This window comes from Nansenia antarctica (genome assembly GCF_963989245.1).
Source record: "Nansenia antarctica genome assembly, chromosome: 13".
NCBI classification, from domain to species: Eukaryota; Metazoa; Chordata; class Actinopteri; order Argentiniformes; family Microstomatidae; genus Nansenia; species Nansenia antarctica.
Genome location: NC_137683.1, coordinates 17573644 through 17645732, shown reverse-complemented (window position 1 = coordinate 17645732; position 72089 = coordinate 17573644). Strand labels below are relative to the sequence as shown.

Here is a 72089-nt window from a genome sequence, read left to right as displayed (position 1 = left end):
TGACATGGGCCTGCTGTCCACCCCCCGCACCAACCTACGGACCTTTGGGGACAGAGCCTTCAGCATGGCTGCACCTACTCTCTGGAACTTTCTCCCCATATCCGTGATCCGCAATGCCCCCACCCTGGACTCCTTCAAATCAGCCCTCAAAACCAATCTGTTCACCAAGGCCTTTGGCCCCTAGTCACTGTTTGTCTGTCTGACCATTTCCTGTAGAATTGTAAAGCGTCCTTGGGTTTTATGAAAGGCGCTATAGAAATCCAAGTTAGTATTAAGCCCATCTGGCACCGTGACGCACTCAAGGTGTTTCACCAAGATGAAGTGTCCGTCACACAGGATGGAAAAGAGGCCCAACACTTCACCTGGTGACTTGGTCATGTCTGCTGGAGCTACACACACACACACACACACACACACAGGGCTGACAGGGGGGAGACGACTGGGAACCACTAAAGTTGAGTGGTATACACTCAATACATTGGCACATCTGTGGCATGCTACAGTGAGGTGTGTGTGTGTGTGTGTATCAGATGGAGCGAGTCTCTCACCATGTCCCCGGTGCGGAAGGGTGTGGAGCCCTTGCCCCCGGCGATGCTGAAGCCCAGGCCCTTGTCGTTGCGGACCAGGCAGGCGTTGAGGCGGTGGCGGGGGCCGCCGGGGGCGGAGGAGGGGGAGGCCGCCTCCATGCAGAAGGGCAGGCCGCTGCTGCGCCTCTCCCGGGGGAAGTAGTCGTCCTCGGGCCGCAGCGGCGTGGTGGTGATGGCGTTCTCCGGCTCCACCATGCGCTCCCGCAGCACCGACATGGAGACGGACACGCCCGAGCTGCGCAGGGCCTCCACCGCCGTGTGGTGCTCCGCCCCCTGGAGGGCCACGCTGTTCACCTGAGGGAGGGAGGGAGAGGAAGAGAGAGAAAGAGAGAGGGAGGGAGGGAGAGAGAGAGAGAGAGCGAGGAGCGAGAATTGTCAGTCTTCACCTCTCTGCAGCTATAACGTCTGAATGTTACATGAGCATAAAGTCCTTGCAGACAGAAGTAGAATAAGGGCAAATAGGGGCACACAGACACAGACACACACACAGACACACACACAGCTTTACCTCTAGGAGTTTGTCTCCCACTTTGACCCCGGCTCTGGCTGCAGGGCCCTCCTCTGACACCCTGGATATGAAGATGCCCTACAGGAGAACACAGAGACACTAGTACACACTATATACATACAATACAGTAAGGTACTACATGAGTCACACCACTGCACTAAATCTGTTTATTATGCCAGTATCCACTGGCCCTTACCTCATCGTCCCCCTTGTAGGGTGTGGAGCCCTTCCCCCCGGCGATGCTGATGCCTAGGCCCCCTGTCTGCCGTAGGATAGTCAGGGTGTGCTGCAAACGGAGGAGAGGGGGTCAGCGCAGCAGGCCCAGACGCCCCATACAACACCCCTGACCTCGGGCAGGCCCGGGGGGGGAAGGAGGGCCCACCACACTGCACTCACTCACTCTCCAGAGAGAGGAGGTTCAAATCAACTACTCACTCTCCAGAGAGAGGAGGTTCAAATCAACTACTCACTCTGCAAGAGAGAGGAGGTTTAAATCAACTACCTACTCGTTTGGGGGAATATGAGAATTTATTGAAAGGTGTCTGCATTTCACAATATGAGGATAGGATTTTAATTGGAGGACACTGTTAGCTAAGACTTCAGAGAGCCTGGTGGAGTGGGTGAACCCCCCTCTCCCCTGGAACAGATGGCAACGTCTTGGGAGAACAGCATGGAGACAGACAGACAGACAGACAGACAGACAGGCTACTCTGGTCTCAGGGCTAAGCTCAACTCAGGCATAAGTTAGATGGGAAGACTAATAATTAGTGGCGGTCATTTTTGGAAAAGACATGAAAGTGAAAGCAGTAGCAAACACAGATGTGCTGAAGAGCCTTTTTTTTTCTCGTAGCGTTGAACGAATTTCCATCCATCCCTTACGACTCAGTAGATTGACGTTAGCCCGTAGACACACAGTCGTGACACAACTTGACAAACACATCTTGGTCTTGAGGAGACTAATTGAACAAACATAAACACTGAGATGTGTGTGTGTGTGTCTGGGGGAGGGTGGGGGGGGGGGCTTTAACATACCAGCCACAACACTGTCATGGAACAGGAGAGACGCTAACACATCATAACAAGTCAGACTGGATGTGGGAATGCTTTCTGAGCAAGCCATGCAGAGTGGAGGTGAGTGGGGGATGAGGGTGAAGGATGAGTGGGAGTGAGAGAGAAGAGGAAATGAGAGGCAGAGAGAGAGAGAGAGAGAGAGAGAGAGAGAGTGCTGTGTTCTGTGGTTTGGGGGGGCAGTGGAGGAGGTCTCCATTTGTTGTGCTGTGGGAAAGGTTCCGTTCTGTCGCAAGATTTGTCGCAAACCCGTCTCCGTGACGATGCGCTCATGCAACCGTGGGCGGAGCAAAATGCACAGTATGCACATTCAGAATCAACCAATGGGAAAGCATCCTCAACAGAAATGCATCAGACCAGTTGCAGAGGGTACAGTACTTAGCCAGCCTTCTAGCACGGCCACATAGGAACACCATTGTGAAGGGCCATTTATCTTCTGAGGTAATTACACCGAATATCGTTAAGTAATATTGTGAGAAAAAAAACATAGGTCCTAGTTATAGCCTAATCATAAGCTAAGAGTATTTTGACTCATGTATGTGTTTCTACTGTAAATTGGCTGAACATATTTAATTAATGTTGATAATACACAGTATCAATAATGTGTGGTTGTAAAAAAATAGCTATTAAATAATCAAAGCTAACTATTTATTTGAAGTTTAATCAATCTTTATCGCAATAAATGGCCAAAATAGAAATGAGCAGCCTGTCATCGATCAATCCATTGTGCTAGGGGAATAGATTTAATATAATATATATTATTATTATATATATAATTTAATATGCTTAGTCATGGTACATAAGCTATTCAGCAGCACAGACCATTCATCCAAGTCCTTACCCTCTGGAATGAAATGACCGAAGAACACGTGCGTTCCTTTGACATGTGTTGAGTGATTTATCAGGGTGTGGGTTGGACGGTGGGAAGAGTTGGGTTCCAGGTATCCTTCAAGGATGAGTGTGTGTTCAAACTTCTGGTTGACAGTCAACCATGCATCCACACGAGTTCAATGACACCGTTAAGTATAAAGGTAAGTGAGTGAGAGCCTAAAGTGTATATGCAGAGGAACCGTGTGTGTGAGCTGAGAGTCATGTGGTTCTAGATGTGGTACACCTGGTTGGTGGTGGTAGAACCAAGGTACACCTGGTGGTTGGTGGTAGTAGAACCAAGGTACACCTGGTGGTTGGTGGTAGTAGAACCAAGGTACACCTGGTGGTTGGTGGTAGTAGAACCAAGGTACACCTGGTGGTTGGTGGTAGTAGAACCAAGGTACACCTGGTGGTTGGTGGTGGTAGAACCAATCCTCTCTGGCGCTGCCACGTACGCTGAACAGACCCTGACAGAGGACGCTGCTGCAACATCCCTCTAACCCCTACAGACAGCAGCACAACCAACCCCATTCACTCCAGGGCCACACAGCCTGAACATGGGGGGGAGGGGGTGGGGGGGGGCGAAGAGGAGGAGAAGAGAGAGAGAGAGAAGAAGGGGGGAGGAGGAAGAGGAGGAAGAGGACAAGCCGTAGCGTGGTAAAAACCTGTGGATGGGGCAGGACGACATCTGAAGTGTAAAAGACGTTGTTCTAAATCGCCGTCATCCCCTGAACCCCCTATATCACAATACTGATTCGAATTCCTAAAAAACCCTTTGATGCTAGTCTTACGATCATAAACATTATTCGAGTCTGTAGCCGTCTATTGTCTATGAACCAAAGCAGTTGTCGTCTCCCCTACAAGGTTGTACCACGCTGGCTGTCCCATGGGTGAGTCGTGGAGAGCGTTCCCCTGGCGATTGGCTTGGATTAATCATGGATTTTTTGGGGGTGGTGTTTTTATTTTTTTCGAAATGTTTTTCCCCCCCCTCAAGAGCGAGTGGGTGATGGGTGAGTGAGTGAGGGTGGGAAGGAGAGAGAGAGGGAGTGGATGGGAAAGAGAGTAGGTACAGACCTCTTCCTCCTCAATTCGAGCAGGCTCAATCAGCAGATTATTGACTTGATCAAATGACACCCCCTGTTAGGACAGGAACCAGCGAGAGGCATGCGGATTAGTGAGGCCAAAATAAAAATACGCACGCACACTCCGACCACACAAAAGGATAAATCAACATAACGAAACAAAAAAGCACGCACGCACACACACGCACACGCACACACAGACAGACACATACACACACACACACACACACACACACACACACACACACACACAAACACACTTCAAATAACAGCAACACATCACTTGCATTCATACACCCGTCGGCATACACCCATAGGTCAAATGACCACTGTATAGAGATTGATCTACATCAGTGTTTCAGGGTGTGTGTGGACTGGGGGACCCCCATTGTGCAGGGCCAGATTGAACAGCAACCACCAATCACACACTCACTCTCCCCCCCAGCCACCAGAAGCAGATGCAGGCAGGGGTGGAAACTCGAGACCCAGGATGAGATGAGGAGCTTAGAGGCCGCATGAGGAGGGAAGATGGTGCGCAGAGAGGAAGTGGAGGAGAGAAAGCAGTGAGTCCCAAAGCACCGTCCCCCTCCAGCCGAAAGACACCACAGAACCCCCTCCTCCCTAGAAGACTAGGGCTACGGGGAATACTGTAAAAAACGTTTAATCATGTAAAAATGTAAAATCAGTCAAAACCACTGAAGGAAAAATACATCTTTTGAAATACTGAAATCTAAAAGCCTCAAAGTAGCATTATACACCGCAGGCCTTGGCAGTGTGTTATACTGTAGATCTACAATACCAGACTCCAAATCCCAAATCTCAGCTCTAATTTAGCTACTTAGCTAGCTAATTTAGCTAAGGGTAAAAATGTGAGTGGCGCAAGCGAAAAGGGATTGGCGATTCTTGTGTTCCTTTCTGAATTCGAGCTACATCAGAACAGTGAGAGCGTTAGTGAGGTGTCATACTGTGTGTGACGGTGTTCTGGAGAGGGTCAACATTTGTTATTCTGGGTCTCATTATTTCCACCTCGGCCAATAAATTCTGGATGGTCTGAAGACACACACACACACACACACAGGCACACACACACACACACACACACACACACACACACACAGACACACACACAGGCACACACACACAGGCACACACACACACAGACACACACACAGGCACACACACACACACACACAGGCACACACACACAGGCACACACACAGACACAGACACAGACACACACACACACACACACAGACACACACACACACACACACACACACACAGACACACACACAGGCACACACACACAGGCACACACACACACACACACACACACACACACACTCTCTCTGCATATTAGGTAGCAGCCCTGGTGGGTCCCTGACCCCCCCTCTGTCGTGACCAGGCTGGATTCCAGCCGGTCCATCTTTATCACGTAGCATTTTCCCATCATCCCTTCTGTCATATGCCTGTAACAAGGTCATCCCGGTGGGGGAACCATGAACAGAACAACACTGAGACGGGATCAGGGAACCAACGGCAAGCTTTTTAACAATCACAACGTTCTAGAACAATTCACCAGTTAGCTTGAAAAAAAGATGGAAGATTTCAAACCTACATGATTTCCGTTATAGGTTAATAAATGATCAATTTCAATGATTTTCTTGAAGCATTTAAGGAGCCGTATTCCACATTCACACACATACAGGAAGGCAGGTAAGAGGGAAAAGTCATTTTAATTAAAACAGGAGACAGCAAATGATATGGTGAGAAGCTCGGCGCTGGGGGGGGGGGGCGGAGGCGTGGCGTGGTAGGGGCGGAGCTACTTCAGGGCTTGGGTGGGGGGGGGGGGATCAGGGGGCGTGGCCTGGTCATTTGACAGACAGGTTTTTATCATCGGTGTTGAAAGCTGGTCTCCGTGAGCCGCAGGCTATCCTGACGCTACTCTGTGCCTTTAGTACCACTGAGTTATGCACGGTGTGTGTGTGGTCATGTCAACATAAGGACACTGGGTGTCTGTGATGTAGGATGGGGGGGGGGGGAGAGAGAGGAGAGGCAGTGATGTTAATTCTGTTGAATCTGGTTGTAATTCACAGGTAGTAAAGAAAGCAGTGAGAAATGGCGTGGGCTCTTTGCCGTGCTGATGAACGCGTGCAGGAGCTCCGAAAGGACACAGGAGGGCGCTACACTCGAGGAGACTGGGTAGCGTGTAGCAGGGTAAGACTACTTTCGCGCGTGTCCGTCGGAAAGCGTTTGAGCGACCGACCTCTGATTCAGATTGTGTGACGGATGTTGTTACGGAAGATCCCCCGTGAAGTAATCGGTCAATTTGACAAAATGTGTCCCAACTCCCAAAAACATTCATCCCTTGGTGTGTGTTAAGGGTTAGTTGTATTGTGTGCCTATGATTTGGGGGGGGGGGTACCACTTTTAGCCAGACAGAAACCTGCTTGTGTAGGACAGAGAGAGGACAGGAACATGAAGCGCTGTGTCGTCACGAGAGCGACCGTTAGACAACTCCCAGAAAACATTCCTGTCAACAGTCGTGTTTTTTTGTCCGTCAGACAGGGTCATGTGATCCTTTTGCACAGCAACACTGCATGCAGAGATGTGTCCTTCCCACTCCAGTGACAGCAGACCAGGCTGAGTGCAGGGTGCAGGGGGACAGACAGGGGGGGCTTCTATGCATCCATGTGTGTGTTGCATAGAGGCTGGGTCGAGAGAGATGCTCTTATATACACGTCAACGTGAAGACAGGAGGGGTGCAAGAGAGCTTTTATCCAGCTGTCAATCAAAAACACTACAGGAAAAAAGGTGCCACTGGTGTGACGTTGGTAGGATAAAGAATGCAGTACTAAAGGTGTGTGTGTGTTTTATTGTTCATTACAATGCTACATACAGTACTGTATGTGTCTGCAAATATCTAATGAGAGAGTCTACTGTATAAAACTATCACCGCATTAGTGTATGCTGCCTACCCTCCCTCCCTTCCTCCCTCCCTCCCTCCCTCCCTCCCTCACCCACCCCGCCATCTTTACCTTGACTTGGGAGGAGTTGACCTGGAGTAGTCGGCTGTCCTCCGTATCGGGCTCCTCTATCCTGTTCTGCCGCTGTTGCTGGGGGGTGACAAAGTGACCGTCCACCTCTTCCTCCTCCTCTTCCTCCTCGTCCTCCTCCTCCTCGTCCTCCACCTGCGGGGCCTGTGTGGGGGGGGTGTGGTTGTGTGCGTCGGCGGTGTAGCCCTGCAGCAGGGCGGCCACGGCCTCGGGCTTGGGCAGCTTGGTGATCTTGAAGTGCTTCTTGTAGTGGGGCGTGTCCTTCCTGATCAGACGCTGCTTCTCCGCGGGGTGGAAGGCGGGGGCCCGCCGCTGCTGGTCCGCGTCGTCGTCACTGCGCTCGCCGTCTTCCCCCCTGCCGCCCCCCCCCCTCCTCGCCGTCCTCGTAGTCGTCGGTGCCCTGGAACATGGGCTCCTCCGCAAAGTGCACTGTGGGCTGGGGGGGAGAAGAGGGGGAGAGGGGGGGTAGAAAGGGGGGGTGGGCGGGTAGAAAGGGGGGGCGGGTGGGTAGAAGGGGGGAGTGGGTAGAAAGGGGGGTGGGTGGGTAGAAAGGGGGGGGGGCGGGTTTGAAAGAAGACAGACAAAAAAGAGGAAAGAGAGAACAGAAAAAATAGACGGATCACGTTCAACTCCGTGGCGTGATGACATATCACTGTCGTGCATTGTTTTGATACATAGTTATTTATTTATTTAAAATATGTTTTTAGGTCATTCTGCATTAACGAGACAGTAGAGACTGACAGGAAGGATGGATGAGAGAGAGAGAGAGAGAGAGAGAGGAGGGATGTAGGCTTTGGCTAGCGAGACTTATCAAAAAACAAGCTTGGATTTTCCTTTAGCGACTTTGATGGAATACCCCCCAAAAGTAGCCGTTGTTGTTGTTGTCTGAGAGCCTCACCTCTATGTACTCCACCTCCATCTCGTCTAGCTCCTCCTCTTCCTGCTCCCGGCCCTGCCCGTCCGCCAGCCCCACCAGCGCCACGCCCGTCACCAGGCCCCGCCTCTCCTCGTGGGAGTTGGCTGAGGCCGTGCTGTTGGAGGCCTGCGAGTCGTGGCTCTGATTGGACAGGTTACTCAGCCGCTTCTGCTGCAATCAACCAATCAAGCGTTTATTAGCTTCCTATAGCCCTGCCTGGTTAAGTGACATACATATTCTGTGAGCAATTGTATGTATGTAAACGTGAAATGTGTGTGTGTGTGTGTGTGTGTGTGTGTGTGTGTGTGTGTTGTTGTCATCTGGCGGATGAGGTTGAAGGCTGAAAAGCACAGCAAAAGAAATTCTGAACAGTACTGTAGTGAGGTGTGTGTGTGGTGGTACATGTGGCTCAGTGTGGACAGCAGGACTGTATTACACGTGGGTGGTACTGAGTCTGGAGGGTACCTCTGCGTCTGAGGACTCCATGTCTCCGTCAGGTCTGGAGGTGTAGGCCTCGTTCCTCCTCTCCTCGATCACCTTCTTCATCACCTTCAGCTCGCTGGGGTGGGGCGTGGCTCTGCGCTGGAGGCCCTGGAGGGAGGAAGAGGAGGGAACAGGACAGCAGTCAAGACACAGACCGACAATACATGACCCAGTCAGACGCACGCAGAAAAAACCTTGGCTAAGCAGTTAAATAAGGTACAAGGGAGAAAAGAAAAGACAAAAAGAGAGGTACATCATAAACTGGTCTCCTCTGTAGCGACTACGGTGAGTGGTCCTCTGCGACTCAGTTGGTAGAGCACGGCGCTAACAACGCTTAGGTTGTGGGTTCGATTCCAGTTGGGACTATATATGTATGCACTCACTGCGATGTAAGTCACTTTGGATAAAAGCATCAGCTAAATGGTATATATTATTAATAACATAATTATTCTATTGAGATACACTTAAGACACTATCCATTCCCTTCACACAATGGCTTAGTCCTGACACTATTCCATGACCTCCATTCTTTTTTCTGAATATTATTCATTTATTTATTTACTATTCATCTTATTCAACATCCAAAAGAAGCGATAGGCGTAAGAAGAAGATGTTATTCAACATCATTATTTTTCATGTTATTGGATAGATAGTGAAGATAGACAGAAAGTAAAGAGGGCATGTCAGCAGGGCACAGGCCGCATTCGAACCCATCCCGACATGGGCAGATGTGTGCACTGTAGGCCGCGGTGGTAGACCACTGGACCACTCCAGACCAGGAGCGTCCAGGTTGTTTACCCTGCGCTCTGACCCCCCCAGACCAGGAGCGTCCAGGTTGTTTACCCTGCGCTCTGACCCCCCCAGACCAGGAGCGTCCAGGTTGTTTACCCTGCACTCTGACCCCCCGAGACCAGGAGCGTCCAGGTTGTTTACCCTGCACTCTGACCCCCCCAGACCAGGAGCGTCCAGGTTGTTTACCCTGCACTCTGACCCCCCCAGACCAGGAGCGTCCAGGTTGTTTACCCTGCGCTCTGCGGCCGCCTCGTCATCCTCGTCCTCCTCCTCGGCCTTGGTCTCCTCCTGGAACTGGATGACTGAGACCCGGTTCAGGTTGCTGTCTGTCCAGCTGTCGTCCACGCTGTTCTGGAGCAGGTTCTCTGTATGGGAGAGAGATGTATTAGATATGTATTAGACCGAAAATCAAATGATTCGGAGCCTGAAAAGTTGTTTTGCAGCTGGAACCAGAAAATAGTGGTTCTCAGCACGAACCAAAAACTAGAACCGTGACGTCGTCAGTGGCTGTGTCATATTCTAGGCTGTGAAGAGCAGCAAGAAGGAAGGAGACAAAATCTAATCTAATCTAAATCTAAATCTAATCATTAGTGATTAAAACAATGATCAATTATCTTCCTCACATGCTCAGCAAACACACAAATACACACAAGCGAACGCAAACTTCGTAAGCCATTTCTATTCCAGTAACGGAGCAGCTGGTTAGTAAGAGAACGTGTTTAGAAAGTGTCTTGTGTTTATTTCAGATACGTCCATCATCCTAATTTCCAGTGAAGTAGCTGCCATCTTGTTGTGAAATGTTTGTTTGTCCCGCCCCTTCGTCATCCAATGTTGATGATGCTGATGGTTCTGGTTACACTGGTATGAACGCGAGCTGGTTCGCCAGGTAGCAGGTGAGGGAGGGGGGGGGGGGGGTGTGACTCACCCAGGCTGGGGGAGGGCTGCTGGGGCAGCAGGTAGCAGGTGAGCACCTTCTCCCCGGTACGATCGTCATCCTCCGTCTGGAACTTCAGCATGGGCTGGGACTGGTTCTCTGCCAGCCACATGGCCTTCAGGTTCAGGTTGGCCAGGGCAAACGGCAGGTTCTGTAACCTAGGGGTGGGGGGGGGGGAGAGGAGAGGAGAGGAGAGGAGAGAGAGAGAGAGAGGATAAGACAGCAGAGAGAGGGTGAGAATAATGCATCAGGAGGAGAAAATCTAAGGTTCATACCGTCTGCAAAAACTCTACAACGCGTGTTGAGGAGATTTGAGGATTTGAGCTAGCACGAAAAGACGAGATCGAGCCTCTGACGAGACATGTGGACTGGACCTGCGTAAGTCCCACAGCTCTAACTGGAGGGACGTGCCGATCCGTCAACGTCTGCGACCGTTTCGAGGGGGGGTGGTGGGCGGGCGGGGTTCTTACCTGTTCCCCGCCACGTCCAGCACGTGCAGCTCCGTGGCGTCGGCCAGCTCGGCGGGCAGCTTGCTCACGCGGTTGTCCCGCAGCGAGAGCACGTTGAGGCTGGCGCAGCCGCCCAGCTCGCTGGGCAGACTGCCCAGGCGGTTGCGGTCCACGTTGAGGTTGGTCAGCTTCTTCAGCTTGCCCAGGGAGCGAGGCAGTGTCTTAGGGGAGAGAGAGAGAGAGGGGGGGGGGATCAAAATCAAAGAAATGACTGGTGCACATAAACAGGTGGTTAAACAGTCTTTTTCTGACCAAGGCACATTGCCTAACACAGACTCGGGAGGGTTGGGGGAAGTGAGGTCACCTCTAGATGGAGGTGAGTTTCTGTACCTGAATGAGGTTCTCCGTCAGAACGAGCTCTGTCAGGTTCTCACACTCCCCGATGGAGTCGCTCAGGTGGGTCAGCCGGTTTTGGTCCACTTTCAGGATGGACAACTGTTTCAAATAGCCTGGAGACACAAACAGCGTCGCTGAGCATATCATACAAGACTGACTAGCTCCTGCGCTAGCATCACTTGTCCACTAGAGGTCAGCGGTGTTCTTCACAAGCGTAGCCATACATGTTGTACAATCTTCTACTACTGCCAAGAAACATAACAGCCTTTGGGTCTCTACTTAATCAACAGAGAAGACATGACACTATGACAAAAGCACCAAAGAAGGCCCGTTTTACGGTGACAATGGAACAGGAACGCCTTTCAGCTCAGCTGAATGAAGCAGCGTACAACAGCGGGACGGCGGGGGCTGTCGGCCCCTCCCTCCCTCCCTCCCTCCCTCACCTATGCTGTCTGGGATGACCTCCAGCACGTTCTGTGTGAGCAGCAGGTCGGTCAGCGCCAGCAGGCCGCTCAGCTCCGAGGGCAGCTCCTCCAGACGGTTCTCTGACACGTCTAGACACACCAGCCTCCGCAGGTTCCCCAGCTCCTGCACACACACACACACACACACACACACACACACACACACACACACACACACAACACAGGGTTCAGTGATGGGAGTCCTAGTGGCGTTCAGATAGACGGTTGTATGTTGTGGATCAGAACGATCCGGATTCTTTTTTTTGCTACTCAGGATCAGATCTTATCTGGCTGATTTTGAGTCATATAAGGGAAGTCAGCCAGCTCGATCTGATCCTAGATCAGAGAAAAATAATCGGGATCATTTAGATCCAGATTAAAAGTTCTGACCAACTGGACCCTGGGGAGCATGCCATTAACCTGGGCGTAGATCAGCACATGGAGCTGGTACTCACCGGTGGTAACACAGACAGCTGGTTGCGGTCCAACCACAGCTCCCGCAGGTTGGGGAGAGCACCGAGGGTGTCAGGCTGCAGGGGAGAGGAGAGGGATAGAGAGAGAGAGGGAGGGAGAGAAATAAAGAAAGAGGGTGAGCACACGCGAGAGAAAGAGAGATAGGAGGGAGGAAAAGTAAACAGTGCATGTTTGTTATCTCTCCTCTGCCTGGTGACACAGCAGCAGGGGTGATCAGGTGTGCTGGGGCCTGCACGGCCCAGGGGGGGGGGGGGCACCATGCACCACACTTACATATGCACTGTTTGGGAAGCATACAGCATAAACACACAAACACAAATCACATGCTCCAAATGACTCTGGGGGTCCCATAAATATACGTGGATAGGGATGATATAACAACAACACAGGGCCAGTTGTTTGGCTCTGTCTACAGAGCGCTGAGCAGAGGCCTGGTTCTATGTGGGCCGAAAGAGATGCTTGGCCCTGGGGTCCTGATCCTGAAAAACCCCAGTATACAACAACACCATGACCTGCAAACTGCAATAGAGTAATAAATGACTTTTAAGTGATGAAATGCAAGGACATGCCAGTCAGAGAGTATGGTGATGTCATTTGTGTGCTCAGCCTCCGCCCTTGTCAGGTCAACAGGCATTGTTTAACCTGTCCCATGGAGACAGACGGAGGGCGGCCAGGCGTTCCCAGGCTAACTCAAGGGGACTACAGGGCCTGAGGTCCAACGGACTGGCGCTGTGGCCCTTTGTGATGGTAAACATTAAACAATGTGTGGGTGAGATAGGTTTGAGGTGGAGATAGAAGACAGGTGTGGGTGTTTGTGTGTGTGTGTGTGTGTGTGTGTGTGTGTGTGTGTAGTGTTTGTGTGTGTGTATGTAGTGTTTGTGTGTAGTGTGTGTGTGTGTGTGTGTGTGTGTGTGTGTGTGTGTGTGTGTGTGTGTGTGTGTGTGTGTGTGTGTGGTATGTCTTTTGGTATGTCCTGTGGGCTGTGTGTGTGAGCAGAATGAATGTAAAATATGTCTTTCTGTGGTATAGCATAAACAAGGGCGTGTGTGTGTGTGTGTGTGTGTGTGTGTGTGTGTGTGTGTGTGTGTGTGTGTGGACCATGTTTGTGAATCTGCATAACAATCCAGTTGAAAGGAAGTAAAGGCAGAGAGCTGGTAACACTAACCAACACTTCCAGTTCATTGCTGCCCAGGTCCAGTTGTTCCAGTTTAACCAGGAAAGAGAGTGACCTGAATGAGAGAGAGATAGGGAGAGAGAGAGGGAGAGGGAGCAGGAGGGGGAGAGAGAGAGAGAGAGGGAGAGGGAGAGAGAGAGAGGGAGAGGGAGGGAGAGAGAATGTGTCACACTCAAACACGGAAATACCCTCTGTCCAAAACAATGAAGGGGCTGTACAGCCAATTATACCGCTGACAGACGAAACACACACTTCACATTCATACACAATATACTTAATATAAAGCATCTGAAGATGACGTCAGCACTGGACCAGTGTGGACTAAATATTTCACACCAACCGTCGAGCAGAGACTCTGCTTCACACATTACGGTGTGTCCTCTGAGCGGCCATTACATTCACAGATGATAAAGTGTGGCTCATACTATCTGCTGACGAACAGACTTGCTAGTGTCTGTCACGTCTCAAATCACCAGGGCCAGGGTAGGGGGGGCCAACAAACCCGGGTGTCTGTGCCCAGGGGAGAGGGCACTTACGTGGGCAACGACTTGAGCAGGTTCTCCCGGAGCTCCAACGTCACCAGGTTGGCCAGGCTGCGGAAGAGGAGGATGAGAGGGGGGGGGGAGGGGAGAGGAGGAAGGAGAAAAGGGGGAGGATGAGGAGGAGGAGAGGGGAGTTAGTCAGTCACATGGAGGGTCTGTCTGTCCGTCTGGGTTAAGTTGGCACGGCCAGGGGCACCTCCATCTGCCCACTCCAGGCCGTGGCCAAGAAGTCTGGGACCAGCTGTCTAGGAGCACAGTGTCATGTAATTACTACAGCCTGGGGTTAACTGTTGAGAGGAAGTGGGAAACCCGTGTTTAGGTATAGACGGGAATTCATGCTAGGTGTGTGTGTGTGTGTGTGTCCTCCAGTGTTTATACTTACTTCCCTATGTCGTTGGGTAACGTCTGCAGGGAGACTTCGTTGAGGGCCAGGTGGGCGAGCCCTCTGAGCTGGGTGAAACCATCAGGCAACCTGCGGTGTGTGTGTGTGTGTGGGGGGGGGGGGGGAAGGACCACGCCGGATGAAGAGAGACAGAGAACAGATGAGGAGAGGGAGAAAAGAGAGAGAGCGAGAGACGAAAGTGAGAGGTGTGCCGTGACATAAAGCGCACATATACAGTAGATATATATTGATAGATAGACATATATTTATATAGTCACTTCAAGAGGCCCCTCGTAACAAAACATAAACGCCTCCACATGGAACAGCTACGTCCACTTCTCTACGCTGGTCTCTACTACAGACAGACATCTGGGAAAGCACTCAGCCTCCGCTCTCCTGCCGACAGGCCCTCTGCTATTTCTATAGGCGGAAGCTGAGGTAGGGAAGCTAAGAGCTACCCTGGCAGCAGAGCATGACACCTCACTTAAACACAGTCTGGGTCCCAGACCAGCGTCATATATATATATACATATATAGCCTCACAAAGGCTTGTACGCTCTAGGGCATTTGTCATGTACAGTACACAACCTAGATCTGACTAAGAGCCTGTTTTGACACATCTGAGCTAGAAATGTGTATTTATACGTCGAAACGTGTCTTTTAAATCAAATACACCCCCCCCCATCTATCTTCAATGATAATGGTATGTTCCGATATTCCCTCCAGGGTGATGGTGAGGTGAGAGACGGGACCGGCGCACTAACTTGGAGATGGGGTTTCCACTGAAGTCTGCGATCTCCAACGCCTTGCAGAACTTAATGCTCTCGGGGATCTCAGGAATGTCTGCGGAGAAAGAGGGGAGAGGAGTCAGCACCATCTACAGAGGGGGGGGGGGGGGGGGGTGACATTGTACGCAGCACACCATGTCAGGTTCCCTCGTAATCACTACCAGATGGCCTGGCGTGGAAGTGGAGGAGAGGAGAGGGGGGACGACAAAGAACAGAGAAGGGGTAGAAAAGAAGAGAAAGAGAAAGGAGGATGAGGAGAAGGAAGGAATATACCTTCACCTGCTCGCATGTTATCTACCACAGCTTCTCACCCATTTGGGTGATACAAGACTGAAACCAACTGGCATCATCTACCATGTCACCATCATCTACCATGTCACCATGTCACCATCATCTACCATGTCACCACCATCTACCATGTCACCATGTCACCACCATCTACCATGTCACCACCATCTACCATGTCACCATGTCACCACCATCTACCATGTCACCACCATCTACCATGTCACCACCGTCTACCATGTCACCATGTCACCACCATCTACCATGTCACCACCATCTACCATGTCACCATGTCACCACCATCTACCATGTCACCATGTCACCATGTCACCACCATCTACCATGTCACCACCATCTACCATGTCACCATGTCACCACCATCTACCATGTCACCATGTCACCATCATCTACCATGTCACCATGTCACCATCATCTACCATGTCACCATGTCACCATCATCTACCATGTCACCACCATCTACCATGTCACCATGTCACCACCATCTACCATGTCACCATGTCACCATCATCTACCATGTCACCATGTCACCATCATCTACCATGTCACCACCATCTACCATGTCACCATGTCACCACCATCTACCATGTCACCATGTCACCATCATCTACCATGTCACCATGTCACCATCATCTACCATGTCACCATGTCACCATCATCTACCATGTCACCACCATCTACCATGTCAGCACCATCTACCATGTCACCACCATGTCACCATCATCTACCATGTCACCATCATCTACCATGTCACCATGTCACCACCATCTACCATGTCACCATGTCACCACCATCTACCATGTCACCACCATCTACCATGTCACCATCATCTACCATGTCACCATCATCTACCATGTCACCATGTCACCACCATCTACCATGTCACCATGTCACCACCATCTACCATGTCACCATGTCACCATCATCTACCATTAGGGCTGTTACGATTAGTCGACGTCATCGACTACGTCAATACGTCGGTTTGCGTAATATGCGTAGTCGTAAATAATAAAAGAAAAAAAGAAAAAGAGCAAAAAAAAATAGCAAAAATGAAATGGCCTATCACAGCAGTACGTCTGCAATGAACGAGCACCTCAAGCGAAAGCATCCTGGAGCTCTTTGTGAAGACAGCCACAAGATAGCACCACCGTAAGTCACCATTGTATTTCTGTTCACTTTTCCGGCCGTGTATGAGTGAAAAATTGATAGCTACTAGCTAATGTTACACAAGCAATGTAGCTCACCACAGTTTGTATGTCTTGTCTTCTGGTGTTAGTAACGTTAGCTATGTAGCTGGCTAGCTACGGTAGCATATTGTCATTGTGGTGCTCGCACCTACTGTATGTTATCTAGCTCGTAGCTCGCATGCTACGTTAGCATGCGAGCTACCCCCCCTAGACTTTGCCAATAGGCAAAAAAAGAAAGAAAATAGATATCACTATGAACACATTCCCAGTTTGTTATGTACATAAAAACTATGAAAAAATGTATTGCAAGTTTTCTGAATTGTATTATTGTTTATGTTTATTATGCAAATTAGATGCTAATTGGACCCAAATCTCCAGGATCACTCACACCATCATATGTGTCAAATTTTTTTTTATTTTTTTTTTATTTATGTTGACACATAAGAAAACAAACTTTGCACACACCTGATTGTGTCTATGTCCTCGTATCAGCCCATACATCAGGAAATACTGTCCATAGTCATAAAAAAATCTATTTTCGCCATGGTTTTGGTATGAAATGTACTATAAACAGGGCTATGAATGATATATCATCAAACTCTTGTGTGTAAAGAAGCAGAATATGGATAGGAAGAAATGTGGAAAGTTTGGTCTGTTTTGGTGCAAGGAAAATCCTAGTGTGTGGACAAACACATAAAAACCAATTTTCGGGAAAACAGACTTAAAGTTTTGTATTGTGAAATATGAAACATTTTTATTTGAAACTGCTATTCACAAACACAAAACCTAATCAAACCATTAGCAATAAACATCCTAAACACCTGACTGATAACTGAATAACATAAACTGAACAGAAATGCACACAGGCTACAAATAGTGGCTGTTATGGAATAGAAAGTGTCTCCCTCTCTCACAAACCTCTGGCACCACCATGTAATCAGCACACAGAACTACAGCCAGCCAGCCAGCCAGCCAGCCAGCCACACACACACACACACACACACACACACACACACACACACACACACACACACACACACACACACACACACACACACACACACACACACACACACACACACACACACACACACACACACACACACACACACACACACACACACACACACACACACACACACACACACACACACACACACACACACACACACACACACACACACACACACACACACACACACACACACACACACACACACACACACACACACACACACACACACACACACACACACACACACACACACACACACACACACACACACACACACACACACACACACACACACACACACACACACACACACACACACACACACACACACACACACACACACACACACACACACACACACACACACACACACACACACACACACACACACACACACACACACACACACACACACACACACACACACACACACACACACACACACACACACACACACACACACACACACACACACACACACACACACACACACACACACACACACACACACACACACACACACACACACACACACACACACACACACACACACACACACACACACACACACACACACACACACACACACACACACACACACACACACACACACACACACACACACACACACACACACACACACACACACACACACACACACACACACACACACACACACACACACACACACACACACACACACACACACACACACACACACACACACACACACACACACACACACACACACACACACACACACACACACACACACACACACACACACACACACACACACACACACACACACACACACACACACACACACACACACACACACACACACACACACACACACACACACACACACACACACACACACACACACACACACACACACACACACACACACACACACACACACACACACACACACACACACACACACACACACACACACACACACACACACACACACACACACACTTGTGTCAAGCCTAGTTACAGAACCTGGTACTGGTGTGTGAGCACATCTGCCTCTCCTGTGTGTGAGAGAGGGACAGAACCTGGTACTGGCGCCGCAACCGAGTCGGGGCTCGGATATGTGTTCGGCGGGCCCGAGCCGATTCAGGAAATATTAGAACGGCGTCTGTGGCTCGTACGGTTGCGACGCAGCGGTACTTTGACCTGAAGTGCCTAGGCCGAGAAGCCTGAATTTGAGTTATTTTTAAATGCTTTTCGGTCAGCGCGGCCGTTCCGAGGCGCAGAGACGCACCGTTTTCGACGAGGTCATTCGTAAGGGGCTTGGCACCCGTACTCTGTCGAGTTTTTTCTGCTAGGCGCGACCGAAGATGTTCGACATTTGTGAAAACCAGACCTCTAGCTCACTCAGGAGGGGAGTTATGAATTCTGGCCACAGGAGGCCATACAATGGGCTAGAGACTTGAAATCACTTTTGGCTGAAAGCTGGCATCCCACTGATGGTGTGTGTCTTTTTCTGTTCCCCTGGCTACATAGGAAGTGTCCCAAAGGTGAGCCTAAAGTTCAGGAGGTCGCCAATGTTAAACGGCTGAGTGGGGAGGGGTAGTGAGTGACTAAATTGAGTGCTGTTTGGTGATACATTGGGCTAGAGATCTGAAATCACTTTTGGCTGAAAGCTGGCATCCCACTGATGGTGTGTGTCTTTTTCTGTTCCCCTGGCTACATAGGAAGTGTCCCAAAAGTGAGCCTAAAGTTCAGGAGGTCGCCAATGTTAAACGGTGGGTCACAGTGATTGACTGAATTGAGCGCTGTTTGGTGATACATTGGGCTAGAGACTTGAAATCACTTTTGTCTGAAAGCTGGCATCCCACTGATGGTGTGTGTCTTTTTCTGTTCCCCTGGCTACATAGGAAGTGTCCCAAAAGTGAGCCTAAAGTTCAGTAGGTCGCCAATGTTAAACGGCTGAGTGGAGAGGCTAGTTCCGCCTTCCGCGTCACATGGGACACGACAACCAATCACATTCGAGAATTTTCGCATCAACCAATAGAATCGCGTATTTTAAAAGAATGCAACCTATCTATTTTAGTGATTGGTTGCTGATACAAGGGGCGTTGTAAATTTTGGAAGCGGCCATTTTGAGCACAAGAAACACATCTTTCAAACAAGCCCAGGCTTGATGTATTTCAGACAGCAGCCGTTTCGGTAACGCTGTGCGTAAACTACTAACTTTTGGCGAATTTATGAGGATTTTACGGACGCATGCACCACAATCAAGTAAAATAAACAACCAAATGTGTTTTTGTCGACGTTGTATTGTCACTAATATGAAAGAAAACATGTTTAGGAGGCAAAAGAGCAACTCATCTCAAAATCGGGGAAAAATGGGAAATTGCGTTTTGAGGGGGGTAGCCTTGCCTTAATCATAACATAGCAGCGAGAGTAACGTTAGCTAGCTATGTAGCTACTAGCTAGCTATGTGTTGTGGTGATGGACAGACTTCTAAATGGCCATGTTGGCATTCAAGTTGGCTAAACATAGCAGTGAGGTGGAAATTAAGGGGCCTACACTTTTTTTTTCCGAACAGTAAAAAAAAATATTGTTAAATTAGTCGTTAGACTAATTGAAAAAATAATCGCTAGATTAATCGTTAGAAAAATAGTCGTTTGGGACAGCCCTATCTACCATGTCACCATGTCACCACCATCTACTATGTCACCATGTCACCACCATCTACTATGTCACCACCAATTCCTCAGACACCGTTTCCAAAGCTTCACACACACACACACACACACGCACACACACACACACACACACACACACACACGACTCACATCGCATCCACACATGTATTTCAACCTCAGATGATCCAATAAACGCAACAAGCTGAACACTTTTCTTCCCCAAACGGGCCACACAGAGAACCCAGCTAGGTTTCAGGGGCGTGTGTGGCACATGGAGAGCGGCTAGTTCATGACTCCCCTGTGTGAGAGGACCAACCAGCAGGCCTGCAGACGGAGCAGGTCAGGTGACCATCTCTCCTCCTAACAGCCCACGGCGGGGGCCGACGGGTCTCCTCGCTAACTACAAGTCCCTTCTCCTGTCCCCTTCTGTAGAGACGACAGGCCCACCAAGGACGTGGGGAGAGGGCGACGCCTATTTCCATCGCCTGCTGCACTGCTGAGTTGCAGAATGCAATACAGCCCCGGAGACTAAAATAAAGCAGGTTTACATTTGAGATCTGGTTGACGTAGGCGATCGCGCAAGCAGGAATCGAGTATTGATTTCTGTGTGGTTTTGTGGAAGGGGGTTGGGGGGAGAGAGGTATCACTTTCCTGGCGAGCCTCCGCCTGTGGTAAAGAGACGGGGTTGGCACGGACGAGTTGAACGTGTCGTGGAAAGCTGGTGGTTGGTACAGCCTGCACAGTACCCTGCTGGTGGTGGATTAACTGCTTGTATTTGGCACAGAAAAAGGTCTCTCTGCGATCTCTCTGCAGAGTGGAGGGTTTTTGTAGTTTGTTGCCTAAAGTCTTCCTTCCTTCTCTGGATGGGGAAATGTGCTTTTGAGGCATGCTTGCCAAGACAGCGTTTGATATTTATCACATGGCGTTGAAAGGCATGTCTGCTGTGTCGGATGGGCTACAGATTAGGGCTGCCACAAACGATTATTTTCATAGTCGACTAGTCACCGATTATTTTAACGATTAGTCGACTAATCGGATCATAAATTACAGCTTATCGCACAATTACTCAATCGCTCTTATTTAGCTATCATCTTCTAAATCAGCTTCTAAATTTAGCTTGAAGTTGTTAGTTGTTGTTGTAGGCATGTGCTAACTAAAAATAAAGACAATTAAAATGATTGTTCACTCAAAAATAGATATTTTAATGAACTTTGCAGATTTATTTCTGGCATCACTTGCATGTAATGTAATGTAAAGAGTAGTAGAAGGTGCAAACTGCTGAGTAAAATGAGGTAGGCTAGGCACTAGGCAACCAAAAGAATACAAAAACAAAAATAAATACTTGTACAGAGTACAAAAGTTTTGCTTTGCTTCACTCATCTCATAGTAGAACGCGCCTTCTTAGCACTGTAACGTTAAGACAACATTTTTAGCTATTTGATAAGTATCGCTTTGATGACAACGTAAAATAATGTAAGAAGGCTTTTAACGTAACGATATCGTTAGCCAATAACAAGCTAACTAACTTACCGAGACGAGCCATCGTCTTCCTCGTCATCTGCCACAACGTGCTTCCTTTTTAGATGCTCGCGCATCATAGACGTGCTGCCATGATAAGCGAGTTCAGCTTTGCAAATTTTACATTTTACATTCTTTTTTTCAACGTTGTGGTTGAAATGCTCCCACACTTTAGAGGTACGAGGACAGGAAGACATTTCTCTGTTTGTTTTTCCGGGGAAGTCACGTGTGCCCCGGATGACCGACACTGCGCATGTACATCAAAGACACTGGGAGACGCTAGCCAGTGGCAGCTTCAGGGAAGAAAAACGAATGCTTATCGAATGAAATGAATGGTCTTTATTGTCATTGATATAGTACAGGTACCAAACAACGAAATTTGGGAGGGGGGGCTCCCCTGGTGCTAGGCAAAAAAAAAAAAAAAAACGCTTATTTCAGCTCCAAAAAAACATGCGACTACGGCGATTACCAAATATGTCGGCGACGATTTTGGTAGTCGACGTCGTCGTGACTAGTCGACTAATCGTGGCAGCCTTACTACAGATCTACACATTGTGTGTGTGTGTGTGTGTGTGTGTGTAAGAGTGTGTGTGAGAGTGTGTGTGTACCGTTTCTGGAGATGTCCAGCTCCACCAGCTGCATGAAGTTGGCCACCTCAGGAGGGAGTCTCTGGATGGCATTATCGCTCAGGCCGAGCTTCCGTAGGTTGAGGAGTCTGAAGAAAGGCTGCAGAGACACACAGAGACACAGTGTTACGACTGTACACACACACACACACACACACACACACACACACACACACACACACACGCAGCATCAGATCTCTACCATACACAAAAGCGTCTGAGCACACACACAAACACACACACACACACACACACACACACACAGTGCGCTGTGATGCACCGGAGTGCATCTTTCAAACGGTTCCGGAAAAAAACAATAGAAAGAAAACGGTTCAAAAATGTCCAACTTTCGAGCGAGACATCGTCATGCCAACTTGCTGTCTTTGACCAACCCCAGCGCCGTCACTCCACTCCTCCCTACACTCCTCACAGCCTGCATTCACCAGGCCGCATCTTCCAGACGCTTTTTGAAACCACTCCATCAACAAAATACCCCCCACCCCCCCCCCCATGTCACCATGGCAACTGCAGCCCAAATAGTGAGGCTGCTTGCGATAGGGAGCGCTGGCCGGCGGCCACAGCCAAGTGTCTCACAAGAGGCTGGTTGTTGGGGTCTTGGACGGCCTTGGAAGGCCCCGCATTCACTACATTCCTCCAGGCAGCACCGTCCTGTCCTCTGCTGCTCACAGGCTGGCAGGCAGACAGGCAGGGCCGGGGAGGACAGACAGACAGACAGGCTGGCAGGCAGACAGGCAGGGCCGGGGAGGACAGACAGACAGACAGACAGGCTGGCAGATAGACAGGCTGGCAGGCAGACAGACAGGGCCGGGGAGGACAGACAGACAGGCAGACAGGGTCAGGGAGGACATGAGGACCTGAACTATGCAGCCAATCAACCCCTCTATCATCCCCTGGAGCCACAGAGGGGGCTGTGTGTGTGTGTGTGTGTGTGTGTGTGTGTACGCCTGTTTATCACGATCAGATAGGAAGACATGAGGGTGATCAGGGAGGAGAGGATAATAAGGGAGATCTGGACTGTTCTGCCTGGAATGCATGATTCAGAGTGTTCTCAGACAGACAGGCAGGCAGGCAGGCAGGCAGGCAGACAGACCGACGAACAGGCACTCTCGAGAAGACATCAAGTCTGAACAAAACAAACCCCAAACAAACTTAAATGTGAGTTGGCCAGGCCCAGAGTGAAGGCAGCTCATTGTCATAAATCCAGTGGGTGACACGATTAACTCCCAAATCCTGGAAATGGCCAACTGGCTCCTACCAATCAAGACGCAATATAATACTGTCTGTCTGTCTGTGTGTGTGTGTGTGTGTGTCTCTCTCTCTTTCTGTCACCCTCTCTCTCTCTCCCTCCCTCCCTTCCTCTCTCTCTCTCTCTCTCTCTCTCTCTCAGTTTAAGGAGTTGCATAATGTCGGGACAAAAGCGAGACCTTCTTTTGTGTGTGTGTCTGCAGTGGAATACACTAGTATGACATGAACACACACACACACACACACACACCAGTATGACATGTGAGGAGACAGCTCTACAGTTACACCGGGCAGAGGGGAAGAGAACACTGCTACAGCCCGTCCCCACAGTGACACGCGTTTCCTGTTCTTAGCCGGTGTGTGTGTTGTGTTTGGCTGGGGCTGGGCGCTGGTTTAGCCCCCCCAGTGGAGGAGTCTGTTGGGGAGTGTGGCAGGGGCCAGGCCTGGCAGCTGGTAGAGAGGGGGGGGGGGGTGAGTGGTCTCAGGTGACAGAGCCAGAGGGGGGGAGGATGGTCAACACCATGTGACCCGGTCAGCCCCAGATGGGAGACGGCAGAGAGCAGCAGGGGACACGCACGCCTTCAGGTTCAGGGCTGAAGGCTGCCAACCAGCAGCACTCAACATTCTACTGAAAACACCCAAGTCCATGAGCACAGACACGTGTTCAACCGTTCCCATAGCAACCACGTGACAAACACAAAACACAGACGGACCGAGAACGAGAGAGACTCCTCCACGCAGGACCTTACTAACATTAAGGATTCAGAAAGCCTGTTACATTGCTAGGTTCCACACCCTCCACTTCTACCTCCCTCCTTCCCGCCCTCCATCCCTCCCTCCATGGGTGTCCAGAGAGCCCAGTCAGCGAGGGGAGGCTGGACAGTAATGCAATCAGTCCAGAGAACGGCCGCTTATACACACGCTCACAAAGACGCCCATTCACCCTGCAGCAGCAGCAATGTGGCCGCAGCCACAAACACACACACAACCTCCGCTCTGACGCGTCTCTCATTGACCCAGCTGGGTACAGTGACGGTCACACACCCCGACTGTCTAACTCACAGATAGACAGACAGAGTAGGATTTACTGTACCCCCAGACAGACAGACAGACAGACAGTCCCCCTCCACCCTCTCCAGACTGCTCTGTCACTCAGGACACCCCCTGGCCAGTACAGAGGGAAACCAAACAAACCATGGTGTGTGTGTGTGTGTGTGTGTGTGCGTGCGTGCGACGACATCGTTAGAAGGGCCGGCCAACACGTCAGAGAAAACCAGGGAGCTACAATCCCTTGACAACATGGTGATTGGGGGGGGAGCATTTTTTTTCTTCCAGAGCTCTTGTAACTAAGCAATGTTTGCTTATGGAAAGGGAGGAGGGGGTTCGGAGACGGGATGGAGAACTACAGAGGTTGGAAATGGGAAGGGGGGGGGGGGGGGGCGGTGAACAGTATGACTCTCACACGACCCCCACAGACCGTTGTAGAAGTCTAAACTAGGCCACGGTCCTCAGGCCCTCCACCTGGCTAGAAGAGGAGGTGGGGGGGGGGGTCTGACCACGTCAGTCCATGGCTCTGGGCTCTGTTAAGGGAGTCGGGGCTGCTCATGCTGCTGATACTGTGGACAGTGTTGCTCTGGGGAACAATGGCAGCCCAGGCGAAGGGCTACTGTGGACGGTGGGACTGATGAACAGGGAGGTGAATCTCCGCTGGTATGAACAGGCTCTGTGGTGCAGGCAGGCATTTAGTTAGTATGAGGGAGACCTGTGGCCTGTGGCCACCCAGGAGAGGCTGGAGTGTGTGTGTGTGTGTGTGTGTGTGTGTGTGTGTGTGTGTGTGTGTGTGTGTGTGTAAGAGGCTAGGGGAGAGCCACGCTGTGCAACAGTGTGTGTGTGTGTGTGTGTGTGTGTTGTGATGTGGTGTCTGTGTGTGTGTGTGTGTGTGTGTGTGTGTGTGTGTGTGTGTAAGAGGCTAGGCAGAGACACGCTGTGCTACAGTGAGTGTGTGTGGACTGACATGTGAACACCGTGCTCTGGGAGGAAGCCTTATCTGCCCCTCACTCAAAACACAGCTGCACTCCCTCCCACTCCGCCTACACCTCTATCACCACCATCAGGCAGGGGTGGAGTGTGTGTGTGTGTGTGTGTGTGTGTGTGTGTGTGTGTGTGTGTGTGTGTGTTCTCAAAGACACTGCTGTGCTATTCCAAAAGAACAGTCATGCAACACAGCAGAGTGCATGCCTGAGTCATTATGATGGATTTATCAGGTGTGCATGTGCGGGTGTCGAGCAGTGGTCTTACCACTAACTTATAGGGGTGTAAATCACCAGCTTCATCACGATACGATATTATATCGATTTGTTTGTATGACGATACAATGTTTGACGATATCACAATGTCAGTCACGATACGATTTCGATTCGATTCAAGATCGATATGACGATATGATCGATATGACGCGATATCATGTTGTGTGCGTGTGTGTGTGTCTGTGTGTATAAGTTGTATCCCCTCCCCGACCCTACCATGCCCCCCCAAAAAACACACGTTAGCTGCTTTAGCTTAACTTCTGTTAGCATGCAGTGTTGTGAATATGTGTGTCTGTGCGGCTAGTTGGCCTGTAGCAGCCCAGTGGACGTGGAGGTAGATGTGTGTCCCTGTGGTGGGCTGTGAGGAACACACGGTGCTTGTTGTTTGTTTTATTCGCAAAGTTATTGTAGCTAACGTTAGCTAACTAAGCTAGGCAGGCTAGCGCAACGTGGGTTTGGAAGGACAGCTCAGAGGAGAGGAGAGGTGGGGTTTGGGAGTCCGCGTTTGACTGGCTGACAGCGTCAGTAACATGTGGGCTGCGTTCGTCAACTCGCTCTGAGAGCGCCGGAGCACAACACTGGGTTCAACGTCAAGTCATTTGATTGGACAATGGCGTTCCGCGAGTGCTGATCAGATTTCCAGATCGTGTTTGACGAACGCAGCCAGCGTCAGTCAACATGTTGAGTTTTCCCAACCGAGCAGAGAGTGTCTGCTAGTCGCGTGCTGCACGGAAATGGTGACAGTCACGCAGAATGTGCCATTTCAAAATAAAGGTGTATCTTTAAGATGACGATATAGATCGATGTTTTTACATTGCGTCGATGTAATCAGATCGTTAGTCAATGAATCGATGTATCGATGTGAATCGATGTATCGTTACACCCATACTAACTTACAGAGCTACAAGGAGTGATTAGTGTGTACACACACACACACACACACTAAAGGTGTGGAACTCAGTGGGGAGTCTGTTTAACGTGCATATGTGTGTGTTTATGTGTGCGAGCACGGGTTCATGTTTGTTTGAATGAGTGTTTATGTGTGTGTTTATGTGTGCTGGAACAGCACTGTAAACCCAGTGAGAGGGCTGTGTTTGTGTGTGTGTGTGTGTGCGCGTGTGTGTGTCTGTGTGTGTGTGTGTGTGTGTGTGTGTGTCTTTTCCATGCACAAACCAGTGGTGTCGATGACGGCCTATAAGCCATTCAGCATAGTTAGTATCAGATGCCCAGACTTCACCTTGGTAACTAATCCGAACCAAGAGTCCAAAAGTAATAGGGAAAAGATGGACAGAACGTGACAGAATGTGTGTGTGTGTGTGTGTGTGTGTGTGTGTGTGTGAGGTAAAGGTGCACGAGGCCACAGCCCAGCGGACACAGACAGAGGCTGCAGTGTTGCAGTCAAGTGACTCCATTTAGCCTGAGGCATTTAGCCCGAGGCAGCTCTCCAATCACACCATTACAGAGCTCTCTGGAGGGGGAACCACACACACACACACACACACTACACACACTACACACACTACACACACTACACACACACTAACACGCCAAAAGCCAATGAAAACCCCTGGACAGAAACCCCTGCCCCCCCCCCCCCCAGATATCTCTCCCTAAGGATCAACCGCAGCAAAAATAGCTGTCAGTTTAAATATCCACAGGGACATCAACATATTAAACCACTGAGGGCAGAAAAACAACGACTTCCATCAAGCCGTCCAGTAGTGTGAGTGAGTCGACAGAGAGGAGACAATGCTTTCACGTGTCTTTAGCAGGGCCCTGAGCTGGTCTCTCTGGCCTGAATTAACAAACTGCTGAAACGTTAGATCAATGGAACGCCTGCACACCAGCTTTCCAACTTGGCTACGGGGAGGAAGTGGAATTACATAGCATTAATCTCCTCCCCCCTCCCCTCCTTCTACGCTCCGGGGTTTCTCGCCCTCTTCCTTTTCATCTGGGAGTGGAGATGGAATCCACACTGGTATGTTCCATTCACGCTCTTCCCATCCAACTAATCCACTGCCAACACACTATCCCACCAGTCTGGCTGGTCTCTCTCTCTCTCTCACACACACACACTCACACACTCGCACACTCGCGCACACACACACACACACACACACACACACACACACACACACACACACACACACACACACACACACACACACACACACACACACACACACACACACACACACACACACACACACACACACACACACACACACACACACACACACACACACACACACACACACACACACACACACACACACACACACACACACACACACACACACACACACACACAGCTGGGGTGAGGGGTGGAGGGCACAACCGGTGGGTGGGGGGAAGAGAAGGGGCGGAGGAATGGGGAACAAATGCTTTTGTGATGGCCTCCTCTTTCAGGCAGAGAAAAGCTGGGAGGATTTGGTTCAGTGAGTAACTTGGCCGGTCTCTGGTGAATAGGAGGCCTCATGGCCGCGACACTCACATTTCTATACATAGCTACAAGTCTGTCTGTGTGTCGTGGTGTAAAACCCAGGGTGGGGTTTCAGTAGGCCGTCTAGGACCAGTGTTGTGTGGTACAGACTGTGTGGTACAGAGGAGGGTAGGTGGAAGGGCCGTGGGAGAGAGAGAGAGGGGCCCTCGACAGGGGAACTCAGCAGGTGGCACAGCAGACACAGCATGACTCCCTCATCTATCTATCTATCTATCTATCTATCCATCTCTATCTATCCGTCCGTCCTTCCATCCATCTCACCCAGTCTCACATGTCATGTGGACAGTCAGGTCTAAGCACACATCTGGGACGTTTCAACAGTAGAAGAGTAGAGTAGAGTAGTTCCAGCTCGCGTGATCATAGAGTGACATGGGTTAAATAGTTTCGCTGTTGTTCTGTTAAAGTGGGGGCTCGTGCAAACCCCCCCACCCCCCTCCCACCTCCTCTCGCTCCACAGGGACTGAAACCAAAAGCCCAGCTCTACACATGAATGAAGGCCCCCTCCCACCCCCCCTCTACACCTCCTCCTTCTCCTCCCTCCCTCCCTGGCTCCTCCACTTCTCCTCCAGCCCTTTCCCTCCATTTTCCTTGGCAGAGGGACAAAGGCGGAGCGGCCAGCCCCATACAGGGCTGTCAGTCACTGGGGCGGCCCGCGGTCGCACGCAGCCCCCCCCCCCCCCCCTCCTACGGCCTGAACCCGGGGGGACTCCTCCATTGTCCGGGGGCGCAACAGAGAAAAGAGACAGGGAAGAATGAGCTGGAAACGGAGGGATGAGGGGGATGAAGACTTAAAAGAAGTGGGGGGGAGAACGGGGAACGACAAAAGGCAGGAATGACTAAGGGTAGAGGGCTAGAGAAGAAGATAGATAGAGAATAGGAGGGGGAGAAAGAAAAAGCGAGTGAGAGGGCAGGAGAGCAGGGAGAAAGAGAGAAAGGGAGGGATGGTGGATTATTAATGAAGACGGGACAGTGAACAATGGGTTTCCCACCGGGGAGCTGCTCTCTGGTCAGTCTGCCCAGCCAATGGGGTTGGACCGTTTAAGCCCTGCCTAAACCACATCATCCATCAAACCTGACCTCAACCCACTGGTAACACGTTCAAGCGTTTAATAGATGATTCCAATACGTTGCAGCCAGGCTCACACCAAATGAAACAATCTAACGTTATTTTAGGTCGTTCTAATTCAAACATAGTACTGTGCTGCATGACTGTGCTCCAGGAGGGATGTCCAGTCTGGACCTGAACACCCCCCGTTTACAGTGTTGAGTGGTCCAGTCCGGAGCCCCCCCCCCTCCCTGTTTACAGTGTTGAGTGTTGCGTGGTGCGTGGTTCAGTCTGGAGTCGGGGTGTAACGGTTCATGGGTCTCCCCCGTCCCCTCTCCTCCGGTGCGGGCTCCTCAGTATGCGGTTCCAAGGGTGGTGTGAAGTGAAAGTCAGTTGGCAGACACGGAGCGTGCCATGTCCCGTCAGACGTTCATCACAAAATGGCCAGATACCGTAGTAGGGCCTACAGTGTAGGCTAACGGCAACGTACATGATCTCATGCAGCTCTTGGCACGGAGCAGCACGAAGCACGGGGTTGACGAGTGGTGTGATGGACAGTAATGTGATCTGATCTCCAAAGGACTTCAGTGTCCCAGTTCAACAGCGTTGAGCCTGTTCCCTGGTCCATGTTTTGTTCATTGAAGTTTTTAGAGTCAACGATTCGTTTGTAGCAGCTATATCTAATCGTCTAAAAATACATTTTGAAATAGAAGCGCATTCATTGCGATAATATACATAACGTCAATGTGTCATCTTTTAAAATGAGTAAAAAAAAAAAAACTGAAGAAATTGAATAAATCGGAAAACAGATTTTATAGGGCTCCACAAAGGAGTAGGAAATAACAAGTCCAGTGCTCCGATCACGAGCCCCGTATCACAGTCACACCAGCCCATACTACTGTATCACAGTCACACCAGCCCATACTACTGTATCACAGTCACACCAGCCCATACTACTGTATCACAGTCACACCAGCCCATACTACTGTATCACAGTCACACCAGCCCATACTACTGTATCACAGTCACACCAGCCCATACAACTGTATCACAGTCACACCAGCCCATACTACTGTATCACAGTCACACCAGCCCATACTACTGTATCACAGTCACACCAGCCCATACTACTGTATCACAGTCACACCAGCCCACAGAACTGATAGAGAGGTTTGGTTTTTCCAAGATATGAGGCAAACTGTTGGCTCAGTGAACCACTTCTACTCTCCATACTCCGGCCCCTCTGTTCACTAGGCCCTTTCTGCTTCCTCTGACCACCACCAGCTTCTCCCCCACACTCTCTGTTTGTCATTGAGCACAGGTGTGTGTGTGTGTGTGTGTGTGTGTGTGTGTGTGTGTGTGTGTGTGGATGTGTGCGTGTGTGTGTGTGTGTGTGTGTGTGTGTGTGTGTGTGTGTGGATGTGTGTGTGTGTCCACAAACAAACCAGTAATGAACTGTTCTATTTACTGTACCTACACACAGTGCACCATGTGCATGCCATTTAAGAGAGCCTGATCACATTAACATCACACACCAAGTTAGCAAACCTGAGGGTACACAAACAGGCAACCAAGGCTATCAGGCAGATAAGTGTGTGTGTGTGTGTGTGTGTGTGTGTGTGTGTGTGTGTGTGTGTGTAGCACTAAATGCAGCATACACAAGTAGTCTATATCAGGGTTCAAAATAAGGCTTAGGTGGTAGAAGTGGAGGTGAAGCGCGCGCAAAAACAATTTGTGCGCCCGCAAAACCCGGTGCTTGTTCTTATAATCGTTGTGCTAACAAGAACTATCACCTAGTTAAACAGTTTTTTGGTGGCTAATTAACTTGTTTATTATTGTTGATGTTGTGGTAGCGGTTACTCTATTCTCTGTTTTTTTTCCATGTTCTTTTTTTGGTTTGACAATTAACGTTATTTTATGACCTTTCTAATGACGCAGTATTAACTAGCCAGGCTGTTTAACTGGGTAAATCACATTTATTTGGGGAACAACTGGGAGTACAAATGTACAGAGACCCTTAGGGGACATGATGGGTGAGGGAACATTTATGGGAAATTATTTGTTTCCCCTCTTCATAACTCGTAACTTCGTTCTCTCTCAAAAAAAAAACTGGGTTGAGGAGAAAAAAATAATTGCATGAATTCCATTTTTTTTTTTTTTTTTTTACGTGAGTGAAGAGTAGGCCTACATGTTTCATGCCACAGATATTGAGTGATGACAGGCAGTGTAAAAGTGGCCAGATAAGCTCAGGATTACAGCATAACAGTGATATCAGGCCATGAATTGTGTTTGTGTCTGTGGAGGAAATAAAGCTTGTTTGTGTGCTAGGTCTCGCTAGCCTTCATCATCAGCCGAGCGGTCCGGACTGCTACGGCTAGTTACCAGCTACGAGCCTGGCTAAAATGGTCTAAAGTAACCAGTGTGCTCTCAATGACGGTTCGGGGACAATAAGCTGGAAAGATAACATTACGTCCCATAACGGGCTCCGCTTAAATGAATTAGACATTATGTGGAAAAAAACAACAACTAATGTTCAGCCCAAAAGTCCATCTCTCATTGGTCACTCGGCTCACCCGGCTTATGCCGTTGACGCTGTGTCTTCCACGGGTATTGCATATATAACGTAACGATAGTCTAGCAGCACCTGCTTCTGGGATGACCGAATTTGCAGCAATAAATGCATGGACAATTTTTAACCTAAGCCTTCTCAATGCAGGAAAAACCCTGCATATACGGCCTAAGGCACGCACGAGCACCGGCACGCAGTGTGGCTGACTGACTGAATCCCCTCTACTTGCACCTGTCCCATCAGTCACTTTGATCTGTGCTAAAGCAAACAGTCTGACTCTGAGACAGACACACACAGACACACACAGACACACACACACACACACACACACACACACACACACACACACACACACACACAAGTAGGACAACAACGGCCCTTTGGACCCGTGGGAGAGTCGTCTAGTCCAGTCGTCTTCTCTAGCAGCTGTGACAGACTCAACAGAGCTCTACCACCTAACGTGTGGAACAAGTTGAAATCAGACTAGACTGCTGTGGACTGTGTAATCTAAAATACAACACATACAATAATGTCTTCTTAAATGTAATTACCTGAAGAAACTAAATGAGTGATAGATGATGAATGCTCATGTGTTTGAGCGAGCTGCTTTCGTCAGAGCACTCCATTATAGCACTGGGCCTTACAGCTACACTGACCATGTTCGACCCATAAACACAGGATCTCCAGGCTGACGCACTGGACAGTCAGGACAAGGTCAGTTCCTCTGTTGGACTGGCGCAGACGGGGCTGACAGTGCAGACCTGACTGTTCACTGTGGTGCCGTTCTATGGCGCTACCTCAGAGTGCATGTACATTAGGGAAGAAAAAAAAACACACAGAATGTGCAGGAGAGCTCTTCAGCCTCTGGGAAATTAAGACGGAAGTTCAATACAAATGTGCCACTTTTACAAACAAGCCTTCTGCCAAGGTGCCACGGCCACAGCTCTATAGGGCTGCTACATAAACCACACTCCCACACCGAGCCTGGCGTCCTCAACGCTGACGCTGCACTCTCTCTGCCCGTCCGTCCGTCCACGCTTCAACCCCGGCTCCTCACTCCCAAACACTCCCACACACCCCGAGTCAAACAAACACTGACGTAGAGACGAGTGGAAAGTCCGGTTCCTGATTAAGTCTTGGCTGCTGGAGTCTCCGCTGGGTCTGATCACAGTGTTTACATAGGGGCGATCGTTGTTGAGGGCGACCTCAGTTCATAGAACATGCTGTATCAGTTGTTGTGCACATCATGATGGACCTATCGTGTTACTGGGTGAGATGCTCTCTGGTGACCAGTGTGTGTGTGTGTGTGTGTGTGTGTGTGTGTGTGTGTCTTTACCCTGGTAGGCCTCATGCAGGCCAGGTCAGCTCTCTGTGAGAACGGAACAGGCTGTTTTGTCCCAGAGAGTGTGTGTGTGTGTGTGTGTGTGTGTGTGTGTGTGTGTGTGTGTGTGTGTGTGTGTCTGTGTGTGTGTGTGTGTGTGTGTGTGTGTGGGTGTGTGTTCTGTGATGCCTGTGCAATCTTTAATAAAACAGCAGTCTTCCTAGGGCAGTGTCCTCTCCTGGGCTGCTGGCAGAACCCCGTCCCTCCTCTGTCCCCTGCACATCACATGACCCTCACACTGACGCAGCACACTCTCCACAACGGCCTTTATTACACACAGCAATAATGTGCAGGGGACTAACAGGCTAACAGCATTATACACAAGTAAACCATCCTTACGTACATACGCGCATGCGCACACACACACACACACACACACACACACACACACATACACACACGCTGACAGCGGTCTCCGTGGAGATGTTGTGCTGCACTGTGAGGTGTCCTCCATCTTGATCTCCATAGTGATGAGTCAGGAGTGAGGCAGAGGGCAGGCCGGGGCTGAGAGGCTGAGAGGCTGAGAGGCTGCTGGCCCCCAGGGGCCGTTTGTCTCAGACGCAGCCTGCCTGTCTCCATTACGCTATGCCTGCCCTGGCCACCGACACACACTCTCACGCACACTCACACTCTCACTCACACACACACTCACACACCACCTCTGCCTTGGAAAAACAGGCGGATGGAGCCATCCGTCTGTCCTCCGTTCGTCACACACAGACAGACACAGACAGACACACACACACACACACACACACACACAGACACACACACACAGACACAGACACAGACACAGACACACACACACCACCTCTGCCTTGGAAAAACAGGCGGATGGAGCCATCCGTCTGTCCTCCGTTCGTCACACACAGACACAGACAGACACACAGACACACACACACACACACACACACCACCTCTGCCTTGGTAAAACAGGCGGATGCTAGGAGCCGTCCGTCTGTCAGCGAGGGAACAAGACGCTCCCGTAGCTCCGCTCCTCAGGCAGCAGTCTGGGACAACAACAAGCTCCAGTAGGACCGCTGCAGCAGCACAGGACACGCCTCACATCCCCTCTCAACACTGCTGCCTCTGACCACACAGCACTAATCTGGTGACTCACTAAACCTGTCCCCCCCCCCCCCCCCCCCCCCCCCCCCATTTTTAGCGATGCAACATTATTTCTATGGCCGTATCTAAGGTGGTTAATCTACAGTGGCTTTGGGCCAAGCGAACCCATGGATGCTACTTTCATGAGATACATGAGAGATGTTAACAGTTCATCTGATCAACCATTAACAGCTGAGAGGAGAGGAGGTGGTTTAGGAAGGTAGGCCTGAATGGTAAAGATAAGTCAAGTACAGTGTAGTCTCCTTCTGCAGGAGTACAACACACAGAGATACACCAGACCAGACTGAGGAACAGGAACAGTGGTACACCAGACTGAGGAACAGGAACAGTGGTACACCAGACTGACGGGGGACCAGGTGGACATACTGTGCTCTGGATCAGAGGCCCCCACTCCTCCCACCGCTCCATTGCACCACATCACTGAGGCCTGAGGGCTGTATTACCTTATCACACCATCAGACCACCACCGCCATGCAGACCCCTGACCAGATCAAGGCTACATCTCAGACCAGATCAGGAGCTGACCATTTCCTCAATGTCCTATCTAGCAAACGTTTAGACAGATAAAATCCCACAGGGTCCAAACTAGCAATCGGGATGCAAGCGTATCACATGAGGGGGAAGCCATATCTTGGTTACACACGAGCCAGGAAGTGGTGGTAGAGTTGGCCTAGTGGATAGTGAGTTTGACTGGTGATCAGAAGGTCACGAGTTCAGATCCCACCTGGGAACACCACCACTAGTGTGGCCCTTGAGTAAGGCACTTAGCCCTCAGTTACTCCAGGGATCTCTAATTGTAAGTCGCTTAGGATAAAAGCGTCTGCTAAATGGTGTAAATGAAAGGAAGAGTAGACATTAACAAGCAGTTTAACATGGACACACACACACACACATACACACACACTCCCTATAGGGGAAAAACAACATGCACACACGTCCCTGCCTTAGGTTGAAATGGGAGAGGCCAGTGTCAGAGCTCCTGCTGAGATGGAAACTGAGCAGCAGCATGCCAGACACGTCCCCCCCCAGCCCAGGTTTAGATACCCTCGGAGCCCCTCTGACCCCTGTCATGTGATCAGGGCTACAGGCTTAATGGAGATGTCACACAGCCCCTGGGGCATGATGGGAGGCCTGGCTGTGATGTCATCACTGAGGGGAAGTATGGAGAGAGAGGGAGAGAGAGAGAGCGAGAGAGAGAGAGAGTCAGGACCCAATGTGTCACTAATCTATTTGACACTAATCTATTTTTAAACTATTGTGCCTGTATTTCTGTACATTCACGAATCAATGAAGAAGAAGAAGGAGAGTCAGAAGAACCCAAACAGACCTCAGATCAGGCCTAGATCCATGCAGGGTACATGATGCACGTTATGTTGATGATGCCAGGGGACATGGGACAATTAGAGGTATGCAAGACGTACCAGAGTGTCACCGGGGGACAGCTGGCTGAGATGGGGATGTTTGGCACTGTAAAGAGCTTTCCAGGGGGTTATTAATAGCCAGGTAATCCAGCCAGTGTTCCCCTATCAGAGACTAATCACTGCTTTGGTTACTACAAACATGCCATCCCATTGGCTGAGAGAAGAGCAGCGGGAGGCCAGCAGGGACACAAGTCAACAATCCAGATTAGCACAACACACACACACACACACACACACACACACACACACACACACAGGATATGAGTCAAATGGGGATTTGCATTCCAAACCAAATTCAAAACGAGCAGCCAGGTTTGAAGTCTACACTTTAGGATGATCTCTTAGGTCTGTGCCTGTTTTAATGGCTTTTCTGGCTTTGTTTTCAACAGTAATTAGTCATTCTTGAATACCAACAGAGAGATTAACAGAAAAAGCAAAGCCTACTACAACAGATTGTACAAACTGACAAATGCAGGCTCTTACCTCTAGGCCACAGAACAAAGAGTAAAAGGTAAGTAATGGTCAACAATGCATTGTCTTGAAAAGGGAAATGCTCCCAAGGTGAGCAAACATGCGAGAGAGCTAGAGGGAACTGCCACCTCAAGGGATCCCTGCAGGCCAACATCAACAGGCCCTATCTGATCGTCACAGGCAGCGGAGAGCGTTGCACAAGCAACAATAACACTGTATGCAAACACACACGTGACTGGTGAGCTAGCTTGTGATCGTGACGGAGCCGTGACCACAAATGGAAGATTCAAAGGAGGGAGGAAGTCAGCATGTCAGCTGTTCACCCCCCAGGGTTACAGTTGGCATCGTTAGGAGTCAGACTCAGGACACAGGGGGGGGGGGGGGGGGTGGCAAACATAACAGACTCACAAAAGGTGACTGGTTACTGCAAACTTGTTTTCCAACCTAGGCTTCCATAGCCTGCCCTACGGAGAGCTCTCCCACAGCGCCCTCACACAATCACACAAGAGGAAGGACTGTTTGCAGGGAGGTCGGCGGACGGCGGACAGTGCAGCCCCTCTCCCTCCTCTCCCCGTCCCTCTGTGTTCCCACAGACGTGACACAAAGCCAGTCGTTGGTCCTGTTGTTTATAGGCCTGCCAGGACATTTGGCTCTTTCCTGGATGGGCTGGATCCGGTTTGCGTCGGCCTCCCTGTTCTGCACTGTAGCGATCCTGCCGTGTGTGTGTATGTGTGTGCGTGTGTGTGTGTGTGTGTGTGCGTGCGTGTGTGTGCGTGTGCTGCCAGGGCATTGTTTAACGCTGGGGCCCTTCCTGTCCGGGCAGCACACTGTCAACGCACGCTGTGATCAAGAGCAGCGCCTGGGTCAGTGAATAGAGCTGGGCTTCACTACAGCAGAGGACTGACAGGCTGTATGGAGGAGGAGGAGGAGGGGGGGGGGCTGTGGAGGGCCAGGTATGGATGTACAGTTTGTACACAGACCCACATAAAGTAAGAGAGGGGGTGGGGGTGGGGGGGGTTGCAGGGGGCACCGTACTGGAGGTGCAGGGTGATAATAGCCAACAGCTCCTCACATTACCATCATGCTCTCCTCCCATCCTACCACCACCACCACCCCCCCCCCGGACCTGCGTGGCTCACTCGCCCTGCCAACTGTGGCCCCACAGGGGGCAACTGAACTAGGCCACTGACCGGGGACGGGGGCGGGGGGGTGGAAACTGGAGGAAGACCTTTAACTCTCGAGCTGACGTCCCGCTCACTTGTCGCTCTGTTTGTAGAAGTGTATGACGTAGTGCATGTGTGTCTGTGTGTGTGTGTGTGTACACAAGTGTGTGTGTATGACCTCGGGACGGGTATAAAGGCTCATTGTGTGTGTCCAGGTTGCAGCCCCCCCCCCCCCCCCCCCCCCCCCCTCACAGGATCATGTGGCTCGGCGGCAGCAGCCAGTCTGCACATTCCCAGGCTCTCTGCCCTCGACTCCCTGCCCAGCACAGCCTCCGTCAGCCCTACACACACAGCCTCCGTTAGCAGGCTACACACACACAGGTCACACTCGGGCCTGCCTGGAGGAACGCACCCAGACTTATCCACAGAGGCACCATGACCAAGGAGTCCCCGACCGCAGCAACTGCAGCACAACAGCTCACCCTGGTCAGGTAGTATCACTGGGATCCAGGAAAACAACCGTCCCTACATTCATCCTCCACAGCTCCAGGGCAGCCAAGTCATACATGAGATGAGCCACATTGTGCCACGCTGCCCAGTCAGTGGAGGCTGAGGGCACGGTGCCTGAAGGCCCCCAGCCTATCACGGGGGGGAACACTTGAGCAGATTTGGCAGGTGGAACTAGTCCTTTTGTCCCTCGGTCCTGACAGTGAGAGAGACGGTGCTTCATCACGTCTCTGTCAGCGCTCGCCCGGGTTATGGAAAACAGCAGGGCAGCTGCTGAGGGGGCTGAGATGGAGGTTGGTCGTCGCTAGAAGCAGGACAGATTCAAAACGCAGGCAAAGTTGAGAACCCCCCCCCCCCCCCCCCTCTGCTTTGGACAGATGATGAGAAATGACAAACATCTGACAGAGCTGCTTCCAAAACTGGATGAAAGCTGGAGTTAGTCGTCTCTCTCACCGTTCCTGGGGCCCACAGAGGCACAGAGGGGTCAGTAGGGGAGAAAACCCTTCAGTCGTAAAGACATTTTCTTTAAATACCACCACAGTCTAGATTAAGACACAAGGCATTTTTTGCACACTGTCTGTCTGCTTTGTCTGGAGGATAAATGCATGTGGAAGAAAGGTCACATTTGAAATCAAGAGGGATTAAAAGTTAGCATTTGTCTCATGTAAACAAACCAACGCAGTGGCCTGGGGTGGTCTAGCACCGCGGTCTACAGTGCACACATATGCCCATGTCGGCATTGGTTCGAATCCGACCCATGCCCTGCTGACATGCCCTCTCCTCCTTACTTTCCTGTCCGTCTTCTCTATATGTAAATAAAATGAAAAATATGAGTGGGACTGCCCCCCTCTGAAATAAAAAAAAGGGTGTAATATGGCCAGCGAGGTTGGCATTAAGCCACACTCTCCCTCATGCTAGTCACCAGATATCACATTGCCTGCCTGGTCCCCATAAAATAATTCCTGCCCTAGATTTAGACTGGGCAAGCCTGCTGCAGTGACTTTGTGGAGCCCCAAGGACAAACCCTGGCCTGCAGAGACGGGCAGCCCCCGCTCTCCGAGGAGGCAGCGGTAGACGCCTGGGTGAGGCATCAGGATATCCCTGGCTGGCTAGGATGCCTCTGTGCTAGGATACCTCTGTGCTAGGATGCCTCTGTGCTAGGATACCTCTGTGCTAGGATACCTCTGTGCTAGGATGCCTCTGTGCTAGGATACCTCTGTGCTAGGATGCCTCTGTGCTAGGATGCCTCTGTGCTAGGATGCCTCTGTGCTAGGATACCTCTGTGCTAGGATGCCTCTGTGCTAGGATGCCTCTGTGCTAGTATACCTCTGTGCTAGGACGCCTCTGTGCTAGGACGCCTCTGTGCTAGGACGCCTCTGTGCTAGGATGCCTCTGTGCTAGGATACCTCTGTGCTAGGATGCCTCTGTGCTAGGATGCCTCTGTGCTAGGATACCTCTGTGCTAGGATGCCTCTGTGCTAGGATACCTCTGTGCTAGGATGCCTCTGTGCTAGGATGCCTCTGTGCAAGGATGCCTCTGTGCTAGGATGCCTCTGTGCTAGGATGCCTCTGTGCTAGGATACCTCTGTGCTAGGATACCTCTGTGCTAGGATGCCTCTGTGCTAGGATGCCTCTGTGCTAGGACACCTCTGTGCTAGGACACCTCTGTGCTAGGATACCTCTGTGCTAGGATACCTCTGTGCTAGGATGCCTCTGTGCTAGGATGCCTCTGTGCTAGGATACCTCTGTGCTAGGATACCTCTGTGCTAGGATACCTCTGTGCTAGGATACCTCTGTGCTAGGATGCCTCTGTGCTAGGATGCCTCTGTGCTAGGATACCTCTGTGCTAGGATGCCTCTGTGCTAGGATACCTCTGTGCTAGGATACCTCTGTGCTAGGATACCTCTGTGCTAGGATGCCTCTGTGCTAGGATGCCTCTGTGCTAGGATACCTCTGTGCTAGGATGCCTCTGTGCTAGGATACCTCTGTGCTAGGATACCTCTGTGCACACAGCAATGCTGCCTGACAGTGGAACAGTCTGAACAGTCTGAACAGTCTGTGTCTGTCCTGGTTACCCTGGTTACCCTGGGTAAACACACTCCCCTGGCTCAGTTGAATACATCTCCAGGCCCTCCATGGACCATCACCTTGGAGACCAGTGTGTTGGAAGGGGGTCGGGTGTAATAACATCTAGGGTGAGAGATTTGACTGACTGGGCTACTTCTACCAAGAAGCATTTGTCTGTCCAGGTCAGAGGATAAATAAATACATCCATCTAATGAACCTGAAGATGAATGAACCTCAAAAGATCAAACACAGAATATATGGACAAAATCATTAGGCCTACATCATCACACACCAGTGTTTCCCACAGGACTTGAGACTGTGGTGGGTGGGTAGGTAGGGGGGGGGGGGTTATCGGTATCGATAGCGGTAAATTGTATGGCGATTATCGATAGTGCTATATCGTATAGACCAACAGTAGATGCAGTGCGAATCCCAAAGATTGCGTCGCTCACGTGTAAAAATCACTTCGCTCACATGTAAACATATTTTCGGTTTGTTATGAGACTATGACGGGACAAATTAGACTTTAGCCTCCACAGTCTGGGTAATTAAAGGGAAACACTGCACACTATGACTAAGTACAAATAGTAGTAGACCTTAATGGTTACAAATAGCCTACAATCTGACATTATGGCTTTATCACTGACCTTCATCTATCCCTCTGTAAATCTACCTCTCTAAGTGGCGGGGCTAGAGCAGCCCTTGAAGTGTAGTGTTCATACAAGTAGTCGCCTTCTGCTAAGCCCATTGCTACCGTACAGTTGTGGAAAACTCTGAAGACGCCACTCATCAGGATTACTGCAGAAGCCCATTAATTGCTGTTATGTAGACAATGTAATTACAGTGCTGGATCCCACACCACTCCAGAGGATCCCCGGTAGACAGGTCCAACACACACACACACACACACACACACACACACACACACACACACACCTCTATGGGTGTCTGAATGACTGCTATTACGTAGCAACACAGTTTGGTTTTCTGGTTGGTGATGGCTCTAAAAATATACTAAATTACATTTTAGTTTAGGTCAGCTGTGAGGTAAAGTCAACCCTAGCCGCCAGTAGGGGTGTAACGGATCACCTAACTCACGGATCGGATCGTGTCACGGATTTTGAGACACGGATCGGATCATTTTTCGGATCAACACAAAACATTTTTTTATTTTTATAAAAACAACATTTTCCTTGAATTCTGTAAAAACACCACTTTTAATGTGTGAAACAAAAAAACAACATTCAAGATGTCAAAACTGATATATATATCACATATATATATAACATCTATATATAACAACATATATATATAACAACATATATATAACATCACTGCTGCAAAGTAACAGAGTACTTTTTTTGTGTGTTTACACAATCACCCAGGCTGCTTAGCGGGTGATATGACGTGATATAATTGGGACAGAGATGAGTGAATGAATGTTGTTGTCAACTCAGTACACATGCAGAGAGTGAGAATAAAGCGCACATGATTGTTTTTCTACCGGTTACATTTGAATGAATGAATGGTCTTTATTGTCATTGCTACAGTACAGGTACCAAACAACGAAATTTAGGAGGGGTGGCTCCCCTGGTGTTAGGAAAGAAAAAAAAAAATATATATATAAATACATTTTTGCTATTGATCCACGGTACACATGCGTTCCGAACCGTGGAGGGCGATCCGAACGGATCACGGATTATCCGTGATCCGTTACACCCCTAGCCGCCAGTGATACTGAATTGGCCCATGCTTGCGCACGCACGTACGTACGCACGTACACACACACACACACACACACACACACACACACCTCTGTCCATAACCTCTCTCAAGTCCCAACAGACCAATTTGGCTCTGACACACACACATACACACAGTCGCTGTCACAGACTCTGCACTCAGACAGTCACTCATCAATAACACCGTCCCTGCGGTGTCCCACCTTCTGCACCAAGCCTCCTGCAGACTGCTGCACCATGCCTCCTGCAGACTGCTGCACCATGCCTCCTGCAGACTGCTGCACCATGCCTCCTGCAGACTGCTGCACCATGCCTCCTGCAGACTGCTGCACCATGCCTCCTGCAGACTGCTGCCTCTCATAGGGTGAAGACGACAACCATGAGGACATGTGGGCAAGGCATCTAAATTGGTGCCAGACTGAAAGACACACACTGCAGCATGTCCTAATCGACCCTTTCTTCCATTTTAATACCCCCCCCCCCCGACCCAGGAAACCTTTGGTCATGTCAGAGATGAAACAAGAAAGTGCTGGGGGTCAAAAGCAGGGGTTCAGAGGATAAGACGAGGTCTGGTCAGTGGCAGTGTGGTCATGGCGCTGGCAGGTGAACTGGTGCACTTGGCTACAGGGTCTGTCAGGACGGCTCTGTCCTGACCAGGCCTGACGTCCTGCAGAGGCTGGGGACTACGGGCCGCTCCCATGGAAGAAGGAAGGAGGAAGAGACGAGAAGAGAGAGAGGGGGGGAGATGAAGTGAGAGAGACATTAGAGATGGAGAGGGAAGAGGAGGGGGAGAGGAGAGGAGAGGAGAAGAGAGAGAGAGGGGAGAGGAAGTGAGAGAAACATTAGAGATGGAAAGTGAAGAGGGGGGGAGAGGAGAAGAGAAGAGAGAGAGGGGGGGAGAGGAGAAGAGAAGAGAGAGGAGATAAAGTGAAAAAGAGATTAGAGATGGAGAGTGAAGAGGAGGGGGAGAGAAGAGAGGGGAGGTGAAGTGAAAGCGAGATTAGAGATGGAGAGACAGACTGGATAAAAAGAGATAAAAAGAGAGAGGGATGAGATGCCACTAAGACTACGTACACTAGCCACCTGCTTGTCAAACTTGTCAGACAGCGAGGTAACAAACATATTGCTGATGAGAATCACCCTCCCTTTTAAAACAAACACACAACATTTAGACGTCAATCTCAAACACCGTCTCCCTGTACAGCAGCAGCCACTCCAGCAGCGACTCCCATTGCAAACGTACAGAAAAGTGAGGTAAGACGAAAGAGTATGAAGCCTAAAATGTAAACAGGTTGATCAGTGTTCCCAGGTTGTCTGGGCAGGATTACTTTAATAAGGCCAGAGATCTCCTCGGTAATACCACCTCATTAATAAACAGGGCCTAGAAACAGGCAGCTCTTTGAACTGCGCTGTCTAAATGTCTCTTACACTCTTCAAGCTTAGCTCCTTACCCAAGACTCTATCTGTGTTAAATAGAGCCTAGAGAGGCCGGATTAATTAAAATACTATCGAGAATTAGAACACCTTCGGTTTAACACAGAATAAATTAAAGTCAAGTTTGATTAGCTGGAATATGTGCCCCTGGATACAAGTCTGACCATGTCTGCCGTGTGTGTGTGTGTGTGTGTGTGTGTGTGTGTGTGTGTGTGTGTGTGCGCATGCAGCTAGCATGTCTGTGTGTGTGTGTGTGTGTGTGTGTGTGTGTCTGTGTGTGGCCTCCTCCGTCAGGAATGTGTGGAGCTGTGTGAGGGCAGGGCAGAATCCTGCAGATTCCAGTCATGCCTGCGCTTCCTCCAGCGTCACATGCGCTGGAGGAGGCCATGTTGGTTTAATTACAATACAAACACACACACACACACACACACACATACGCACACGCACACAAAAAAAGACAGACACACACACACACACACACGGCATAAACTACCTCGTAAAACAGTCGTGGAAGTTTTGGACAATTGTTGTTTGGATGGCTTTACTTAGAACTCTGACTAGCATGCTGAAGGGAAGTGTCATGGGAGAGCTGGATATAGACTTACTGAGAACACAAAGTGTCGCTTTGTCTATTGTAGCGACTACCATTTAATGCTAAAATAACAGTGACCTTTACCTAAAAACAATGGCCAAAGCGTCAACACCATCACAAAGTGTTACGACTGCACTTTCGGAACGGTTCACAATTTCTACACACTCCACAAAGCCAAAGAAGTCACAGTAAAAAAAACTGTGAAGGAAAGGGTTAAGTGCTCAGAGCAAAACACGTTCAGTGAAAAATTTAGCAGACAATCGCAGCGTTCTTGGGTGGGGGGAGAGACAGACCCGCTGGTGGGGCTCAAAGGCTCCCTTTGTCATCCTGAAGCCAAACCAGCATGTATAACACACACACACACACACAAACACACATACACACACACACACACACACACACACACACACACACACACACACAAAAGGCCCATGTTGGAGATGTATGGGTGCAGTCTAGTGTGTTGCAAAAAGAAGACATGGCCACATCTACGTCCTATTATTGTCTCGTTAGCTGACACTTGGTATTCACTGGAGGCATGTGCATGACACAGACACACAGACACACAGACACACACACACAGACACACACACACACACACACGTGTACACTGCTCTGGTTGTCCAGTTTCATTAGGTGCTCCCAATCTGCTTTCCAATGGTTACTTACAAACCCTATTGCAATCTGCTAGTTCCTTTCAACATGGTTAAAGCGTTCACAGCGCCAGATTATTTCATTCTTGTATGTTATGTTATGTTAATTTTATTTATAATGCGCCCCCCATCCAACTTTTACATCAGCCTGCCAACCAACCAGTGACTAGCTAATCAACTCAGAGACTAACTGGGATTGAAGAATTGTCCCACAATCTGAGCGGCAACTGAGTGTCTACACGACGCGATCTTAAAACACGAGACGAATGGGAAAGACAGTAGGTACAGTAAAGAGTGTTAAAGTGGTGTAAACAGAGTCATCAGACTGGCTGTCGGCATAGTCAAATGTTACACCCTCATCTTGAACACCGCTATGGCCCCCTGGCTCACTCTAAGGTCACCGACACCGCTTGTAGAGACTACAGAGAAATGACACGCTGTCTGTGTGTGCCTTATCGGAAGCCCTGCGAGTCAGGCAGCATAGTGTGATTGAGTGTGTGTGAGAGAAAGGCGGAGGAGGGAAGACTGTAAGAAGAGGCTCTGTGGGGTAAAAGTAAAGGAGTGTCGACGTGGAGGACGTATATTCGTGGTGAGAGTGAGAGCGTTATGTAACACAGGGCTGGTTCCCGTGTCCCTCCCTTGGCTGTGCTCGCAGGCAGGGCCCCCGGCGCGTAGATCACGGCAGCCTCTCCTCCCGAAAACAAAAACAGCGCATTCCACGGCTCACTCGATTATTCCCACTTCCTGCTCGTCGTCTAGGCGCTCCCAACGAGAAGGAATCAACAACAAAAACACGGACGTCAACAAATCAGCACTCGGCAGCACTGAGACCAAACCGCTCCACCGCTCCACGCTGACGGACTGGACAAACCAGTGCTTAGTGAGCCGCCTGACGCAGACTTCGCCACTGGGACCAACCCGGTTAGTTAGAAAAGAGAGCTCACTTTCAACTGGGCTCAGTCACTCCATGCATTGGGCCATGTCCTCAGAACCAGACCGACTTGATCTGCTGACCGGTGTGCTGGACAATTAACTTACTAGACTAATGAACTTGTGATACTGAGAGCAGGAGCAGCCAATAGATTCAAGACAAGAAAGGCCTATTGTACCGATACAGCAAAGTGCAACAAAGCAACAGATCAGGTTGTGGAAAAGCACAGCAAAATAAACCCTGAGATATGAAGCTAGGCGGCAAGTGACGTAGTGAGAGATGGAGGCTGAGACTGGAATCCTGGAATCCAGAGAAGCCAGGGGGGGCTGCAGTCAGAACTTGCTGCAGGCTACGAGCAGCACACGTTTCAGGTTTCAGAGAGACAGGAGACAAATGAGTCAGTGTGGCCTGTAGTTAAAGGCTGGTTTTTGTTTGTGGTCAGTTGTCTAGTGCCCTCCTGGTCCATCCATTCCCCCCACAGGGAGATAGTGAGGTGCACTGTATGAGTGCCCTCAAAGGCCGGAACACATAGCCATTCAGTACCAGTGAGCGAGGCCTCCAATGAGATCAAAAGACCCCGAAAAAAGAGCACCCGAAAGAAATGTCACGGCTGCATTTGAACACTTCCACCTCACAGGCCCGCGAACAGTATGGTGTCCTCTTTTGTGGCTTAGGCTTAGACATAACCTTTACCTGTTCATTCATGGCATTTCTGCCATAACAGACCGTATGGGTTAATTTGGGGTTCTGCTACCTTAGGTTGGAAGGCAGAATACAGTGGGAGTGTTGCTTTACAAATCCCAATAACATCTGAAGTGAAGATCGAGTGTGAAGATATGAGCCACCTGAGACCAGCAGGTCTGTGCCCTTGACCACAGAGGCTCCAGGCAGGCTTTAAATACACAAAGGGGAAGAGAGAGAGAGAGAAAGTGGGAGAATGGGGGTCACGTGGCAGGGTCATCGAGACACCATTGGCACTTTTCCATCTGGGTCCCGCTTTAGCGCGGTACGCTTTAGCGCGGTATCACTTCGGGGTCAGGTCGGGTCACTTTTGATCTGTTCTGGTTTCCATTATACACAAACCGACCCGGACTAGTAGGAGGAGTAGAGGATAGTAGGCGGAGTTACGCGTCACACGCAGCCTGGCAAAAAGCTTCCGGGTGTACACAGCAACAGCAGTGATTTTTTTGGAGAGAAAGAGAGAGAGGAAGCTATGTACACATAATAAAGTCATGTTTTTTTAACCCTTAAAACCACTGCCTTCACTTGTCTGCTTTATTAACTGTAGTATCATCATCGGGAAACGCCGACAAGACGCGAATCTACCGGAATTTGACTCATGACACAGCCGGTGTTATTCACAGACAAACACGGTGCCGTTTGCGGGTTAATAACTTCGGTTTAGCGGGGGTTAGGATAACAATTCAAACGTGTCCGGAAAGAGGAGAAGCCAGGGAATTCAAAAGTTTTTGAATGGAGTCGATCCTCCACTCCTATCACCGTGGACACAGCGCGAAGCGAATTCCCTGTTAAAACCGGCATTTGAATCATGAGTGAATGGTGAAAATGGCTGGACGGCTGCGGGCGAACTCCCGGTTCATCGAGTTTACGGTTAAAAGCATAACTTCTCGGGGTGTCAGCGCGGTGGTTAAGGGCTCAAAATGACCGTAGACAGATGGTGAAGTTAGCAAAGGAGTATTGTGTTTTTTTACCACCTCCACAGCCGGTGTTATTCACGGACAAACACGGTGCATAATAGCGATTTTTGTGTTGTGCTTGTTGTAAATAAAAGTTATATGATTCATTGAAATGACATTAAACTAAGATAATACGATGGTCAGCATAATTTTCAGAATCTTTATTAATAAGCTATTACAGAAAATGTAGTGACATTTTCCTAGTGAATGTGGTATTTTCAAGATGGCGGTTGTGAAGAAATAATAATGGGATGGGACATGGGATGACGATTGTCCATTGACCAATCAACGGTGTGCAGCGTCACACGTCACACGCAGCCTGGCAAAGACACAGGTCCCAGGTACCTGCTCCGATGTGGTACCTGGGACCTGGGACGAAAGCGACCTGGACCGACGAATGGAAAAGGGGACCGAAGCGGGCTGACCTGGGTCAGCACCAGGTCAGCACCAGGTCTGCAACGTAGTGGAAAAGTGCCACATGTCACCCAGGCTGTTCGTACAGTGTTCATGGTAGTGGCCGGCAGCCTATCCCCATCCTATCGCGGTGCACCAGCCATGCACGCCGGTCACCAACACTGTCCTATCTCTAACCGCAGCCCCCGACCGCAGCCTTCAATTATTTACCGCTGCCTGGGCTCATTGTTTACCTTTAAGGCTGGTGACTGGGGGGGGGGGGGCAGAGTACTGTGGGAAAGCTGTGAGATTTACAACAGGGCCGCATACACAACCCTGTCAGTCTGTGGCTGACACGGCCCTGATAGGAGCGCCGTCGGTCTAGTGTTGGTGCCACCACCACCACCGCCGCCAGTGTGGGAACCCTGGTTATTAAGACATGTAGGCCTTAATACGCTCTAATTGCCATCTCCTACTAAAAATATGTTGGTAGAAAGACATGAAATATGTTCATTATGTAAAAAATCCATAATCCATACTCTGGGTTTAGTGAGACAACAGTGGGTCCTGTATGTGTCTGTTGGTCACCTGGCATGATTGGGGTGGGCCAGCAGAAGTGTCCTTGCACACCTGACACCTCCTCTGTCAGGCTGGGATGGTGGATCAGTGGGGCTGAGTGCAACCTGCTCTGCAGCACCCAGGATCACTTCCTCCACCACGGGTGCGAGGCTCCCCCCGCCCCCCTTTCTGTTAATCCATCTCCGGAATAAAAACCCCTACCGGGGGAGGTGGGGGGCTAGCGGGGGGAGGGGCAGGATGTGAGACCAGCTGGTCATCAGCTCAGACAAAGGAACCTGCTGAATGTGCTTCCATATTAAAGGACCGTCTTACAAAGCTTCTTCTACACCAGATCACCGCTTCTGCTCTCCTCTCACCTCCCGGGCACTGTGATTCAGCATACTGACTGTGCACATACAAGACTGATTATTCAAGATTTTGATTGGCCAGCGCAGCGGGTGAGAGGATCATTCGCAGAGCAGCAGAGTCAAGAGATGCCATGTCATCCCTGAGCGATGCAGAAAAGCAACTGCATCAACAGAGCTGCAGCGGTGGACCTGGTTTCCCCTGCTGCTCCGGAGCGACCATTGCACCACTGCTTCCTGTCCTGAGAGAGAGGAGAAGGAAAGAAAGAGAGAGCGAGGGGGACTAATGTGGTTTTACCGCAGAGCGGCTAGTGGCAGGTGTGATTTATCACCAGTCCTGGCCTAGTTTGGTTAGCCGCTGGGGAGGCAAGGCCTCTACCCTCCTCAAGAGTGGAATTGAGAGAGGGGGGCTACACAAATCCTGTAGAAAACTTTGTGTAAGAACACGGTCTGCTGGAGGATGGTAATGGGTCTGTCCTAGATTTTAGCAGACAACCCTTTTCTTATGTCTGGGCAGACATTACACATTTAGTAACTTATCTTTAGAACGATAGTAGTGAGCGGTTTTCATCTGAGCCAAGAGGCTTTCAGTGGGCAATGAACCATTTTAAGGGCAGGTTCCTGAAATATGAGCAGGTTGTTTAACACCTCTTTTAAGTAAGATAGGACACAGAGTGAACAGTGAAGACCCATTTTTGACTTGTGAAACAAACACATACTCATACATTGGGCAAGCATGACTTACTCAAATTAAAGATAAACAATGGAATAGTTACAGGACAGCAGAGCGAAGAGGATACAAATTGGCTTTCATCAGAACTGCAGTTTGACCCAAGGCTGAACCTACACAAGAGACGCAGAGAGCGGAAAGCACTCAGATCTCATCAGTCCACTTGTACTCAAAGAGAGACCCGAAATGGAATTAAAGAGGCGGTCCCAGACGAAACTCTCACTCGGGCGCACTGGCCTGGATGAGGGAGGGCTGAGGGCCATCTTCACGGCCGGGTGAAGCTCTAATCTGCCCCTGGGCAAGAGACACGGAGAGGGGGCGATGGGAACTGAGGCAACACTTGCTAACACAAAGCACTTCTAACACAATGAAGGAATAAGATACAAACAAATACATCTGGATGGTTATTGTGTCTCATAGAATTATGCTCCACATGAAATCAAATCTAATACCTAAGCAAGGACGAGGACAAAGTTCCTGGTTTCAAGTTGAAAGTGCCATGCCCAAGATGCCATGCATCCTGAAAAGGCTGACAGATTCAGGTTCCATGTTGTTTTTCAGTTCTTTCCAGCATGAATAATATGATTAGGCTAGTTGCTCAGCATAGGCTATCACTTACCAACTGGCTGTATAACATGGCTACTTTTGCACAACCCCAAAATCTAAAAGGCTAACTGCACTAATCCCCTTACCCAACATAAATGTGTAAAAACAGGATCTTGTTGGCTCTACTTTCCCTCACCCCTAATCGTAAAACAATTCACAGCTCATCCTAGACACTGGAAACATATAAAAAACAGTTTCAGTTTGTCCTACAACCTGGGGAACTAAACAGACCCACACAATCATCAACAATTCTTATCAGTCATTATTATTTTCAGAACAACTGGAGGCCATTGGAAGATTAAACAGATATATAACTGTATATGATATTAATCTTTATGTTTTTTTAATGCTGTATGTAAAGCACTTTGAATTGTCACTGTTGTGTGAAATGTACTATACAAATAAACTTCCCTTCCCTTGCATTGCCTTGCCTTTATTCCAGAATTTAACTTAAGTGAAGCTGTAAGAGGGCCAAGTAACTAACAAATAATTCATCAGAAGAACCTTTTTGCCTGACTAACTTGCTTTTCTGAAAACCTGTATCTTAAGGGTTATCTGCCAATTTTACTGTCAGGCTAGGTGGCCCACATCTTGGGTATGTTCCAGTCATTCCCTGCACAGGGTATTCAGCCATTTTAAGGGTTCTAAGTTACCTTCAACCTTGGCGTAACCATAGGGAACAACAGGTGTAACCCTATACAGGAAATGGAGTTCTCAACAGTCATTGGTAGAGCTGAGCGAGGATTGCGGGAACATTGGCACTTTAAGTGTGCATTAGCACATTATTTGTACAATATAGCTATTTGTATTATGTAAAGCATTTTTCGCTCATAATATTCGGATATTACATAATTAGGGCTTAAAGGTAACGTTAACGTTAGCTGGCTAGCCAACATAATGCAGTTACTTAGCATAAATAGAAGATCTTTTGTTTACATCCCTGTTGTGTGTCTCTTGTGTCACAGTTTGATGATGCTGCAGGGCATCCTGAACCAATCTTTTTTTTTACACAAGGCTACATACTTCCCTGAGCAGATTCACTCTGTGCCCTGTGGATGAAATCAGGATTATCCCCATAGATTGGAATACAGCCCACACCTTCGTTTTGTGAAAACGGCAGTTTTTTATTAATTTGTTTTGAGTCTAAATGTGAGTTAGGCCAGGGGCAGTACAGACCACACAGAGCTAGGACAAAGACCCATGATATTGGATATGACGATGAGTAAGGGACGTCAGACAAGGTGAATGGGCTACTTTGTAACTTGTCACAAGACTTTATGATGGTTAGAAGATACTTCCCTGCTCCTTAACCTGATCCTCCAGTGGGCACAGCCTTGTCCCATTCCTTAAAAGTTCCTAAGGGGTAGTTCATTTGTTGGCACAAACTAGGTTAGAAATTGTCTGCAAACAGAAAATGAAAACCAACACCTGCCCAACTAAGAGTAGCCTAATTTGCAAGCATGAGAGGGAACACAGGATCACGTCATCCTAACATAGACCTTCACATGAGACAGCGATCTTTTAATAATTTACAGAACAGAACTAAGAAAAGATATGGCTTTATCTGTGGAGCAAGATGCCCTCTGCTTCTCAGAGACATTATGGGGATTGAATTAATCCACCACGGCTCCATGTTTTCTGTCACTGGAATTAGGACTTGTAGTTCATGGTGTTTGTGAAAACCACGAAGGAACCGTTCTTAGTTGCAACACAAAAGACGCATTAAGGAGTAGCAGGGATTAAGAGTTGCATAATGAGAAAACAGAGCTCTGGCTGTGATGTTAAGGGCTCAGGATACATGGGCGTGAGGGGGAATTCCTGATGGCTGGCTCTCTTTCCTGAGGGTCCTTCTGGGTTCTGTTAGGTATACTATGGATGCGAGGTTCACTTTGTGGCCGGACAGTGGCCTGGCTGGAGCTTGTTCTGTTGCAGCAGATTTAGGGTTGTACAACTTTTTCCAAACATTTAATTTCTCTCTTACAAAAATGTTCAGTTATATTTCGAAGGGAAACAATCTTAGCAGATAACATCTCCCTGGAGCGGAGCCATCTGATAAAGCATCCTACAGCCCAAGTGTTCTCTTCTTTTCATCATGCAAGGCCAAACAGAAACTGCATTACAAGAGTACACATAATCTAGGGTTGCCAGGTGGGGACTCAAGAGATCCGCAGTGAATTTAAGACCCTGTTCGGCCATCTGAATGTCCATCTGTTCACACTGCTAAACCCCCTCCCAAACCCTATAAAGCAAATCTACCCCCTGCCCTCCCCGAATCCCCAGCATGGGCACTTATCTACCATCACAGAACATATCTTAGGATGGATTCACACCTAGCTCATTGGCCTGAATCAGGAAGCGTTTCCCCCCTAATCCGGTTCATTTGGGCATATGTGAACACAGCAATCTCACTCTGATGCAGAGCAAATCAACCGGACTGAGTCCGCCTAGAGAGGGTAGTCTCGGTCCGCTTGCAATTGCTCCACGGAGCGATTAGTTTGCAGTGAGAATGCTCGTTACCCACAAACAGAATAAAACTCAATTGCTGTACCCTGGCCTGCACTAATAATAGGCCTACCCAAAATGCTATTTCACCATGCCCTCATGTTAAGATAAATCGGCTTGCGAGGAGTTTACGCCCATGCCAATAGCTGTAGGAATCTGCCTTATTAACAATGCATGTGAACATTAGACATTGATGGTAAACTCTCAATAACCTGGTCACGATTATGTTGTCTTGTTCAAACAGAAAATGAGAATAGAGAATCAACAAAAGTTGTGAATCAACCCTTACTGACTTTCTTTGACTAGGCCTATGGGTCGCTATAATGCTTGATCCATATTGAGTCCATGGCCGTGCCCTTAGGCCACCCTACCGCCCACCCCTCTATTGTGAGGGTGCTGTGGCAGGATTATTGTCAATGACATCTGCTGTACATGGAGGTGCATTAGGCTAACACCCATGACTTCTCCACACAGACGTTGCAATAGCCTATGAGCAACAGGGCAAGACTTGAGTGAAAATGTGAACTGTCGATTTAGCCTACTCTTAATGACTGCTATTGTATGCATGACACCAAACGACCAAAACATAGGCTACTACTAGCCTACCTTAGATTGTTATCAAGAATAACACTGTAGTTCAAATTGTGTTTCAAAGTGCATTCCACAAACAAATTCACACAAACACGCTAATGTAAATGGCTGTCATACCATGACAAAGACAACAAATGACATGAATGAGAGCACATGTTTCCTTTATCTTGAGAGTTGATAATGGCCATGTTTTATGGACACAGCTCCATTCTGCCCCTGTATGGGCCTGGCCTCCCTGACACCCTCCTGGACCTGCAAGCCAGTGGGGGACCATGCTCTGTGTCTGGACACAACACAGCCACGAGATGAGCTAGGGCACCTAGGCCACACTGCATGCGTGTCTCTCGGCCAAAGGCATCGCTGCCAAGGGTGGTCTGTCTGTGCGTGTTAGCAATCCACACCAGGGTATCCCAACTGTGGCCCCCTTGACCCCCTGAACCCAGCCCTCGATGGCTGGGCTGAGACAGGATGACCAGGCGATGCACAAAACCACCCTCTCTCTGAGACAGGGAACCCCCTAGTCCCACTAACTAGCAGTCTGAATAAAATATTAAGCAGCTGTATGTCTGTGTTTTTGTGAGTCTCACTGCTATAGTGAGCTGCTGCACCCCCCCCCTCACCATCTCTCCCTCCAGTGAAGATGAGGGTTGGAGCCAAGTCATAAACAGGGCCGTTTCGTGGCAAAGTCTGTCCAAACAGTCAACACACGCACTCTTTAAAACAGCATTTAGGCTAGTAAAAGACGAAGCAAATCACAGTCAAAGAGGGCTAAGTGATGCAGAGGTCATTGAAAGCAGATTGTCTTTGCTGGAGAGAGAACAATTGCATTGTCTTCGTTAACTTTTAATAAATCCAATTTAGGCTTCACTGCCACACATTCTGGAAGTTTGCCAAATACAATGGCCTGGGATTCAGTCATGTCTCAAAGTAAGCGTGCATTTAGGGAATTTCAACCTTGATCACTTTGTACCATCTGGGTCATTTACCCCCACACCAGACATGATGACGTAGTCGCGGGCACATTTTGCTCTCAAATGGGAGAGTCTGAGTGAACTCCAACCCCTAGAGCAGAGTGAGCACTTTCCCATGAGTGTACAAGAGTTCGGCTTTAGGGTTTTTGTGGCCTTTTCCCATGCCATTAAATGGTTTGCATTAAATGAGTTTGTCAATGGAACCACCATTAGGCCTGGTGCCTGTGCTACTTATCCCCGTCACCATTGTGATCCATTATGTCTGAGTGTCCAGTATATCTAGGCAGCCTTTTGAACAGCACATCAATGAACTCTAACTCAACCGTCATCCACAGTCACTGCCTTGTCCCAGGGCAGAACAATGAACAGAACCAGCATAATGAGGCGAGAATCAGATCCACTGTTCCTGCACTCTGGTGGAAATAAGTGTGTTGGGGAGCTGGAGGGGAAACAGACAAACAAACATCCAGCAACTCCCCTAAAAATAAACACGAGAGGTATGCGAGCAGAGCTTTTGTCATGTTTCATGGAGGAGCGTGGGTGGAAGACTCCATCCACCCACGCCTCCCCTTCTGTGGTTCCAATCCCACCGGCCCATGTAGTTATTGCGGGCAACATGGAGGTGCATGCCAGTTCCTTTGGTCTGCCGAGTCCCTCTGCACATTTGATAACAAGCACAGCACACCCACTCCACTCTGCTGCAGGAGCATCCTTTGCCCATGTCTCTACAGTGAACAGGCATCCATCCACACAGGCTCATTTCTCTCAACTGTTTCTTCCTATTCTCTGCTGAGGACGAAGCCCAGCGTAGAAATGGTTGGAAGTCAATACAGGTCATCAAATGAGACATTTAAATATGATGTACAAAGTGGTGCACAATAGAATTTGAAAACATCCTCTCACAGTCCAAGTTGTCACCCAGGCATCTCAGATGTGTCACCCTTGCACCCCGCTGTCAACTTGTGAATGGTAGCCTACAGCTGAATCCGGGTGGGATATGTGACGAATACTCTGTATGGGCCTGTTCTTTCTATGAATTCATCAAATCATCGTTTTGGTTGCATATCGTTTTAAGTTCAAAACACCTACAGATGTGTACAGATATTTATAGCATAGCATAGAGTACAGCACAGTGTTTTATTTGTATAGTATAGATAGTAGTATAGTATAGTGGATAGTGTATATAGCCTTTATTTATGTAAACCAGCTCTTTTTCCCTTCTTGTTTTTAGTATTTTCTTTCCTAGCACCAGGGGAGCCCCCCCTCCCAAATGTCGTTGTATGGTACCTGTACTGTATTAATGACAATAAAAACCATTCATTCATTCATTCATATGCGTGAGACATCATGTCACCACAGCCTGGGGAATACTTCCTCGGGGGGTTTAGATGGCCACCATAGGGGGTTGCCACTGGGCCACCGGTTGCTTACCTTGGGTAGTTCTTTGAGTTGGTTGGCGTCGAGGAGAAGCTCTTCCAGACTGCGGCTGTATCTGAAGATCTCATCGGGGACAGTCTGCAGGTTGCAATGTCGCTTGTCCACCGACTCGACGTGGCGGTTGCAGCGCCACAAAGGGATACACTTCAGCATGTCCGCCGGCCGCCGTGGGGGTCTGGTCAAAGCCGGGTGCTCGTAGTCAAACACTCCGCATCGGAGAGAGAGAACGGTGGAAGGGTGTTGGGGTGGAGGGAGGGGAGAGGAAAGGGAGAAAATAAATAAAAATATCGACAGTCACCGATAAAGAGTGGACGGCGAAACCCCCGCTGCTGCTCCCACGTCGATCCAAAATGGGAGGCCGAAACCCAGTTAAAACAGAATTAATTCCTCTTGTCGATGTATATCCCGGTTCTTCAGTTTCGTGGTCTTCTATCGTGTTCAAATCCCAATAAAAATGTGGAGTGACGAAAATATAAAAACAGGAGGATACCAGAACAACTTTATAAAGCTAGTCAGTTTAGCCTTTTGCCCACCCAACCCAAGGTCTTTGATCAGCTAAATTGCGATTGCGATATTATATTTGAATCTAAAAGAACACACTAGAGACGTCTTCATTTCCATATCTAGACAATAATAAACAAGCTCGGTCGATTATCCAACTGAGCTATCTGGATACAGACGAGCTGGCCTGTCTGGTGTTTACTCTGTGCTGTTAGCTAACACAGGCTAGCTAGCCCAACTAAAGAAGGTTCTCGCCGTTACAAACGTCTACGAGTTCTGTAGATTCATTAGTTACACTTCGGAGTAAAAAATACCACAGGCTATTATGCTGCATTTACTCCATGTATCGACACAAGGCTTCAAGCTGCGTCTGTATGGGAGAGCCGGGTTTGAACGGCTGCTGTGTAGCTTGTGGTCTGGTCTCTCCCGTGTGTGAAGCTTGTGGTCTCTCTCCTGCCTGTTGGAAACCAACTCTATACGCGATCTCACGACCTAAGCGAGCTTAACTATGTAAAACCGACTTTGGAAAAACATGCGGAGCTATCGTCGAAAAGCTTGTTGTAAAAAAAAAAAGGAAGATGAAACGTCAAATGGTGGTGGGCGACACAGAAAGGAAGGACCCGATAGATAGAACACTGTTGCCCACAACAACAGCAACAGGATTCTGTTCTGTTCCCTCTCCTCTCCTCTCCTCGGCGAGGCTGGTGAGACGTGTGGGGGGGGGTGGGCTGGTGAGACGTGTGGGGGGGGGGGGGGGGGGGGTGAGACGTGTGGGGGGCTGGGCTGGTGAGACGTGTGGGGGGGGGGCTGGTCAGACGTGTGGGGTGGGCTGGTGAGACGTGTGTGGGGGCTGGGCTGGTGAGACGTGTGGGGGGGGGCTGGTGAGACGTGTGGGGGGGGGCTGGGCTGGTGAGACGTGTGGGGGGGCTGGGCTGGTGAGACGTGTGGGGGGGGCTGGTGAGACGTGTGGGGGGGGGGGGCTGGTGAGACGTGTGGGGGGCTGGGCTGGTGAGACGTGTGGGGGGGGTGGGCTGGTGAGACGTGTGGGGGGGTGGGGCTGGGCTGGTGAGACGTGTGGGGGGGGTTGGGCTGGTGAGACGTGTGGGGGGGGCTGGGCTGGTGAGACGTGTGGGGGGGGGCTGGTGAGACGTGTGGGGTGGGGTGGGCTGGTGAGACGTGTGGGGGGGGGCTGGTGAGACGTGTGGGGGGCTGGGCTGGTGAGACGTGTGGGGTGGGGCTGGTGAGACGTGTGGGGTGGGGCTGGTGAGACGTGTGGGGGGGGTGGGCTGGTGAGACGTGTGGGGGGGGGCTGGTGAGACGTGTGGGGGGGGGGCTGGTGAGACGTGTGGGGGGGGCTGGTGAGACGTGTGGGGGGCTGGGCTGGTGAGACGTGTGGGGTGGGGCTGGTGAGACGTGTGGGGTGGGGCTGGTGAGACGTGTGGGGGGGGTGGGCTGGTGAGACGTGTCGGGGGGGGCTGGTGAGACGTGTGGGGGGGGGGCTGGTGAGACGTGTGGGGGGGGGGTGAGACGTGTGTGGGGGGGCTGGGCTGGTGAGACGTGTGTGGGGGGGGTGGGCTGGTGAGACGTGTGTGGGGGGGGTCTGGGCTGGTGAGACGTGTGTGGGGGGGGTGGGCTGGTGAGACGTGTGTGGGGGGGGTCTGGGCTGGTGAGACGTGTGTGGGGGGGTCTGGGCTGGTGAGACGTGTGTGGGGGGGGTGGGCTGGTGAGACGTGTGGGGGGGGCGGTGAGACGTGTGTGGGGGGGGGCTGGTGAGACGTGTGTGGGGGGTGGGCTGGTGAGGCGTGTGGGGGGGTGGGCTGGTGAGACGTGGGGGGGGCTGGTGAGACGTGTGGGGGGGGGGCTGGTGAGACGTGTGTGGGGGGTGGGCTGGTGAGGCGTGTGGGGGGGTGGGCTGGTGAGATGTGTGGGGGGGGGGCTGGTGAGACGTGTGTGGGGGGTGGGCTGGTGAGGCGTGTGGGGGGGTGGGCTGGTGAGACGTGTGTGGGGGGTGGGCTGGTGAGACGTGTGGGGGGGGTGGGCTGGTGAGACGTGTGGGGGGGGTGGGCTGGTGAGACGTGTGGGGGGGCTGGGCTGGTGAGACGTGTGGGGGGGGGGGCTGGTGAGACGTGTGTGGGGGGGGGGTGGGCTGGTGAGACGTGTGTGGGGGGGGGGTGGGCTGGTGAGACGTGTGGGGTGGGTGGGCTGGGAGAGCTGGGGGTACCGCCGCTTCATGTAGCAAGCGACCACTAGCTCACAATACACCGGGGCTGAAGGTGGCGTTTGTAAATATTTCGCTTTGGGAGTTTCCTCACTTTCGGCCGGCTTGTGTGGTTGCGAACTACCGCCACACTGGCCGGGGTGACTAGTCAAACACAACTAACCACGACCTCCCAGCTCCGCCTTCTCAGTGTTGTTGTCGCGGGGTGGATGTGATTTAGACCTCACCACACCCCGGGGGTGCACTGACGAAGTCGGTCTGCCCCGCAATCAAATAGATATTCCTCTCAAATCATATTGATTGATTGATTGAAAACTTTATTAGAAGATTTGCAGAAGTAGGTACATGAAAGTACATATTACATACAAGGTCAACTAAAAGGATAAAAACCCAAGAAAGCCACTGGCTTATTTCAATTGGGGTCCTTGATTCTCAATTCATCGTTAAACATTACGATTCGATATTACATTGTCAAATGTTCTTAATAAAAACGTAGGGTTTATACCATTTTACCCCGTCCTTGCCTTCACTGTGGGCTTCCATCTACGCCGCAAATACGTGTAGGTAAACGAAATCGTGTGCACCCATTCCCTATTTCAGTCGCCCTTTTGTACAGCGACCTCAGGAGGCTCGGAGATCCACATACGTTTTTCTTTGATAACTTTTATGTAAGGATAGGGTTTTGGGTTGATTAATAGCGCCACCTAGAGCTATTTCTAGAAACGTGTCCTTTCACTTATGGAAATACTTGCTTGTCACTTGTTGGAAATCAAATAAAATGGATACAGCCACAGAAATCGCGGTAGTGTGATAGTAGATATAATTACCAACAATGTTCTATTAAATGATGAACAACTGCAGCTTTTGAAATATTCCCTTTTTATTACAAGTTACCACTGATTTGAATTAAAGTCCAATCCAAATGCTGTTACACAACCAAAAACTCGCAAGAAAAACATGTTTACAAATATATATGCTAATATTCCTCTCGAAATGATTATTCATAATAAGAAATTCACAGCACACATTTTCATATCTGAAGAATTTATTTTTGTGGGGGAACTGGAACTAATAGCTCTAAAACCAGGCAAGAGTCCTGACACAATGTTAGATAAGCAAACATCGGCAAACTTTATAAAAAAACAAAACAAAATAAAGGCGGGGGAAACCTAAATCATGACTTTTCTCAAACTTTTGATTACAAAAACCTGCAAATAATACAAAAAAGAAAAATAAATCAGGAAGTCTTTCACAGTAGGTGACAAAACAAAACCCATGACGCGCAAATATTCTTTTCTTAACCAATCCCTCAAAAGGGACCATTAATAATATTAATATCAACATCAATAAAAAAAATAATTACAAGTTAAAAAGGGGCCCAAATCTCTAGCAGCAGTGAGAGTTGCTGAAGTGAAGTTTGAGCAACAGGTATGGGGGTGTGGATGCTGCTGGCGACCATTTCAGACAGTTTATGCAGAGAGGTCGCTGCTGTTGAAGCGCTCTTGGTCATACACCTCTGCCATCACCTTGCGGCCCCCAAACCAGCGGTCGTTGAGTGCCTGGATGGCCTTGTTCATCTCTGAGGCCATGGAGAACTCCACAAAGATCTTGACGATGACCTCAGCATCTTCTTCCTCGCCCTGCTTCTCCTGGTAGATGATGACCCGGTTGACGGCGCCAAATTTGCCGCACTCCTCTGTCACCTCGCCCTCCAGGTCGTCATCGATGTCCTCTGGGCCGACCATGTTTCGTAACACCATCACCGTGGACTAGCGAAGAGGAATAGAACATATCAATAAAGTTGGCATACTTATTCATTAGAGAAAAAGCTGCTTGACCTATATATCCTTTGTGAATGCATGAATAGTGCTGTGCCCTTCCTGGGTTGTCTGCATTACTCTCCTTCCCGTCTTCCTTACCTCTGATTTCCTCAGCAGTTTCTGCATCACCATGTGTCTGGCGCTGCTGCCTGAGATGCTCATGTGTTCTTGGTCGCTCAACATCTCCTGGCCAGTCCCGTCCTGCTGCATCTCCTCCTTCTCCTTCTTCAGCTCCAGTAGGGAGGGCGTGGGGGCCACTGACATGGCTGGATTCGACATCACAGGGGGTGAGGCCAGCACAGGGTTTACCAGGCCCACCTGGGGCAGAACTGGGTGGTTGGGACGCACTGGTGTCACACCTAGAGGGAGAGAGGGACATTCTCATCATGCAATCTGCAATACAACCAAGTGTATTGCACATCTTTACTGATAGAGCATGCAGTTCCTTTTTACAGGAGCCAAATCTTGTGTTGCAATTCCCCCCCATCAAAAGAAGCAATTACTTTAATTGGTCCCATGTGAAACTAATTGTCGTCAAGGGCTTTAGAACACTGCCCCTACAAACTAACTCCATGACAATCCGTTAAGTCAGATATACAGTGAATGCAACTGTGCTCAGTGTTTAAGTCCAAAAAACATATGAAAACATGCCCGACTATGTTGCAACAATTCTCTACGATTCACTACGACCTAGGTGAAGGAAGGAGACGATACCTGTGTACTCACACATGTCTTGGTACACACCTGTGATGACCCCTGGCGCCTGGGCGGCCATGACGGCTTGTGGCATGCCCATCTGACCCATTTGACCCATCTGACCCATTTGACCCATCTGACCCATTTGGTTCATCTGGTTCATCTGATTCATCTGGTTCATTTGGTTCATCTGGTTCATCTGCTGACTGAGCATCCCCCCGGGCCCGGCCAGCGCCCCCAGGACCGACGCCCCAGCTACAGCCTCCTTGTGAGAGGGGGGCGGGATTTAGTAGGGAGGGGAACACACACAGCAAGGCAGCACAGTCAAACTCACAGCAGGTTACAGCAGTACCTCCGCATCTTACCTGTCCTCGGAGGGATCGTTCTACCGAAAGACTACCGTGGCTACTTTGTACAGCCAAATGGTAGGTCTAGATATAATGTTTTGATATCAAAACCTGCTGCTTATATCAACATTGACTACACTGACCACAAAGACTATTCGTCATCAAACAATACTCTGACGACTGATGCCACTGCCAAATATAGCAGTGATTTAAGGCCTGTTTGCTTGAGCAGTGAAGCTCCAGGGTCTAGTTACACATGCCTAATTAGTTACCAGGATGAGCTTTTCTTCTCAGTATTATCATTGTACTTCAAATGACATGGTGTGAGCGGGCATTGCCGCTGGGGCTGTTTCCCCATGTGGGTTGAGCTCAACACAACACAAGCAGATATGGTACACAAAATTATGTAAAGAAATACTTGGCAGTGAGTATATGTACAGGCAAGATATTTTCCTGCAAAAGTGTTACGCATTATCAATTTATCAAATGCTACATGGCACTTCTATCAATGAATATAGAAGCAGCAACAAAGCTGTTTTCTTTCATATATTCTATGCAATTTACTGAGCTCTGAGACATAATATTTAAAACTTGGCCAGCAAATTCAATTGAGCTCTTCCAATAAACAATATATACAGGCTGTGTTCATAATTTATAAGTAAAATCTGAGTCAGGCATCTAACTAGGTCTTGAGTTATATTTACCTGGAAGGCCAATAGATCCCTTTGGAAGGGATTCATACTTGCCTGGGCCGTTATCTTCGCGGTCGCTGCCGCCGCTGCAACAGCAGCGGCAGGCGGCAGACCACCAGGGGTGGTAGGGGTCAGCAGGGGCATGGGCGGGGTCACAGCCTTGCCCACCCGCAGGTACTGGCCCCCCAGGTCAAAGAGGTTCATGGAGGACACAGCGTCCAGGGACGACTGGGGCTTGTCATACTCTGGTAAGGAGAGGAGGAGGAGTTAGGGAGGAGGAGGACACACACACAGGGGACACAGGACAGCTGGAGAGTTGTCAGTGAACCTCACTGCTCACCGATGAAGCCAAAGCTCTTGTGCCTTCCCGTTGTCGGGTCCCTGGCTAACTGGCATGACTTGATCCTTCCGAAGGCCTCAAAGACACTCTTGATGTCCTCGTCCGAGAGGTCAGGGTGGACGGACGCCACGTAGATCCGGTTAAAGGCGCGCGCCTCCTCGGCCAGCTGGTCAATGATGGGTTGCGCCTGACCAATGTTACTTGGCCGCCCCACCTACAGCATAGATACCAGGTCCACTGAATGGAGGGGTCACAGCCAGCGAGCCATGCACCGCCTCAAAGCTCCAACCTGCCTACAGCTTCAACTAGCAGCACCACAGAAATCGTTGAAGGAGCAGTAGACTCAGACTTACAACACTTACTTTCAACTTAACTAATTACTTCATAATCACGACTAAGCAAGACTATGGCAGACAAAGTCAACAGCTTGATAAGACACGAAGCAAATGAATTCCATCTACAAAACAATACCCTACCCAGAAGACGGGAAACTGTGACAAGCGATCTAAGTAACTCCATACAAAGTCTCTCTCATCATACTCCACTGCCCCAGAGCCTTGTTCACTCAGTCAGACATAACAAACACCAAAAAGGGACGTTTAAAATACCTCACACCAGAGCTGCAACTGAGGACGAGCTCGTGGAAATATCTGTTCTAGGAATTAACTGGATAGAACTGCACTGCATCTGGGGCATCCAACTAGAACGTTCCCTAGCTTGCAAAAACCGAGCCTTCCAAAAGGCCTGGTCTGAGCTCCCTACGACGAGAGGCGTGGATGTACAGGATCTGTGCTGCAGGGGGGGCGGCAAGGCAACACCAACCAGGCGCAACCCATCATCAGCACATCTGGGACACAGAGCAGCGCACCACTCCGTGCGCTGCTGGGCATCCTAGAGCAGTGGTTCTCAAACCTCTCCTCAGGGACTCCCAGCCACACTGCTGCACAACAAATATGTGGAGTGGCTGGGGGTCCTGAGGAGAGGTTTGAGAAGCACTGTCCTAGAGGACCTGGTCACTGAGACAATGTGGTCATGGGGAAGCAGAAAACACACACACAGACACACGGCATACATACGTACCTGAAAAATGAATGGACGGACACGCACACAAGCAAAGAAACAGATGAGAGAAGCTTTAGATATACTTTCAGACACATTTTTTCATCAACACCATTAGTGCCTTCACAAGACTATTCAATTACACACAAACAGCTAAATATGAAGTTGATTTCAGACTGGCTCCATGCTCCCAAAACATAAAAAAGAAACAAGAAGGTTAAAAGGGTGATAAGCTCTAGCTTTATGGAGGGCCCCTTACGAGGTCCACTTCCCCTAGGACTGGGCTGCCTCTCCTGGCCACTTACCTTGATGTTCCTCCCCCCGAGCATGACTGAGTTCATCTGCTCCAGAGCCAGCTGTGCAGCCTCCGGTATCTCGTACTCCACAAAGGCAAAGCCCTGCAAAGAGACAGAGACATGCGCAGGATATCAGTCTGGCCCAGCAGTGACTCATAAGCAATTGCTCTCGAAAAGCACTGTGCAAGTTCCGTCTCACGTTATATGGCACTGAAATTCTGTAGCTATGGTAGTCAGTCTTCAATATGATTTTGGCTACTAGAATGAAGGTATTGTAGTTGCTTTTATGCACATAAATTAATGGACCAAAGGCACAAGACAATACTGACCTTGTGCTTCATAGTAACAGAGTCCCAAGACATGTCGATGCTCTTGATGGGACCGAAGGGAGCAAAGGCTTGTCTGATGGTGTCCTCCCCCAGCTCGTAGTAGATGGAGCCCACATACACTCGGCACATGATGGCCAGAGCACGCTGCCGCTGGGCCGCCACCTGTTGGCCCGGGGGAAAAACACCACACTTTCATTAGCAGGCCATGGAAAGGAAGACACACAACTAAATGTGTCTAAATCTAATCTAAATGTGTGCGAGTAAATGGTGATCAATCACTAGGTGAATCTGTGGGTTTGTTACGCTATACTGTTGTGTTGACTGTCCAACAAAAGGACATACAGGCCAGTGTTTTTGCAATGAATGCTAATCTCCTTCAATGGTTATCTAGAAAATAGGCCTACCTATGAATTAGTTATTACTTTCACAGCTATGTAACTCTAGAAACCTGTTTTTCCAGTTCAATCATTACTGTGTTAATGTGGGTGAAAGAACATGCATGACCCTCACTAACCTGCATGACCCTCACTAACCTGCATGACCCTCACTAACCAGCCTCCTGAAACTGACCTGTCGTCCGGGGATCCGGATAACTGAGTAACAAATGTGAACATGGAGAACAAACTATCACCTATATCAGTGGAGCCATCCACAAAAGGGCCTGATGAAAGCATTTTACACCTAGTCTCTAAGGAGAGGGATGGTTAACCACCGAAAGACTTACTGGTTCCTCAAAATTACTTATACTTGTTCTATTACCAACAGGCAAACCAACAGCCTTAATCTTTCACAACATTAAAGGGAAATGACTGGCTCGTCTTCTACAAGAGAACATGAATTTGAGATTCCTGTGATTCCTGTTTCAGCAGTTCTCTTATTCTGGTTATTGAAAGAGACTGCTAACCGTTTTTAAAAAGGAGGCATGGATTTACCCACATGAATATACTCTAGTACCTGTGAATAGACACTGGAAGCAGGGTTGTATTTTCTCCTACTCAAATAAATCAATGCATGCGTGTCCCCAATTCCTATTATAACTCTCTTGTGTAAACCTAGCAGCGGTTGACACTAGTGGAAGTTCTTTAAGGTATGTCAGAATGAAATGGTGTAGTGGGCATACAAACCTCCAGCTTCATTAACCAGACTAAATTAAGACGAGACCAAGAACCTGGTCCCCCTAATAGAAATATTTTCCTGCAGCTATGGTTTGGGATTATGACCAGAGTGGCCGCTCAAAGAAGGGTAACAGTCCTTTCATCTGGAATACATTGCACACAGAAAAAAAAGTGTAATAAACTATTGACCGATTGTAAAGGTGAGAGAGGATCTCCAAAGCCCATTGTCACTGCTGCCATCTGAAAGACAGTAATGATGAAAAAGTAGATTAGGTAATATCTTTCAGCTCTGCTTGTTTTCAATGGTTATTATTGATTGATTGATTGATTATACTTTATTGTCCCCGAGGGTAAATTTGTCTTGGGCATGGTACTTTCATGCTACAAGTGCAACAGAGACGATACATACAACATACAGTAGACAAAGTAAACAACAGGACAGCAACAAACATTGAGTGACATTGGCAGCAGTTTCCACCTGGACATGGCATCATTTGGTATAAATATATATTGCACATAACCCTTCAAGTGGTGTTTTCGAATATTGCACATGGCCCTTCAAGTGGTGTCTAAGATAAAGTGCAGGTGCTGGTGATCATGTCCTAATCATCGTTTCTGCTTGAGCGAATTGATTAGTTTAATGGAGAATGGGACAAATGATAGTTTTAGGAGCTTATTATTACATCTTGGCATGCGAAGCCTTCTACCTAGGGGGAGAACTTCGTATTCTGTGGAGAGCGGATGTTGGGGGTCTGCTATTATCTTGTTAGCCTTGTCCAGGACAGCTTTTTCATATAGTTTATTTAGGATCACATAGTCTCTTTCACCTACAATTTTCATAGCTGTTTTGTGAATGCTGACTAGTCAGTTTTGTTGTTGTACAGTTAAGTTAAGTTATGGTTACTGCTTATCAGCTTGTCCCTCTACAAATCTGGTCAGGGCTGATCCCAGTTATCCCCTCACAGACCCACCCATTACAAATTGCACCAAAGCATAACAGTATCATTCTCGTTTAACATTAACAATCCCCATGTGAAAATAATTGCAAAGCATTCAACATGTTGAACAAATGTTCATGTTTATCTTCTCCAGTTGAAAAAGAGCAGAGGCAAAAGCAAAGAAAAATACACAAATAGTTCCTTTATAAGCAGACATTAAAAATATTAAGCTCATTGTACTGTTACATCTTAGGTATGCCAGGGGTAGGCTAAGTCCTGAGCTGAACAACTAGGTCATTTCAAAACAACAAGGCTACAAGGGTAGATATGTGCTGCCTGGGAGAAAGGTAAGGAACAGATGAGAGTCCAGTTAAATATGGGTCTACTGAGGACCTGTGGTTGGTGTTGAGCGATAAGGACAGGCAGTCAAGGGCACTGGGAGAGTTAGGTTACACATAAGAGGACAGAAATCTACGTGTGTCTCACCTGCAAGTTGGTGAGCTGTTGTTGCTGATGGGCAATGGTCTGCTTCACCAAGACACTCTTAATGCTCTGTTCCATGGCATACTTCTTTGCCTGAAGAGGAAGACAGTACAAGTGTAACGGATCTCTAACCAAAACCATAGAATTAGAATGAGCCAAACCCTGTCTAATGTGTGTAGACATAGGTGCACCATCCCTCCGAACATTTATTGTTATCCTCCTAAGTTCACTGTTGAGGCATGTATACATGCATACATACATGCCTCTAGTCCATTGGTCCTGGCCTGGTCGGGGCTTTTATACACTACAGCGTCAACCTGATCCTTACTGTGCTGGCTCAGACATTTTGGGGGTAGTGGTGGTCTAGTGGATAGTGAGTTGGACTTGTGATCGGAAGGTTGTGAGTTCAAATCCCGCCTGAAGCCACACCACTACTAGTGTGCCCTTGGGTAAGGCACTTAGCCCTCAGTTACTCCAGGGGGAATGTCCCTGTAATTCGTAATTGTAAGTCGCTTTGGATAAAAGCGTCTGCTAAATGGCAAAATTAAATTTAAATTACATTTTCTTTCCACATTGTCCTTTACACACACATCAAGGCGGATCCGAACCATACTCCGCCGGCTCAAATATTTCCCTTTTGTGCGGTCCTTCCCAGCACGGTTTCAGCAACTATTGTGGACGCTTAACCAGGCCAGTCCAGCTCTCTAGTGTACATTTGGGTTCACAGCAGCAACGGTGGACGCATAACAAGGCCAGCCCAGTATAGCACAACTCAAAGATCAGTTTCCCCAAAAGCTTTGTAACACTAAGACCATCTTCCACCCATTACCTACAATGGATTTAAGTTTTTTAGTAGTAAAGCTTATGAGTAACTCAGTTTGCCTCGTAGTGTGATTGGGGGGGTAACAGAGCCTCGTAGTGTGATTGGGGGGTAACAGAGCCTCGTAGTGTGATTAGGGGGTAACAGAGCCTCGTAGTGTGATTAGGGGGTAACAGAGCCTCCCCTCTTACCCTCTGAAGCGCCTCCTGCTGCTCCGGGGTGAGAGGCGGCAGGCCAAGCTTCGAGCCTGTGCCCTGTCCATTCTCCATCGTCAGACCTTCACCTCCCTACAAACATCATCATGCAAGAAAAAAGACAGACGTAAAAACACACCTGAGCAAGACACAACACAACAAAAAACCTTTAACACCTGCTCCAAATGGGGAAACAATGAAATATAGGCCACTAAGGCTACTAAGTGCCTTAGTATCTTCTCTACTAGCTGCTGCAACAACACTCCTCTCTGTTAAGTTGCCACAGGCTAAGTGTTCTTGGAGACAAGGGACACACATGATCAGCCTCTGTTATCAAGCGGGGGACATGGGTCAGGAGGATGTAACGAGATGAACTCTTCCTTACCTACAACCTGCTAAATCGCTGGAACCACCAGAGGCAGGATGATAACCCCCGGGGGGGAAGACTGATGGGGGAAGCCTGAACAATTCTACAAATTCTGAGAGAGAGAATGAGAGAAATGCCTTCAAACGTGACGTTCTTACAGCCAGCTAGCTAACACAGCTAACAGATGACCTGTATAAGGCGGTAAACTCGGCTAACTAGCTAACAGCTAGCCCACTGTTAACTACGGTACTTGCCGAGCGAGCTAACATACGGAATAGCTACAACAATGCATTTGCAAATACGCACAGGGTTGTTTTAGTCTAACTACTTAATTAATTAACGGTATTTATATAATTACGTCGCTGACGTTGTTAGCTAGGAGCCAGTTGTCTTAGCTAGCAAGTCGTTCATACAACGGGCCTCATGGCTAGGCTAGGCTAGCAAGCTTCATCAATTCCAAGATTAGTTAAGGCATAGTTAATGGATATGAACGTACAATTCCTGTAGTAAATATGGAGGTACAGGTCTTAAGAAGAACGAGGACTAACTACGACAATAACACAGAGTTCACATGTTAACTTATTCAGCTCGCTAACGTGAACTATTTACCGCAATCTCCGTCACCGCCATGAAGCACACCTCCTGTGAAAGGCCCACCACACACACCGCTGCTGTGAGGTCTCGCGAGACTTTTTACATCGATGCGACTCGGTGGATTAAAACACCGCGAGAGATGGGCTGTGTTCGAAATGGCATACTAGCATACTGCATACTAGCATACTCAATGAGTATATACTGCCTACTGCTTACTAAATTCATAATAAGTATGCCAATACCAGCCGACCGAAAATCTAGTATACATTTCTTGCATACTCAAATTTCACATAATCTACAGTGTGAACGCACTGCATACTCAAAATCTACATCATATCTAGTATGAGTAGTATGCTAGTATGCCATTCCGAACACAGCCAGGGAACGATTTCAAGGGTTGCCAGTTTTGGCCAGTCTGGCAAAACAGCGACATGGCAGAATCTAGCTGCAAGCTTGACTTTGGCACACTAAAGATGCTTTTATTAGAATGATTAACTGTAGTTCCATGGTTCCATTGCTGTCAGCCTGGATTATGAATACAGTACTGGTCCTGAGAGGTAAACATGTTGTCATACCTTTAGGGTAAATAGGAGAAATACCAGTATTAACCAAATACAAGTTACAGTGCCCTGTGATGAGAATCAGAATTGCGCACTGCAAATTCCACTTGCGTGCGCACCGTTTTATAAATCCGAATGTTGGTGTGCGTAAATGTTCTTAGTTTTTTACGCCAGTTCTACCAAAGCTTTCTAAATGAGGCCCCAGGGCCAGGTGCTGGAGGATGAAGTGGAGGCCCATGTTGACTGCGTTGTCTACGGACCGGTTGGCTCTGTAGGCAAACTGCAGTGGGTCAAGGAGGGAGTCAACGATGGCCTGAGGTCGGTCAGCAGGAGGCACTCAATATTCTAACTATTTCATAAGAAATGCTCTTCTAATTTTGTTTTATGGCAGCTTGCAAATCAACCCTCTAACAAGAACCCACATAATAAAATACATTTCTGAAATATGCCTACGGTAGCATTTTATTGTTTTGATAGTACTGCAGCCATTGGACTGCAGCATACTTATGTCTTAGTATGTCTTACATTTCCAAATTCCAAAGATGTGATTTAATCACATTAGGCATATTTTACAAATTGTCCCCAAAATAAAGACACGTGATAAAAGAGATTGGATTATGGCTTGACACAGAGGGTGTTCTCCATCAATCAAAGGGCTCCTCTCTTGGTTCTTGCTATAAAAGCTGCTGATTCTGAAGAAGATGACACTTCACCTCGAGCTGCAAACTCATCAGACTCTACATCCACTCCACAGCCGGCCTGTGAGTATCAGAACTGTGATCTGTCACTCTGTCTTTTACAGTTCTCTTCTCTTCTCTGTGAAGCTTCTCTGTGAAGCTGAATCATGATACATGATTTCTCTCCTCTTTCTGCAATAGTATCAGAACTGAGTGGCTATAGTTTCTGTGTTATATCTGTTATTATATTTCTCTGCTTCGTTGAAAATCTGCTCTGTTTTCACTGTCTCCAACACATATTTTATATGTGGAGAGTTACTTCCACATTGTTCATATTCTGTTTTATGTTTTTGTAACCAAAAACAAATCAACAATCTCTCTCCATGTGTGTAACTCCAAACTTTAAATTAAGGCAGTAGAAGAAATTCCTTCTTTCTTATTTAGTAATCCACCTAACTTGTCATTGCAGAATCATGAGCAGGAACTACATGTCCAAGTTTGACGAACTCCGTAAGGGAGACTACCTCATGTCCAACAACCATGAGTGGAAGGCCTGTTTCCAGGTGAGTGTCTGGAGCCTGAACGATACTGTACTATAATACTAATATTATAATTTACACATAAGGTTTGAGCATTGCAGTACACAGTTAAACCAATGTTTCCATCCTATTTGTCTTTCTAGGAGGATGGCAACTTTGTCATCTACAACTGGAAGCCTGTGTGGAACTCAGACACCGCTGGCCAGCGCGACGCCCACCGCCTGTGCATGCAGGAGGACGGCAACTTCGTCATGTACAAGAGGGACAACAAGATGATGTGGCAGACCAAGACCCAGGCTGGCGGCTTCAAGATGTGCCACTTCTACCTGCGTAACGATGGCACCATGGTGGTGGAGAGGGACGGAGAGGAGGTGTGGTCCTCTGCCCAGTCCAAGGGATTCAAGTAAGAAGTCTGACCGCAGCTCGACCAGGGAGAGGAACGATGACCGCACATTCCATCTAGTGCTATATAATGTTATCTGTTCTCCCTTGATCAATAAATAGCTTTTTAAATTGTATATACTGGTGTTGTCTTTAATGACTCTGATATATTATTATTAACCTTTATTTAACCAGATAGGTCAGTTGAGAACCAATTCTCATTTGACGATCTGGCCAATTGGCAGAACAGAGACATGTCTGTACACAAAACACAACACAGTATATACAATATAAAACACAACCCAATATATACAATATAAAACATGAGTGCAATACACAACAAGTATCAAAAACATCTATACATCTATACATCACAACACAGTATGTAAAGCATGTATATCTGAAGCATGCGATGGCTGTATTAAAATGAATGAGGGAGAGAGCATTTCAACACTCCCATATAGAATGAATGCCTTTCACTGAGATTATATTTTGTTTTGCAAAACAAGTTCAATGGCTCTTCATGGTGAGGCTTGGGATTCTCTATCTTGCCCCTTGTTAGTGCTGCCATGTCTGATGAGAGAATGAAAAGGGAGCATTTGCGAGGCTTCACAATAGCCGAGTTGCAGCCCAGTTCAGTTCACCACACCACAGTGTTACATGTTCTGCATACTGCAGGCAAGATCATGTCAGGCCCATGGCTTTAATACAATAAAAACAAAAAAAAACAACAACAACAAAAATCACTTCAAGCATGGTCTGTACCATTATTGTTTTGTGTAACAAGTGGGAGTGGTTGGGGGACCAACCGTAGCCGGACAACACCACCTTGGGAATTGCACCCCAGGAAATAATATACTGGGGGAATAACTCAAACACCTTGAGTTACAACATACGATATTCCCTATAGGTTCTTCAAGATGTGCCACTTCCACCTGCGTGACGATGGCACCATGGTGGTGGAGAGGGACGGAGAGGAGGTGTGGTCCTCTGCCCAGATCCCTCAGTCCAAGGGATTCAAGTAAGAAGTCTTTTTTTTTTTTAAATACATTTTTTATTTGATGAAATGCATAAGTGAAGCAGAGTTTGACATCACAGATGCCGCAATGTTGCATTCACCATTTTTTTTCCTTACATTCCTTTTCCCCACCCGTCCCCCCGTCTCACCCGTCCTCCCGTCTCACCCGTCCTCCCGTCTCACCCATCCCCACAGTGACAACAGACAGGCAGAAAAGAAAAAGCATAGAAATACAAGAAACAAACAAAAGAATAGAAATGCAAGAAACAAACAAAAAAAGTAAGAAGTCTGACCACAGCTCGACCAGGGAGAGGAACGATGACCAGGGAGAGGAACGATGACCAGGGAGAGGAACGATGACCACACATTCCTGTGGAAACTAAATATTTTCAAAAGTAAGCCAAAAAACGCACTTCTTCAATATTGCCTTCAACTAGCTTATCTGCACCTGCCTACTGCTCATTTGCCAGCTACTGCACTTTCAATGTTTTTATCAACTAGCCCTTTAAAAAAAAAAAAAAAAATCTTGTATTTTCTTTAGCTTTTCTTTTGACTGTTTCCCCCTGCTCTTATATTCACGTACACAGACTGACTAGTTGAAAGAGGTGTGCAAAAGAAAGAAACTGTAATGTTGATACTGACTGAGTAGTTGGATTTTTGGTGGAAGGTCTAGCAGAGACTGAGAACATACACACTGAGAGAGACTGAGACAGACCTTTTCCAAAAATTGATGTTTGTGGTCTTGGTGGAAAGCCAGTGGGAAGTACAGAAAGACTGTGTACGGTAGGGAGATGAAA

The 72089-nt window shown here is 48.9% G+C and overlaps 4 protein-coding genes across 6 annotated transcripts in view; 1 reads left to right on the top strand and 3 right to left on the bottom strand.

Annotated features, from left to right (window-relative positions):
* The window catches only part of scrib (scribble planar cell polarity protein), a 35101-nt gene extending 27766 nt beyond the window's left edge, over nucleotides 1-7335 (bottom strand). Inside the window, exons 1-4 of the mRNA XM_080544316.1 lie at nucleotides 7154-7335; nucleotides 1292-1381; nucleotides 1096-1173; nucleotides 549-881 (exon numbers count right to left, since the gene is read on the bottom strand). Coding sequence (XP_080400442.1) covers nucleotides 549-803 — 255 coding nt within the window. The 5' untranslated portion in view covers nucleotides 804-881; nucleotides 1096-1173; nucleotides 1292-1381; nucleotides 7154-7335. The remainder of the gene's footprint in view (nucleotides 1-548; nucleotides 882-1095; nucleotides 1174-1291; nucleotides 1382-7153) is intronic.
* A 1-nt stretch (nucleotide 7336) lies between these two features.
* LOC308169348 (uncharacterized protein) lies at nucleotides 7337-39131 on the bottom strand (the record flags this gene model as incomplete). The annotated part of the gene is made up of 16 exons (XM_080544033.1): nucleotides 7337-7607; nucleotides 8070-8258; nucleotides 8553-8678; nucleotides 9594-9727; nucleotides 10288-10454; nucleotides 10767-10966; nucleotides 11136-11254; nucleotides 11585-11729; nucleotides 12061-12135; nucleotides 13245-13308; nucleotides 13790-13846; nucleotides 14178-14267; nucleotides 14942-15020; nucleotides 22263-22380; nucleotides 38494-38498; nucleotides 39065-39131. The coding sequence occupies 16 exons, from the start codon at nucleotides 39129-39131 to the stop codon at nucleotides 7503-7505; spliced, it is 1740 nt and encodes a 579-aa protein (XP_080400159.1). The 3' UTR covers nucleotides 7337-7502.
* Nucleotides 39132-58911: 19780 nt separating this feature from the next.
* Nucleotides 58912-68185, bottom strand: puf60b (poly-U binding splicing factor b). Of its 3 annotated transcripts, XM_080544322.1 has the most exons (12): nucleotides 68133-68185; nucleotides 67542-67635; nucleotides 67154-67249; nucleotides 66146-66235; nucleotides 64911-64961; nucleotides 63607-63768; nucleotides 63287-63379; nucleotides 61923-62136; nucleotides 61595-61827; nucleotides 60574-60808; nucleotides 59947-60206; nucleotides 58912-59796 (listed from the first exon to the last, which is right to left on the bottom strand). In XM_080544322.1, the coding sequence occupies exons 3-12, from the start codon at nucleotides 67229-67231 to the stop codon at nucleotides 59497-59499; spliced, it is 1716 nt and encodes a 571-aa protein (XP_080400448.1). In that variant the 5' UTR covers nucleotides 67232-67249; nucleotides 67542-67635; nucleotides 68133-68185; the 3' UTR covers nucleotides 58912-59496. The 3 variants fall into 3 exon arrangements, with proteins under 3 accessions (XP_080400448.1, XP_080400446.1, XP_080400447.1); XM_080544320.1 differs by lacking the exon at nucleotides 67542-67635 and having other exon boundaries at nucleotides 68133-68168; XM_080544321.1 differs by lacking the exon at nucleotides 67542-67635 and having other exon boundaries at nucleotides 58913-59796; nucleotides 60592-60808; nucleotides 68133-68168.
* Nucleotides 68186-69827: 1642 nt separating this feature from the next.
* On the top strand, nucleotides 69828-70300 carry LOC308169630 (B-type lectin plumieribetin-like; the record flags this gene model as incomplete). The annotated part of the gene is made up of 2 exons (XM_080544336.1): nucleotides 69828-69917; nucleotides 70037-70300. The coding sequence occupies 2 exons, from the start codon at nucleotides 69828-69830 to the stop codon at nucleotides 70298-70300; spliced, it is 354 nt and encodes a 117-aa protein (XP_080400462.1).
* Between the last annotated feature and the right edge of the window lie 1789 nt (nucleotides 70301-72089).

Excerpts from the sequence above, each read along its gene's own strand:
- puf60b (XM_080544320.1), bottom strand. The coding sequence starts at position 68,153 with ATGGCGGTGACGGAGATTGCG. Across the intron at positions 67,250-68,132 it reads TGGCGGTGACGGAGATTGCG|GGAGGTGAAGGTCTGACGAT; the intron begins GTAAATAGTTCA and ends TGATGTTTGTAG. Across the intron at positions 61,828-61,922 it reads CAAGAGCTTTGGCTTCATCG|AGTATGACAAGCCCCAGTCG; the intron begins GTGAGCAGTGAG and ends TCTCCTTACCAG.